Source organism: Triturus cristatus, chromosome 2_2 (assembly GCF_964204655.1).
Source record: "Triturus cristatus chromosome 2_2, aTriCri1.1, whole genome shotgun sequence".
Taxonomy (NCBI): Eukaryota; Metazoa; Chordata; class Amphibia; order Caudata; family Salamandridae; genus Triturus; species Triturus cristatus.
In genome coordinates, this window is record NC_140582.1 from 861,744,615 (window position 1) to 861,816,703 (window position 72,089).

The following is a 72,089-nucleotide window of genomic DNA, read 5'->3' on the forward strand; positions in this document are numbered from 1 at the left end:
GAAACATAAATGAAACTGATATTGGGGAGGAATTGGGATGCTAAACCTGTTAGCCTTAGGGTGGTCTTCCCTCATAAGTTTTGCTTTCACCCCTCCTGCTTTGCTGGAAGTATTTGTGGGTCTTAAGACTCAGTATACTTTACCACTCTTAACTATTGATAAAGTGCTTGTGCTCACTCACCAAAACATGGTAAAATTGGCTTACACTCAATTGACACATTTGATTTACATGTAAGTCACTAGTAAGGTGGTACTGCATGTACCCAGGGCCTGTAAATTAAAGGCTACCAGTAGCTCTGCAGCACCTTTTTGTGCCACCAACTTAAGTAACCTTTCAAAACATGTCCCAGGCCTGCCACTGCAGCCTGTATGCAGTTGTAAACTGCCAATTCATTTTGGCAAAATAACCCCCTTGCTAAGCCTAAACCTTATTTTCTAATATGTATGTCATCCCAGAGGTAGGTCCTAAACAGCCCATAGGGTAGGATGCAGCATATTTGAAAAGTTGGACATCTACTTTTACATTTTACATGTTCCGGAAAAACTCCTACATTTGTTTTTCACTGCTGCAAGGCCTACCTCTCATATAGGGTAACATTGGATTACCTTATTACATTTAACAAGTGAAAGCACTTATTTGGGAAAGGTACAAATGTCATATTTGGTTATATGGTAATTTGAAATCCTCTTTAATGGTAAAGACAGATATTAAATCGCAGTTCTGAAAAAGTCACTTTTAGAAAGCTGGCATTTTCTTGTCCTAAACATTTGGTGCCTCCAGCTTGTGTCCTGGGTAACATGACTAGGTGTAGTTGGCAGATAGCCTTTTTGTATTCTTCCCAGACAATGTCACAAAGAGGGTCTGGTGTTTGGGAGAATGGAGCATCCTGGCAGGATGGGTAGGGGCGGAGATGTCACCTCCCACATTTGCCCTCCAATAGGGGTTACCTTCTGCATGCTCAAAGAACTTCACACTAAACTTTTTTTATCCCAGACATCTTGGGGCCTGGGCTGGGGAAGGAAGGAAATTATTGAAGTCATTTGGTAACCTCTTCCTACATGCCTCTATCTGAATGTGCCTGTAGGTGCCTGACACTTTTGTTGTTGGGTCTGCCAGCTTATTTCTATTGTTTTTAATGTGGTGGAACCATTTACTATACTGGCCTTATACTATGCCAGCTTCTCTTTAAGTTTGGTCCCTACAGGTACTGGTTCTGCAATTGACTGTGTATTTCTCTATGTGCTTGAGTACAACTGTTCCTTTCCTCAGTGTGCTTGCATTTTGTATCTATTCCTCCCTCTGTGAGATTGCATCTCTTCTGCATCTCCCAAATTCGGGGCCTCATTCACAAGGCCCCTCTGCCACAGAGTGTCACTTTTTGTGACGCTCCGATGACGCTGTGACCTGCTCCATATTTACAAGGCAGCGCTAAGCCACTTTGAGTGGCTCAACGCAGCATTGTAAATATCATTCCCTTTGATGCCGTTTTCTGGGTTAATGGGACGTGCAATTGGTGTTGCTGTGGGTGTTCCCAGCAACACCAATGGCTTTTTGACACTGCCCCAGATTTACAAGGAATCATAAATCTGAGGCAGCGCCAAAAACGTACAACTCCTCAGGGGAGGCGTAAAGGTGGCGCAATGTGGAGAAATACTTTTATTTCTCCTAATTTTTTGCTCCTTCTATGTGTGCTGCATTCTGCAGCAAACATAGAAGGAGCAAAAAGCCATTATGATTGTTTTTGTGCAGGAAGGTGTCACTTCCTGCACAACGACAACAATCCTTGCAACGCAGGCACCCTTCCACCATGGTGCAAGGGTGTCTGCATTAGTGCACGGCTGCTGTTTGTGCGTCGGCACAGGGGTGAGTACAGGAATGCACTGTATTCTTGTAAATAAGGTACATTCCTGCACAATGACGCAGCTCGGCGCTGCAAAATCGCTTGCGGCACTGCGCCATTGTTTTGTAAATATGCCATTCAGTGCTTTGGGACAATCTTATTTGCATAAAGGGCTATAGAAATAAGCAATATGATTCAACATTCCTGCTTGCACCGGAATGTGACAGTGTACTCATATATGCTGCTTTGCATATTCCTCTGCGAGTCTGCATGTAGTAGCAATGTCCGCTCCTCCATGTGCATTAAAAAAAAAAATCTCCTGCCCGTTCATGTACCCGTTTCTAAATGACACATGCTGCCTCCCCCCTTTCAAAGGCCGTGCCAGTGTGTTCTACAAAAGTGGGGGTCTGGGAGGAGCAGACATGCATGCTCGATCAGTGGCGTAACGAAACGTAAGGGGGCGCCCCTGTAAAGCACATGGAGGCCCCCCACCAGACTGAGTCTGGAGCTCTTAGGCCAGGGTCCCACCGCTCGTGCACAGTGAAGAAGGGGGCCCCCTGGAGCTCAGCCCCCCCCCCCCCCACAGCTCCCTCTAATGTTATACCACTAGCTCCGATCACGCAGGTATACAATGTAACTTTAGAAACCCGACTATAAAGTGTGGTTAGATAGAGACAAAATAAATATGGTTACTGTGGCTGGAGTAATGACCCAGGGAATACGTACCAACTGCACGAAGGAGAGCATGAGCCCCCTTCATTAGGTTTGATGCAATACTCCCACACTCCATACACACGCTAAAAGGAAGAGTATGGGAATTAGTGTCTTTTTTTTAGAGAGATCTCGTTTGCTACTTTGTTTTATCGAAGACAGCAGTTCCTAAACAAACAAAAAACAGATTAGACAAAGGGGAGGCAAGCAACCTCAATGGATTGCGAGAGGTGGTTGGAAGGGATGAGGGCAAACAACACCAACGGGATTCTGTAGGGGCTGGGGGATGCTGAAAGCAACATTAGGGAATGGGAGGTAAGGTAGAGATGGCTTGCAAAACCATGCACTCTTTTGGAGTGCATAGATACAATGGGGGAACCCTGGATCCCTCAAAACCTGGGTAAGTATAAGTAAGGCAACAGTGGTTCTGCCGGGGAGAGAACAATTACATTTTAAATGACGACAAATCTTGTTACCAATACTATATATGACTCTCTGCGTAACCAATATGCCAGAGAGTAAAAGTAGGCTAAATCACAGCGCACAACAAAGTGAATAATGAATATTGGAACACAATAGTGCAACAAAGAACTCCAAATGTTTGCAAACATTATTATTACTTGCTATTTTTGAGTCTTTTACAAAACAAATTGAAAATACATTTTCTAAAGGCTGTCAAGGTGAGGCATAATTGTAATGTGACAAGTGTTTCAAAGTGACAATGGGTGGCCAGTGCTGATGGTGCAGTGCAAATATACAAGAGTGAAGCTATATACAAATATGTACAAGTTGAAGAATAGTCAGAAAGACAACGAAGCTAATATCTCTGGTTGTGGCGGGGCCGCTCATTAGTGTGCACCAAGAGATTTGTTATGACTGAGCCATGTGTTATCGTCGACGTTTCGACCCTGATAATGCGTTAGTGTGATGTCATAGCGGGTCTTCTTGAGGACAAAGGACAGCCTGAAAAGGAGGAGAGAGAATATCAGATTGTGTTCCAGGTCTAGGGGACACTACGGGGAAGGCTTGGCGATGCCCATTACTCACTCAGCAAGTGGGAAGTATCCCTAGGCATCCCTCGCTGATTGGAGGCTGCCAGAAAGATCTGAAATGGTATCAGATAATTAAATTAGAAAGCATAGTTGTGGGGGACAGTAAAAAGCCTTGGCCCGCTGAAAGAAAATATTACCTGCACTTGACTGGAAGGCTCAGGTAAGTGGAATCTAAGAATAGATATACATATGTCAGGTAAGTGTGCTAATGTACAAAGGAAAAGCTCATAAAAACCTTGGACAACCAAGTTCAGCGCTTACCTCTGAGATGAGGTAAAGTGAATAATTCTCCTTTAAATAACACAGCCAAGTTGTGCCCTAGAAGAAAAGCGCACAAGAGTTATTGCACTTTGAAATTCAAAATGGAATGCACTTTTGGGAATTCTCTGTATTATGTGGTTCAATTGATGCCACACTCGAAAAGTGAAGACAGAGTCTTACCCATGTTCAGTAGGAAATGAATCAGGTAATGGGAGATAATTCGAAGAAAATCCAGCCTCCAATTAGCGAGGGACGCCTAGGGATACTTCCCTCCATGCTGGGTGAGTAATGGGCATCACCAAGCCTTCCCCATAGTGTTCCCTAGACCTGGAACACAATATGATACTCTCTCTCCTCCTTTTCAGGCTGTCCTTTGTCCTGAAGAAGACGCGCTATGACATCACACTAACGCATTATCAGGGTCGAAACATTGACGATGACACATGGGTCAGTCATAACAAATCTCTTGGTGCACACTAATGAGTGGCCCCACCACAACCAGAGATATTGGTTTCGTTGTCTTTTTGACTATTCTTCAACTTGTACATATTTGTATATAGCTTCACTCTTGTATATATGCACTGCACCATCAGCACTGGGCACCCATTGTCACTTTGAAACACTTGTCACAATTATGTCTCACCTTGACAGCCTTTAAAAAAATTATTTTCAATTTGTTTTGTTAAAAAACTCAAAAATAGCAAGTAACAATAATTTTTGCAAACATTTGGAGTTCTTTGTTGCACTATTGTGTTCCAATATTCTCTTTTGGAGTGCAGCAACAATTTATTTTTAAGTATCTATGCAAGCATGCGAGGCCGCGAAGGACAGTAATAAAGAAAGAAATCAGTACTTGGGCCATGCTCCATCAAAGGGAGAAACACATCGAAGAGGAAATTAATCTGTCACCTGAGGACCAATGAGAAACATGGGAATGAGAGTGATGATGAAGCCAACCAATGGAAAGCAATGGTGGTTGGTAAGCCCCCTCTAAGTAAAGAAAATGTCTTTGAAGCGACATTGCATGCACTGTCTCAGGCAAGACCTAAAAAGTGTTTAAAAAGGGTGAGGGTATATGAAAAGTAAAGGGGTGAAAATATGAGAAAAAACAGGAAGCAGGGTTGAGGCTAAAGGGAGGAGAGTGGAGTACTCAAGGAAAGCTGAGGTAGGGTTAGGAGGAAAGATATGTAAGTATGCAAAATGTAAGGTTGATAAGAGTAGGTACAGAGGCGGAGGCTAACTGAAGAAAAAAGACGTCTTAAGAAAAGGAGAAACAAGTAAAGAGAGAATAGGGAGGGGAAAAACTGGACCGCAGAGGCTCAAGAGACCAAAGATGAGCGAGAGGAAGGACAGAAGAGGAGAGAGAGGTTAGCTGAGGGTGGGTGACTGATCCACATAGAGTTTCTGAAGGAAGCCAGCGGAGAGCAGTTTAGAGCAAGTGATATATGGTTATATCAGATGGTTCCAGAGATCATTCTGGCCACTGAATAAATAATAATTTTAATGGGAGCTAAAGAGGAACTAGGAATACCTAAGAAAATGGAGTTACCGTAGTCAAAACAATATAGAACAACACCTGTACAGCAGTGTGGAACGCCTTTGGATGTCAGAGGGGTTTAAGTGTTTTCTTAGCGAGTGCAGCAAGTCTCTTGCAGCGTTGCATTGTGTGTGATGTGTAAGCAAAAGGGATTGGCCATTTATTCCATTACACATTTTCTTGGGAATGTTCACTTTGAGTCGGGTACAACTCCTGAATTCATTGATTTGAAGGTGGGTATGACTGACTGGTCTAGGTTAAGCGATGAAGCTCGAGTTAAGAGGAGGTCACAGTTGCCAATCCTATATATTTAGGGAGTAGGCCAGCGCTTTGCGGCCTGGGCTATGCCCTACTGAATGAAGAGGATCATACTACAGCTTTTATGGAGCAGAAGGACAAGCTATGGCACTTCTTTCCATTTAAGCCTGTGCCTAGATCACCCATTGCCATCAATTTGCGAGCAGCTCTTGTTTGATGTTTTAAATAACAAACTTTTCAGAGCAATGTCGACCTAACTGGCTTGGGCATGGAAATTACATAGCATGGCCTTTGGACTGTTACCAAAAGGACAGCAGGACAGGCTATTTTTTAATTTTGAAATGTGTAAAGCGCAAAACATTTCCCCGTAGGGAGTCCTGGCGCTAACGTACAATAGTCAAATAGAATCCAGGTGACAGCACTGAATAAATAACCAGTTTTTTTTTTCTTTTTTCTAAAAGTCAAATGACTTGAGTTTAGGTGCAGAGAAAGAGGCAAAGAGTTCCACAATTTGGTGCCTAAATCTGAGAAAGATCCTCCTCCAATATATAAAAGTGTTTAATTCGCAGAGCAGTGAAGGCCCGTGCTTGTGAAATACTTTATGTACAATAGGCAGTGCTTTGAACTTGCTGTGGGCTTCAATGGGGAGGCAATGAAAAGCTCTCCTATAAGGCATGTGGGAGAGAAACAGGGCGAGCGGGAGCCACCAGAACCGTATGAAGGAGCAGAGATAAGCAGTAAGGCCCAGGTATCAAACACTGAAGTAATCCAGGAAAATAAAACCTGGTGCCTGGTTTCCAGAGTGATGGCCTGACTGGTGAAACGGGGAAGCAACGGGCACATCTGCTGTAGTGGAAGGGGAATGAAGAAACACCACAAATGTCCTGATCCAGAGTCGGCTTCCTGTCTATGAAGAAACTGAGATGCTGCCGTAGGTGCCGGATTCAGCGGAAAGCCCTTTTCAGAGGCATTTGAACAGTGAAACCAGTCCAAATGTAAGCATTTCCACCTTAGCCCGATTAAATTTACGGGGATCAAACTGCTCGTAGCTGCTCTGTAGCTCCTGATTTACCTGTCACTGGCACCACTGTGCGGAAACGTGTAATAATTTACGTTAGCATAAGCGACAGCCATTTTTGCTGTGGTGTCCATTTCATTTCCTTCGTAATTCTTCCCTCCTCTGCTGCTCGTATTTTCACTCTGCTTGTGTTATCTATTTTAGTTGACTTCCTCACTCAGCTAAAGTAATGTACGTGCTGGGGTTTTGTAGCTGCTTGTGCACCTGGTCTTAGATGTTAACTGTCGTCCATTTACTGCTGCTATAAGCATTCCTGCTCCCCCTCCCACTTTGGTGACCAACTGGTTATTCATATGCCCTTGTTTGCTGATAGGTATTTCTAAAAGTTGTTCTTTCCATTTCTGTCCACATGCTTGCATTGCAGAAAACCGGTATAAAAAGGGACGATGGTTTGTGAATTCAGTGTACTACCTCCTGCAGCACTTGAGAGTGTTGTGTGGACATGGTCTCACTCATGAGTGATTAATAAACTTGTTCTGTTATTCCAACTCCAGTGCTGATCTCTTTTGTTAGTCTTTGGACGTGGACAAAAGGGTGACCTTGCACCATTGTGCTAATTTTTAGGCACATTTCCACAGTTGGCGCCCGGCACGTGGGGCCCCATCGGAGACGCGGCCATCCAAAGGAGTGGTCTTGACAGAGGATTGAAATATTACTGAGGAGGCACCCTGCATGAGGAGACTCTTGTCTTTGCAGACCGAAGTGACTTTTCCGGTTTTCACGATTTGACCCTCCGGGTGGTGGCCAGTCTCGACTGGGGTTTTCTTTGGCGTATTTCTGCAGTGACCATTAGGTCGACCAGAGAGCGGCAGGTGGGAGTTGGAGACTTCTGTTTGGTAAGGTCGCTGAAGCGGCACTCTTGATTTGCTTGGCCAAGATTTTGGTTTGGTTTGTTATTCATTCTTTTGCAAAAAGTGAAGGCAGGTAATGTGGAGATTTTTCTCCTTTTTGGAATATTTATTTAGAGTAGTAATATTTTACATATACTTGGAAAATATGCCTGTTCTCACCACACGTAAGTGGTGTTGCTGTTCTAGTGGTACCAATAATAGTTTAGAGCAAAGCCAGCCGGCTCCTCCGGAAGGGACCCCAAATAGAGAGATGTATATCAAATATGGTATTTCTCTCATAATGTACGGCTCATTATGGAACAAATACACATAGAAAGAGTCTGATTTACAATGGCCAGTGAATGGGTCATTCGATTCTAAAAACGTTCAATATGTAGAGCAGTGTTTATTTAACAGAAAAAGTAGACAGGATATGTGTGATTGTGTACGTATGTGGGATAAAGAAGTGCGAGAGAGAGTGAAGAGAGCGGAAGCTATAGCTGAAAAAGAGCAGCGGAAAACGATATATCAAAAAACGTTGGAATTAAAAAATAAAGAAATAAAGGAAACAAAAGAAAAAGAAGATAGGGAACGTCGATTAGAGGTAAATGGCCAGTACCCTATTAGGCACCCTATTTATCCCATACTTAATAAACCTCAGGATGACTGCATCCTATTAGAACGCCCCCCACCCCCGTATAAATTTCCCACTTCAAGTGCCCCTGAGGATGAGGCTTCTGACGAGGAGCATTCTTCTTCAGAGGATAAAGATAAAGATAAGCAAGGCGGGCGGCAGACTCGCTCTACTTTGACTAAGGTAGAAAAGGATACCTTAAAAACTGCTGCTAGAGAGGAAGCTCGTCGGAGTACCACAGTGACGATCCTCATAAATATGGTTCAACCTTGGAAAGATATAGACCAGTTATATTTTGTAGAAAAATTCTATTGGGAGGTAATATATGGTTGGTGGCATATTTCTGACGAAACAGAACCAGCTGATCTAAATGTTGATTATAAGCGGTTAGTAGATGGGACTTACCTTTTTTCAGATATACCTGATACAATTAGGCGAATAGTTAAATTACGAGATGAAACATTGCGTTTACAAAAGGAGCAAGAATTATCTAGAAAAAATAAAGTTGTAGAAACAGTTTAGTCTCAGTCAAAGAAAGTAGATGCTTCGGTGGATGCGAACAAACCCAGTAGTAGTGAAATTATTATGAAACCAATGTGTGAAGCTGCACCCCTGTATGTTCCTCCGAAGGAACCAGTGATGATAAAACTTCGGATGATGCAAAAGGATATTTTATATATAATTGGGTTTACGCTCCTTGGAGTAGAGCAGATGTTATGGCTCTTAAAGCTGCTTTGCCTGACCCCCGGAAAAATCCCGCCACCTTTTATGAGGAGGTGGAAGGAGACATCAGCTCTTGCACTATGACCTTGCCAGATATTGATATGTTCTTTGGGCTTATTTTGCCCCCTGATATGTGGAGAACAATACGTAAAATAGATGATAATGTGGCATATGGTGATACCTGGGAACATTTAGAAGAAATAGATGCGGAAAGAGAGCCTGCGCAGAAACCTCAGAAGGAGATATTGGATCTTCCTAAAGCTATTGTGACTAAGTTAAAAACTCTCATACCCCCTAAAAAAATAGATTGGACTACGTTAGCGTCCTGTAAACAGAAAAAGGATGAGTTAGCTTCTGATTTCTTTTCAAGATTTGAGGAGACATTCCATGATTTTAGTGGCCAGTCATTGGCCGATGATACGGGTAAGCATTTGGACTTGGACCACGTCTTCCCCAGTTTTCCTTTTGACTATGGCCCAATATTATGAGCGGCAGGAATTGGAAGCAAAAGGCAGGGAGGATAAGAAGGTTAAGGATGTAAAGACAAAAGTTATGTTGGCTCAAGTATATGGTCCACCATTTAGGGGAGGTGGAAGAAGCGGACATGCAGTGTATACACCTGGAGTGCCCCCTCTCCCTCGAGCAAATTTGTCCCCTGATCAGTGTGCTTATTGTAAAGAGACTGCGCATTGGCGTTCTGAGTGCCCTCTTTTGCGAGGTCAGCAGTACCAGTGGGGAAGGGAAAGTATGAGAGGACACACCGGGAATTCAGGAAATAGGGGAGGTACACAAGCTCGTCCCTGGTTTGAGGCAGTTGAACAAGGACCAAATTATTCCAATACTTTTGATAGACGAAATCAATACCAAATGTCTGATTATTATGCTGATGCCCTTGCAGATTACGATTATGCATAGGGATGCCTAGGATGGGGTAAGGAACCGGTTGAGGTGCCAGTAGATCAAAACGGTCCTTATGTTGACGCAAATGTCTTGGGATCTATTGATCGGTTTTTGGTTGACACGGGGGCTACTCATAGTGCTCTGTCTAAAAAATTGGTTCCTAGGGCTCCCCCTGTCTGGCACAATGATAACATCAATAGGGTTCGATGGAACACCTACACCTAGCCCGCTTTCACAGCCACTTGAATTCGGACTTGACAAATTCACTGCAGCATGTCCATTTTTGCTTTCCCCTAACACGTCGGACAACATTGTGGGTATCGATATGCTTAAATATTTTCGTGATACACTCAGTTGTTCCCCAGAAGGTTTGCGTGTTATTTTAAATGACAATTATCCAATGGTTGAGAGATCTTGTCTTATTAAGGAGGATGTCGCTCTGGCGTCCTTACCTAGTACTTTGTGGGCTAGATCAGATACTGATGTGAGTCAAATGGTTATTCCACCTGTACATATCCAAGTGAAGGAGGGTGTTTCATTGCCTTGACTGTCTCAATACAAAATATCCAGAGAAGGTGAAGAAGCATTAGCACACATTGTTCAGGATTTGATTCAAGTAGGGGTAGTGGAAGAAGTCCTCTATAATACTTGTAATAGTCCTATCCTTCCTATCTTGAAAAAAGATACTGACACTAAAATCTACAGATTCATTATTGATTTGCGAGAGGTTAATAAAATTGTAGTGCCCCAATATCCGTTAGTTTCTGATGTCACAACACTTCTCACTATGGTCCCTCCCACTGCTACTACATGCAGTGTAATTGATCTAAAGAATGCCTTCTTCTCGATACCCATTCACCCTGAAAGCTGTTATTTGTTTGGGTTCACCCTGGAGAATAGATCCTTCCGGTTCTGCAGAGCTCCACAGGGCTATACAGAGAGTCCTAGCATTTACAGTCAGGCATTAAAAAGGCAGCTTGATTCCTTTCCTGTACCAAAAGGGGTGGCCCTTATCCAGTACGTAGACGACATCTTGTTAGCTGCAGATACCCCTGAGCAATGCAAAGAAGGGACATTGTCATTGTTATCATTTCTTGCCTCCCCTCAATCACAAAGTCTCGCGAAAGAAATTGCAATATTGTAGACAGCAGGTTACCTATTTAGGTCACCTCCTGTCTAAGGAGGGACATGCACTCACACCAGAGCGCATTCAGACCATTTTAGTTACTCCTGTGCCCCGTACTCAGAAGGATGTCCGTGCACTGATTGGCCTCACTTCTTTTTGTAGGCAGTGGATCCCCAGTTTTTCGCACATTATTAAACCTTTGTTGGCCCTTTTGACTAAAGACACTCCGATGCCCCTTCCATGGACTACTGAATGTCAGAATGCCTTCCAACAGTTACGCCAAGCTCTTTGTTCTGCGCCAGTATTAGGAGCTCCAGACTACACTAAGACTTTCACACTCTATGTACACATGAGGGAAGGTTGTGCCCTCTCGGTTTTAACACAGACACACGGTGATAAACAACATCCTTGTTCATATTTCTCAGCTGTCTTTGACCCAGTCGCTCACGCGCTGCCTGGATGTTTCCGAGTGGTGGCACCAACGACTTTATCTATACGTCAGAGTGAAGAAATAGTTTTGTCACACAAACTGCTTGTGTTAGTACCCCATTCAGTTGATGCTTTGCTAAATCAAACGAAACACAGCATTTGACTAGTGATCGCTTGACAGGATATGAATTGACACTTTTGGCCCCTCATATCACATTGAAAAGATGTTTGACACGAAAAACTACCACATTGTTGCCATTTCCATCTACTTAGCCACAGTGACAAGAGTCACATGATTGTATATTCCTCACTGAAGAGCAAACAAAGGGTGGCGTTGACCTACAAGATACACCTCTCTCTAGCGTTGATGGGGAGTTATGGGTTGATGGCTCATGTGTAAAATTATCTGATGGCACTACATCTGCTGCCTATGCAATTACAATACTTCAGACAGTAGTTGAAATAGCTCGCATCCCACAGAAGTAGGCTCAAGCGGCTGAACTGATTGCACTGACGAGAGCATTTGAGCTTAGTACAGACTTACTTGTTAACATTTTTACTGACAGTCAGTACGCTTTCGAGGTGGCACACAATATTCGTCGATTGTGGAAAGAAAGGGGCTTCCTCACCTCACATGGGACACAGATAGTGCATGGAGAATTAGTGCATAATCTTCTTACTGCCTTGACCTATCCTAAGAAAGTGGCAATTGTTAAGTGTAGTGCACACAAAAAAGTAGGATCAGGTAATGCCTTTGCGGATCACACAGCCCGTGAGACCGCAATGCAGCGAAGTGCCACATCCATGTATGTAGTGAAGTCACAATCTGAACGTTGGCATGATGCCAGGCAAGAAGTGCTAGACATGCAACAATCTGCCTCTGCTGACGAACTAGACCAATGGTCTGAGGAGGGAACATTAGATGATGAGGGCTGCTGGAGGAATAAAAATATGACCAAATGGAAGTTACTCACAGCATACTTATACCCTTTTATTCACATGGCACATGGGCCGGCACATGTTGGCGCATCCTCAATGGCAAAACAACTTATGCAAGTTTGGGATCATCCTGATATTGCAGACACTGCTAAAAAGATAGTCCAGTCTTGTCTGATCTGTCTCCAGTATAATCCTGGAAAGGGAACGCAAACTCCAACAGGAGGGTTTGCAACACCAACTGCACCTTTTGAGGTTTTGCAAATGGACTACATTCAGTTTGAGCGCTGTAATAACCTAAAATATGTCCTAGTAGTAATTTGTGCCTTCAGTAAATGGGTGGAGGCGTATGCTACGAAGGAAAATACATCCCTCACGACAGCGAAAGTACTCCTAAAGGAGTTCTTCCCTCGATTCGGCATTTGTCGGGTCCTATGGAGTGACAACGGACCTCATTTCATTGGGCAAGTTATCGAATATGTCATGAAAGGGTTGGGGATTAAGCAGAAATTTCATGCAGCTTTTCATCCACAATCAGCAGGCTTGTTGGAGCATTACAACTCCACCCTGAAATTGAAATTGGCTACAATACAGGCTTCCACGTCTTTGAAATGGCCTGATGCACTGCCCCTAGCTCTGCTTTATATCAGATCAATACAACATACATGATCTGGCCTTACGCCGCATGAGAAAGTCGTTGGGAGGCCCATGAATATTTGGGGAATCCCTAAGCCTTGCCCTATACATGATGTACCCCATATGTTGATGAGTTACTATTTGTCCCAGTTAACTGACAGCTTGTCTTCTATTTATCAAAAGGTACGGGAAACCCTTCCAGACAGGTCGCAGGGTGAGGGCCACAGTCTGCGGCCTGGTGACTTTGTCTTGACAAAGTCGTTTCAACGGACCAGTTCCTTGGCACCTGGTTGGCGCGGACCGGAACAAGTCCTCCTGGCTACCAGAACTGCAGTGCGAGGGACCAACTAGAAAAATTGGGTGCATACCACCCATTGTCGAAAGGTTCCGCATGCCTTCGTGAGCCCAGCTGCGCGACATCCTGGTCACCGAGAAAGGACGAGCTGCGTCACCTGAAAGACCTGAGGAAGTCTTCCCGGACTACACGATCCCCGGTACAACTAGATATCTGCTTTGATCCAGGAAGAAAGACATTTCATCGCAGAAAGAGACTGTTTGAGCCACTGTCCTGGGTGGTTAAAGATTGACTACAAAGGGGGGTAGCCTATTAGTGACTACTCGTCTCAACGTTAGTGAAGAAACCAATGCCTGCCTACGACCTTAGGGCACCATCTGTTTTGTTGTTTGCTGTCGAGATGAACATGCCTGAGGAGATAAAATCGGATGCTGAAAAAATCTGTAGCAAATATACAATGTTTGTTACTGGACTAACTTTAACTGTTGTTATCATTGCTGTGATAATGTGGGTTGCGGAGGAAGTAGTTCTGGCTCGAAACTTACTGACTGCTACTACTCCTGTCCCCAATGAACATTATTATTTCACTCTTCCCTATCATGAGAAGAAGCACCGAATGTCGTATCTCAATAACACTTTCATACAAATGTTGCATCATACTCATAATGCTACTAACACTACAAACTGCTGGGTATGTGGAATGATGCCAGCTCATCAGAAGAAGGGAGGAACGCCTTTCATTCCCTTGCCATTCTCGCATAATGGCTCCTGTGGAGCCTGGTTCGCACTGTTGTGGGCCTCTGAAATTGCTAAAATTACTCTAGCTGATGTAGGAGGACTTATTGCAAAACTTAATAAAGTTTGTTACCCCGATGAGGAAGGGCGCCCACAAGCCAAAGGAACTATATGGGAAATGGAGGAGTATTGCAAAGGAAATTCCTCCACACATTATGTTGTCCCCAACACTCGAACAGCCAAGGGTAATGGACCTCCTGTTATCGCTGTTACTAGAGCCTGAGCAAATCTTTCTGTGAGCAGTTTTGGCAGTATCCCAGTGGGAAAAAGTGACTGTACTACAGTATTGAACATTACTGGAATGAACAATAGCAGTTTTCTGTCTTCACACAACACTTATTTCATTTGCGGAAGTAAAAGCTACTATCATCTACCAATTGGATGATCCGGAATATGCTATGTGTCCTTTTTGCTTCCGCCTGTGTTCTTAGCATCTGCATCTTATCATAAAGATCAAAAACTGTTTAATGACATTTCCTTGAATCGATTCAAAAGAACTATAAATAATGATGAAGTGGATCAAACTGACACTGCATTACAGCAATATGTTAACTTTAATTTGGGACTCTTTTTCTTTGTTGGTGCCACACTAAATAGCAGGAAAATCAGACGCTTGACCCGTGTAGTAGAGGCTGTGACTAATCAGACAGCAATGGCTCTTGGAAATATTACAGAAGAACTCCAAATTACGAGAATTCTGACCTTGCAAAATAGAATGGTGCTAGACGTTATCCTAGCTGATCGTGGTGGAGCATGTCGCATTATCGGTAGTAGCTGTTGCGTGTTCATCTCTGACCACACCCCCTCTGTTTATTATGCTATTTCCAAAATGCATAAAATAGCCACTGAGATCCATCAAGACTCAGGAACATTGGACTTGGACTGGATGGTTCTGGAACATATTTTCTGTATGGGGTCTGAAAATATTGTCAGCCTTATTCATAATTATTGCAATTCTTTTCTCTTGTTGTTTATGTATCCGATGCGGGCCAATGCTCTGTTCCCTCTGTATTTCCACTTGTACTACTTGTTTACCATCAAAGACGAATGTCCAAAATATAAATGCCCTTTCAGATATGGAACGAGAAATCTATGAAATGATGCTAATAGATATCCATGATATTTATCGTACCCCTTTTAAAGCATAACAAAATGTCTTAGCTTATGCTAAAAGGGTCGTTTGTGTAAACGTGTAATAATTTACTTTAGCATAAGCGACAGCCATTTTTGCTGTGGTGTCCATTTAGTTTCCTTCGTAATTCTTCCGTCCTCTGCTGCTCGTCTTTTCACCCTGCTGGTGTTATCTATTTTAGTTGACTTCCTGACTCAGCTAAAGCAATGTACGTGCTGGGGGTTGGTAGCTGCTAGTGCACCTGGTCTTAGATGTTAACTGTCGACCATTTACTGCTGCCATAAGCCTTCCTGCTCCCCCTCCCACTTTGCTGACCAAGTGGTTATTCATCTGCCCTTGTTTGCTGATAGCTATTTCTAAAACTTGTTCTTTCCATTTCTGTCCACATGCTTACATTGCAGAAAACGGAAATGGCGAGGCAACTACAAATTCGAAGATAAACTACTCTACTTAAACTCTTTGAAAATCTATAATAAATCTGTATCAACTGCTAAAGCGGCGCATTTTTCATCCAAAATTCTATCGGCAACTGTTAGATCTGGGGGTCTCTAGTTGGCAGGGTAGGTAACACTGTCCAAGTAGGGACCCTTGCTTCTAGTCAGGGAAAGGGGGATACACTGTTAAGATAACCCCTGCTCACCCTCTAGGTAGCTTGGCCTGAGCAGTCTAGGCTATCAAAGGCAATGTGTAAAGTATTTGTACCAACACTCACAGTAACACAGTGAAAACACCACAGATTTACTCCACACCAGTTTTAGAAAAATAATGTATCTTTACTAAAAACTTCACAAGACCAAATACTACAGACAAACCAACATATAATTCAAAAAGGTTACTTTAAAGATAGTTCAAGAGTTTGCAGAAAGTACTCCAGGATGTAAAAGTCAGTGTCCTGCACAATGCGACTCTCAATGCACAAAATGCGACACTCTCATGCCCAACAGTACCTGTAGTTGCGATAAGGTTCCCAAAAGCTATAACAAGGAAGATGGCAAAGGCGATGCGATACTCCTGAGATCCTGGGGAGGCTTTGCAGCAGCCCTGCTTCACGCAGCAGAGGTGGATGCGCCGGCTCCGATCTGTAGGGGGAGGATGCGATGACTTTGGCTTTCGTTGCGTAGGTTTCTTAGGGGGAAGCTTCACGCACAGGTTTGATGCGACACTCTTCGATGTGGTGCGATGCATGGCGCAGCGTTGCCTTCCGGCGACGCAACTCTCGATGCGCCACGGAACGGGACTCTGCGTCGACGCACACGATGACTGGAGACTTTCACGCACCGGCAGTGGTGCGGCTCGCAAACTGGTTCTGCGACGACCCTCGCAATGTCAGGAATCTTCACGCTTCGGGACGATGCTCGACGCACTCGGCGATGCGGGGACCCTGCGTGTTGCGATGGTGCCGCAATGAAATTTTCCTCGCACTCTCGTTCTTGCGACACGCAATCGGATGATGCGTTGGGTACCAGTTGCTCTTTTTCACGCTTCTGCTTCCCAGCTCCCAAAACACAGCAAAACGACCTCCTGAGGCCCCAAGACTGGGCAAACACTCCAAGGCAGGTCAGAACTCTCTCAGCAGAGTTCCAGGGGAGCTGGTGGTGAAGTCCTTTTGTTCCTGGGACTTCTTAACAGGGAGCCCGCTCTTCTCAGGCCCTTGGAGATCAGAATCAAAAGAAGGGGACACAGCAAAGTCCTTCCCCTCTCCTTGGCAGCAAAGCAAAACAGCAAGCAGGCAGTCTTCTCCTCTTCAGTTCTTTTCAGCTTTCTCCTTGGCAGAGGTTTCTTCTTAGTTCCAAAGTGATCTAAAATTTTAGGTGTCTGGGGTCCTCTTCTTATACCCCTCAAAGTCTTTGTCTCTCTGTGTTTCAGTGGGGGGATTCTCCTGCTCAAACCGGTTCCTGGGTGTGCTCTGCCCTGGAGCACCTGGTTCCTTTCAGAGTATGGGGCAGGGTCGTTAGACGCTCAGCAGGAGGTGGAGCCTTCTTTGTGCCAGCAGAGGCAGAGTCCTCAGCCTGGCCAGCAGGGGGTGGAGCCAGCTTTGTGCTGGCAGGGGCAGCCCTATTCAAACCCAGGGACTACTCCTCCCACCCATCTAAAGCAGATCTCCCTATTCACCCTGCTGCTGACTCACCCAGGCTCCTGGAGCCACCTAGCCCATCACATGACACCTTTCAGCCAACCAGCACACAGGCACACAGGAAGGTTAAACAGGAGAATAGCTACTTTCTAAAAAGTGCTATTCTCACACAGTGAATTTAAAAACCATCTTGCTAAAAAGATGTATAATTAAATTCTGAACACAGAGATACCAAACTTGGATTTTCTATCTTGCCCTTATGGGAAGATAGGCATGTAAACAGCCTTCCCCATTCTATCCTATGGGCAAGATAGCCTCTCAGCAGTGAAAAACGAAAATGGCTGTCATTCACTACCAGGGCATGTTACACACCTCATGTTACATGCCCTACCTTTCAGATACACTGCACCCAGCCCAGGGGGGTACCTAGGGCCACCATAGGGATGCCTGACATGTACAGAAAGGGAAGGATAAGGCCTGGTCAGTGGCTACACTGGCCAAGTCGACATGGCAGTCCTGGACTGCACATAGGCACTGCAAGCAGGCTTAAGACATCATTTTAGCGCTACTCCTGTGGGTGGCACAATCAGTGCTGCAGCCCACTAGTAGCATTTGAATCACCAGCCCTGGCACACTCAGTGCACTTTACTAGGGGCTAACAGGTGAAACAAATATACCAATCATGGATAACCAATCAATATAACAATTTATACAGAGAGCATATGCACTTTAGCACTGATCAGCAGTGGTAAAGTGCCCAGAGTCCTATGGCCAACAACCACGGGTCAGAAAAAATAAAGGAGGAAGAAGCAAAAAGTTTGGGGATAACCCTGCAAAAAGGGCCGTTTCCAACACAACCCCCTTCCAGCCTAAAGCCAGGGTAGACCAAGCGATACCTCGATGGGATTCCCTGCTTAGGGCGATAGAACACGGAAACCGGCCCAAACAGCAGGGCACTATTCCTGTTCTACGCCTTCCTGAACCCGGTTGGATCTCTCCATCCATACTCTCAGGGTCCACCAAGCCAACCCATGTGGAACCCTTCTCTTCACCTGTGGACACCACCTGTGCAGTACCTAGCCTTAACTTGCTCACAGGTGTGTCCCAACAGACAGACAGCAAGCCACAGTGACCAGTGACAGTGGTCAGGGATGAGACCCAGGCCTTATGCCTCTCAGGGCCCTCAAACCCCTGTGGCGTCAGAAGGTGGGGGGCAGTAGCCCCAGGTGCTTGGCAACCTTTGTCCACTTCCTTTCCTGTCAGGTCGGGTCTGACAACCTGGCACTGACCCACCAGCCCCGGGCCTGTATCCGGTGGCTGGACAGGAGGCTGGGGTAGGCTTTTCCATACCCAGTCCTCCTCTTCCTTGTGGCTCTGTACCCTCCCACCTGGAGCGGTACCCCCTTCTAGAATAGTCAGGGCACCTGTGGCAGGTGTCCTGCACCATTCGCCCACCAGTTCAGACGTTCTATCCTGCAACTGGGATCCCAGGTCAGGGGGGACACCCCGGACCTGGCCCTCCAACCTAGGGTCTACACCCTCCAGGTGAACCGGGGTCAGAGGCGAGGACTCCCTCCCTCTGCACCCCCTTCCAGAATACTGCACCCTCCTACTCGGAGCGGTACACCTCAAAGACAAACTGGTAGAGACGCTGCTTACAGATGTCCCTCCCTCCAGTTCAGGACCTCTCTCCAGCAACTGGTCTCCCAACCTAGGGTCTAAACCCTCAGGTTGCACACCTGCCTGGCATGCCAGGACTTCTGGGGACTCACACAGTATCTCCCCGAGGGTGACACATGACTCATGTGTCTCGTGACAGTCTGCCTGGTGCAGATCTCCCGGCCCCTGTCCACCTGACAGTGCGCGAAGATCCCCCAGGACCAAAGTGGTGTCACCATGGTCACTCCTAGGGGACTCAGCCCTTCTGGCTGGTCCCTGACCCACTGGTTCTCCCACTGGGGAACACATCCCCCTCTCACCCCTCAGTCTGGACTTCTGCACCCTCCCAACTGGAGCGGTACCGCCAGACACCAGAACCACTGGAGCTCTGTTTACAGAGGCTCCAGGTTCTCCTGACACTAGGAGATCCTCCTCAAATGGCCTACTAGCACTGTCTAGGCCCCCAACCTGGTGTTCCCTTAAGGAACCCTCCAGGCCCTGAGACTGGGTTTCGGGCACCTTGGGACCCACAGTCCCCCACTCACCCCTTCTCCACTGAGACAGGATGTGAGCCCCTACACCCCTCCCACTACACTGGGACCTAACTGGGCTACACTGAACATCTTCCACCTCACAGGTCTGGAAGATATCTGGGCCACTCCTTTTGGGATCACTCCCCAATGCCTCTCCAGACCTTTTGGCATCCAACCAAAGGTCTGCCTCCAACGCAAGCTCTCTGGAACCAGAGACCTCACTCTCCACCGGGTGTTGGCATAGCTCTGGAAAACACGGACTTAAAATATGCTCTCCAACAAATGAATCACACAGCCCCCCACAGTTGTTAACCAAGCTACTGTTTGCCTCACCCTCCAGTGCCTCACACAAGTACCCCACACCACTCTCCTGAGATTGGCAAGACAGTACCTGACTGTCTCTGCCACACAACTCACACTCTTCTGGGCGGTCTTCACACTCACACACCAAGGTTTCTACCATGGGGGAACCCCTCTCCCTGTACCTCTCATCTAGGGTCAGTAGAGTGTCCCTCCCACCACTAGGAATATGGTCCCCTGTGCCAGTTCCCCAATCCACTTCAGGGACACTGCACTCCACTGGAACTACATCATAAACCTGAACCCCCCGGTGTATGTCAACCCCCTCCCTCAAGTTAGGCGCCACATCTCTGGGTGTTTGTACCTCTCCCTCAGCACTGGATATTACAATCTTGCTGCCACCATCTGAGCTGGACTCCACCTCCAACTCAGCAAAGCTCACTTCTTGAGCTAACCATTCTTCTTCAGCTGAGACACTCATGGCCTCAAGCCTCTCGAGCTCCAAATCAAGCTCCCTCATTCTTAATTCAGGTGCCAAGGTCAATTTCAATTCTTCCAAGGCACGGGCATTCTTGCTCTCCTCCGCCGCCTTGTCCTTCTCTACTTCCAATTGCTTCATTTTCATTTTCATCATTTCCATTTCATGGTTTCTCACCCTTTGATTCTCCTCCAACTCCTCTGGAGTGAGCCCCCTACTGGAATGGGAGCTGCCAGCCCTTGAGACTGGTCTGCCCACAGGCAGATCTTGGGGAACAAAACCATTCTCTTCATTTGCACCACCTTCCTCTTGGGCCTCCCAACAGGCCTTCAAGAATCTTTGTAGCACATCCTTTCTAGATCCGCTTATCACAGGGCAACCAAGGTCTTTGCAGAATTGCTTGAGCTCCTCAACTTCGTACGAATACAGATCCTCAATGGAAAACTCCAATTCTGCCCTCTCACTTGTTGCCACCTGAGACATGATGCTCTTGAAGAGTTACCCAAAAATAGAATCAAAAATACAGTATGTGGTTGTCTATTAGTCTGCACTCCTAGTGATGTACACCAATTACTGTGGGTCAAGTACAAATACAAGTTCAATCCTCACCGCTGACCACCAATGTTAGATCTGGGGGTCTCTAGTTGGCAGGGTAGGTACCACTGTCCAAGTAGGGACCCTTGCTTCTAGTCAGGGAAAGGGGGATACACTGTTAAGATAACCCCTGCTCACCCTCTAGGTAGCTTGGCCTGAGCAGTCTAGGCTATCAAAGGCAATGTGTAAAGTATTTGTACCAACACTCACAGTAACACAGTGAAAACACCACAGATTTACTCCACACCAGTTTTAGAAAAATAATGTATCTTTACTAAAAACTTCACAAGACCAAATACTACAGACAAACCAACATATAATTCAAAAAGGTTACTTTAAAGATAGTTCAAGAGTTTGTAGAAAGTACTCCAGGATGTAAAAGTCAGTGTCCTGCACAACGCGACTCTCAATGCACAAAATGCGACACTCTCGTGCCCAACAGTACCTGTAGTTGCGATAAGGTTCCCAAAAGCTATAACAAGGAAGATGGCAAAGGCGATGCGATACTCCTGAGATCCTGGGGAGGCTTTGCAGCAGCCCTGCTTCACGCAGCAGAGGTGGATGCGCCGGCTCCGATCTGTAGGGGGAGGATGCGATGACTTTGGCTTTCGTTGCGTAGGTTTCTTAGGGGGAAGCTTCACGCACAGGTTCGATGCGACACTCTTCGATGTGGTGCGATGCGTGGTGCAGCGTTGCCTTCCGGCGACGCAACTCTCGATGCGCCACGGAACGGGACTCTGCGTGGACGCACACGATGACTGGAGACATTCATGCACCGGCAGTAGTGCGGCTCGCAAACTGGTTCTGCGACGACCCTCGCAATGTCAGGAATCTTCACGCTTCGGGACGATGCTCGACGCACTCGGCGATGCGGGGACCCTGCGTGTTGCGATGGTGCCGCGATGAAATTTTCCTCGCACTCTCGTTCTTGCGACACGCAATCGGATGATGCGTTGGGTACCAGTTGCTCTTTTTCACGCTTCTGCTTCCCAGCTCCCAAAACACAGCAAAACGACCTCCTGAGGCCCCAAGACTGGGCAAACACTCCAAGGCAGGTCAGAACTCTCTCAGCAGAGTTCCAGGGGAGCTGGTGGTGAAGTCCTTTTGTTCCTGGGACTTCTTAACAGGGAGCCAGCTCTTCTCAGGCCCTTGGAGATCAGAATCAAAAGAAGGGGACACAGCAAAGTCCTTCCCCTCTCCTTGGCAGCAAAGCAAAACAGCAAGCAGGCAGTCTTCTCCTCTTCAGTTCTTTTCAGCTTTCTCCTTGGCAGAGGTTTCTTCTTAGTTCCAAAGTGATCTAAAATTTTAGGTGTCTGGGGTCCTCTTCTTATACCCCTCCAAGTCTTTGTCTCTCTGTGTTTCAGTGGGGGGATTCTCCTGCTCAAACCGGTTCCTGGGTGTGCTCTGCCCTGGAGCACCTGGTTCCTTTCAGAGTATGGGGCAGGGTCGTTAGACGCTCAGCAGGAGGTGGAGCCTTCTTTGTGCCAGCAGAGGCAGAGTCCTCAGCCTGGCCAGCAGGGGGTGGAGCCAGCTTTGTGCTGGCAGGGGCAGCCCTATTCAAACCCAGGGACTACTCCTCCCACCCATCTAAAGCAGATCTCCCTATTCACCCTGCTGCTGACTCATCCAGGCTCCTGGAGCCACCTAGCCCATCACATGACACCCTTCAGCCAACCAGCACACAGGCACACAGGAAGGTTAAACAGGAGAATAGCTACTTTCTAAAAAGTGCTATTCTCACACAGTGAATTTAAAAACCATCTTGCTAAAAAGATGTATAATTAAATTCTGAACACAGAGATACCAAACTTGGATTTTCTATCTTGCCCTTATGGGAAGATAGGCATGTAAACAGCCTTCCCCATTCTATCCTATGGGCAAGATAGCCTCTCAGCAGTGAAAAACGAAAATGGCTGTCATTCACTACCAGGGCATGTTACACACCTCAGTACATGCCCTACCTTTCAGATACACTGCACCCAGCCCAGGGGGGTACCTAGGGCCACCATAGGGATGCCTGACATGTACAGAAAGGGAAGGATAAGGCCTGGTCAGTGGCTACACTGGCCAGGTCGACATGGCAGTCCTGGACTGCACATAGGCACTGCAAGCAGGCCTAAGACATCATTTTAGCGCTACTCCTGTGGGTGGCACAATCAGTGCTGCAGCCCACTAGTAGCATTTGAATCACCAGCCCTGGCACACTCAGTGCACTTTACTAGGGGCTAACAGGTGAAACAAATATACCAATCATGGATAACCAATCAATATAACAATTTATACAGAGAGCATATGCACTTTAGCACTGATCAGCAGTGGTAAAGTGCCCAGAGTCCTATGGCCAACAACCACGGGTCAGAAAAAATAAAGGAGGAAGAAGCAAAAAGTTTGGGGATAACCCTGCAAAAAGGGCCGTTTCCAACAGCAACCAATCGCTCGAAGGAGATTTTTCATATCGTCAATGAGTTATCTAACCCTGACAGAATACTATGCAAACTCTCTCCCTCACAAACATTTTGCAATGCTCTGAACCTCTTTTTTATTGATAAAATTAATCAAATTAAGTCCAGTATCCCTGCCTGCTTAAACTTGGACTTTAGTCCTTATTCTATTTTAAACCAAAGTTCTTTCAAATATTTTTCCCCCATATGTGAGCATACTTTTATTAACCTTCTCTCAAAAGTCAAATCGGGTTCCCCCAATGACTGTTGTCCTCGCAGTATTTTGAAGGAAATTTTTACTATCTCTCCTAGTCCTGCTCTCAATCTCTTAAATGAGTCCTTGTCTCAAGGAATTGTCCCTGCGACCTTTAAAGAGGCAATTGTTGTCCCCCTTTAAAAAAAGGTGGGATCAGATCCACTCATCCTGACCAACTATCGCCCTAATTCTCTTCTCCCCTATTTAGCTAAGGTTTTGGAAAAATATGTTACAGGGTATCTTACAGACTTCTTGGAGGAATCTGAATTTTTGGACTCCCATCAAGCTGGTTTTCGTCCAGCGCATTCCACTGAGGCGGTAATTCTCTCAGTTCTAGACATCCTCCGTGGTGAGGTCGACAGTGGCTCCTCGCAGGCTCTCGTCCTGCTTGATCTCTCCGCTGCCTTTGACACGGTCGACCACTCTCTTTTGGTCGACTGTGTGAGGGATGCAGGAATTGTGGGTCCCGCCCTCAGCTGGATTAGTTCCTTTTTGGAAAATTGCTCCCAGGCAGTCTGTACAGCCCAGTTCACTGCTCCCAGAGTTAAAATCTCTTGAGGAGTCCCTCAGGGCTCATCTCTTTCTCCCCTGTTGTTCAATCTTTATCTTCTCCCTCTTGTCCGAGCTCTGAAGGAGCGTAAAGTCTGCACTTTCAACTATGCAAACGATTTTCAGCTTATTTTTTCCACCAGTAACTCCTTAGAGTCGGTTCATGCTTTTCAATCGACCATGCTGTTCATCAGTCAATGGATGAACAAGAACCATTTAAAACTTAATCCGGACAAGACGGAGGTGGTTTTAACAGGTGGCATTGCTAAAAATCCTTGGGGACCCCATTTCTGGCCTATAGAGCTGGGCCAGCCCCCTGTCCCTTCTAGCTCGGCAAAAAGCTTAGGGGTGATTATCAGTCAGGATCTTACTCTGAAGCCTCAGATTAGTTCAGTGATCTCCGTTTGTTTTTTTCAACTTTGTAGAATAAAAAAGATTTGCAGATATCTTACTCATGATGCACGGATTCAGGGGATTCTCGCCTTGGTCATGTCTCACGTTGATTATGCCAATTCATTATACCTTGGCATCCCCCGTTATCTCTCAAGACGTTTACAGATAGTACAAAATCAGGCTGCTCGTCTGATTGCTCACTTTCCTAGGCGTCATTACATTACTCCTCTTTTAAAGCAATTACATTGGCTTCCGGTTGCTCAGCGGTGTGCTTTCAAGACTGGATGTCTTATTTTTAAGTCACTCCATGGAAAGAGGCCTACATTTGTTAATAACTTGATCAACAAATATGTTCCTTCACGAAATCTTCGTTCAGTTCACAAAAACTTATTACTCATTCCTCACTTTAGACTAAAGCGTACTGGTGGTGCCAGGTTCTCTATCTTGGCCCCCATATATTGGAATTCTCTTCCCCTCGATATTCGCTCCTTTACCAATCTTCTTGGTTTCAGGAGTCTCCTAAAAACTTGGCTCTTCCAACAGGCTTTTTAAACTTTCCTTTTATGACTTGGATCTCAACCAAAACAGCGCCATGAAACCTCTTCGGTGTACGTGCGCTCTATAAATTCATTTTAACCTAACATAACAAAACCAGTATAAAAGGGAGGATGGTTTGTGAATTCAGTGTACTACCTCCATTACTTGAGAGTGTTGTGTGGACGCGGTCCCACTCATGAGTGATTAATAAACTTGTTATTTTATTCCAACTCCAGTGCCGATCTCTTTTGTTAGTCTTTGGACCCGTGGACAAGAGGGTGACCCTGCACCAGTGTGCTCACTTTTAGGTACATTTCCACAAGTGATCATCATAAGATACCAAGGTCAGACCAAGGTGCAAATGAGGCTAGCAAGCGGTGAAACATATACACTAAATAAAATAAGACTCAGTGAGCACCGCAGGGAGCCTCGCGGGTGGAAATAACGAATGATGAAGGAGTCACGGTTTGAGTACACACACTGAGAAAAGAACTGAACTAGTTCAAAACGGCCTGGCCAATCCCAGTGATGCAGAGCCTTCATTCACACCAGCACAGCATGAGAGATAGTGTCGAAGTCTGTGCTGCGATCAAGTAGTATCAGTGCTCCCCTACATCGACTCCCAAGTATGGAGTAAATTTCACCCAAAGCCACTAACAGTGCTGTCTGCATGCTGTATTTGGGCTGAAACCCCATCTGGGTAGAATTCAAGATCTTATTAGCCACAATAATGATAATGAACAGTCCATTCACCTCTCTTCCGGGCACTTTGGCATAAATGGCAACTGTGAGATTGGAGTAGGGCATTTTGGAGGTTGTGCAGGTTGGGGTAGGGCATTTTCTGCAGTGGGATGGCACATGCTTCCTTTCAACTCAGCAGAACAGTGGCAAATTCCAGAGAGGCATTGCTCAGCCTGCTAACGACGTGTCTCAAGTCAGCATGCAACAGTGTGGAACAAGAGGCAGAGTAAGGGTCAAATGGAGAGCCAGACTTGGTTGAGAGGATCACATTGGATGTATCATAACTTGAAGAGCTTTACAATGGGTTGGTGTGACCTCTGCAGCAATACTGGAGACGGGTAAAGTACAAACCTCCTGCGTCGTCATTACAGTCAGAGCGAATAATTTGAAATGGGCTAATATAAATCTGGGGGACATGATTAGGTCTCGCCTAGGACAGCGCATGTGCTGTCTGTTGCAAGACATTTGTTAATTTACAGTGGGCTTAGGACCCGCCTATTACTTACTATTGGATGTCTTCATTGTCACTTTCATTTGTTTGCTTCTTATTCGATAAGGCATTTGGGCTTTACTATAGTCTTATAACCCGCCCTATTAGGCTATACCGGCCATTGAAGGCCCACTCCAGCGTTATTCAGTTCGGGCCTTCAAGGGAGCGGGACTTTAATGCTGGTATAGTCCAGCTATGAAGGGCTCCAAGGCTATTAGAACATTCCGCCACTAGAGGGCAGAATATTACATCAAATAAAACAAAGGTCTTACGGAGCCCAAGGGGACTGAAATCCCCTCAGGCTCCATGAGGCCTTTATTCACAGCAACAGCTGTGAATGACAAAATTGGAATGTTGGAGCTCCGAGCTTCTACCGGACATTAGAATCCCGGAGCACTCCAATTCTCAAATTACTTTATATTTTACTATACTAATTTTCACCACTAATCCTTTATGGGTTCCGGAGTAGCGTGCTACTCGCCAGAAAAGTGCTTCAACACCCATCAGGGGTAACAGGTGCTATATAAATGCAAACCTTTCTTCCCCTTCTATCTCTCCGTTATCCTTCTCACTCCAAATAACTGACTAATATCCACCACTCAAATTACTTTCATATTTCACCATTCTAATTCAGCACTAATCCTTTATGGGTTCCGGAGTAGCGTGCTACTCGCCAGAAAAGTGCTTCAACACCCATCAGGGGTAACAGGTGCTATATAAATGCAAACCTTTCTTCCCCTTCTATCTCTCCGTTATCCTTCTCACTCCAAATAACTGACTAATATCCACCACTCAAATTGCTTTCATATTTCACCATACTAATTCAGCACTAATCCTTTATGGGTTGGGTGCTAATCGCCAAAAACAAAAAACGCTTCAACACCCCATCAGGAGTAACAAGCGATATATAAATACAAACCTTTTTTCCTCTTCTATCCTTCTACTATCCTTGCGAATCCAAATAACTGACTAACCTATCCACCACTTAAATTACTTTCATATTTCACTATACTAATTTAACACAAATACTTTATGGGTTCCGGAGTAGCGTGCTACTCGCCGAAAAAGCGCTTCGACGCCTCGTCAGGGGCAGTAAGCGCTATATAAGTGCAATTACAATACAATACAATACAATGTTTTCAATGAAGCTCCCAACATTCCAATGTTTTAATTCCTCTTCTTAGGGTTGTCCCTCATTACTTGTGTCCTTCCACTTCCCCGTTATCAGGTGCTACCTTTTTCTTTTTGTTTAAACACCATGCATTAAAAGGCCGTGTCTAAAAGTTGTTGCAGGTGCATGTTGGTTCCAAGCACTGGAGGTAGGAATGTCTCCCATGCAAAAAGTGATGCACCTCCTTCTGTACTCTCCCAAGCCTCCCTATGGCTTTAGATATGATCTGGTTGTTGACTGGCACAGAAAAAAGACACAATGAACACAGAGTGCAAATATGTTGTCTACTTGCACTGTGCATCCTGTATTCCAATGATCATACAAGAAATGCTCGGTTATACATAATTTAATTTCTAACGCATAACAGCTAGGAGTAGACATTAAATCCCATTGAGGTGCATCCAGAGAAATGGACTTTCCAACCACCTTCATGGAGGTCTGCGGGTCTACGGATGTCAGCAAGCCCTTACCACCACTCTCCCCATATTCAATGGGAGTTAATGCATGAATGACTGGACCTCTATCTATATGCTGGCCCAGTTGCTGGATTAGTGCTTGTGAGTTTCAAATCATTATGCTGGTAAAAAATTCCATATCTCATAAATCCATTCAGTCCCACAAAACAGTGCATATAAGCACTCTACAAAAGCAAACATTAACATTACAGTGCCCCTGCAGAGAGCAGTGAGCAAACTAATCTTTCTAAATGTCTGAGTCATCTTTATGAAATCTATAACCTCTTTGCTTCAGGAAGAGGACATGGACAGATATTTAAGAGTGCTAACGACAAAGGGAATTGTTGTGGAACACTGCCTGCAGGATGAAAAGAGTTGGAGACGAAGATCCTCAACCAGTGGTGAGAGAAGTGCCCTGCCGTGCCACTTTTTAAGGCTTTACTGCATTTGTTTTAATCACTTGGGGCATATTTATGAGCCTCTTGTGCTGCTGGAGTGTTACGCTTTGTGATGCTCCGGCAGGTCAACTACAAAATCATATCTATGAGGTCACGCAAAGCCACTTTGCATGACTGTAAACAGCGTCATAGACATGGAGTAAGGCAAGGCAGCGCAAATCACTGCGTTGCTTTACTCTGCACTAGAGAGGCGTTCAATGGGCATTTCGGTGGGTTTTCGCACACAATACCCATGGATTTTGACGCTTCCCCAGATTCACAAAACAATGTATGCCTGGGGCAGTGCCAAAACCTTACGCCTCCCCAGGGAAGGCGCAACAAGGAGAAATAACTTTATTTCTCCTCCGTTTTCCCTCTTGTATGTGTGCTGCATTTTGCAGCACACATATAAAGAGGTAAAAGCCTCTCAGGATTGTTTTTGTGCAGGAAGGTGCTCCTTCCTTCACAAAAACAATCCTACCAACAACACATGGTGCCATAGTGCAAGGGTACTCACGTTGGTGCTAGGCTGCCGAAACGGCACCAGCACAAATGGAAAGGACTGGAATACACCATATTGGATAAATATGGTGCATTCCTGCCCTTTCACTTTGACGTTGGGCAGCACAGCAAGGTGACTTGCTGTGCTGCCCTACGCCAAAACCCCATAAATGGGACCTTGAACACCAAAGAAGGTTCTTAATATAGTGCTGGGTATTGGACCTGCCTACTCCTGGAGGATGTACATTTGTTAGTCAGTTCAATTTAGCCTCACTTACATTCCAAGCAGATGTGGTCTACATAATGACCGGATTACTGCTGACTGGCATGCATTCCTGGACCAACTCCAGACCACCTACCAACAACTGGTGGAGCTGCAATCACCATGTCAGATAAACTGCTCTTCTCAAACATGATTTCTGACTGAGATAAGCAGGCTTTCGGAAAACAAGTACGGGTGCCTTAAAACCTTCTAAGAAATAATTCTTGTGTACTAAGGTAGATCCGAATTAACAAAAATATTATTATTGAACTTGTAACCTCGACTGCAAATGTGTGCTGTGGAGAGAAGAACAATTAATGGACAATGTTTGTATCTAACTACACCATTGGCACTACATAGATGGGTCAATATTTATATGCCACTACATCAACAGCCACTACATCCTACAGGTATGTTTTCAATCTATTTGTATCACTACTTCGATCACTAACCAACCCTACAACTGCATTTTTTTCAAATAAAATTAAAGTACAGTTATTTTAACAAATGTATATTTAAATATAATTATTGAATGTATTTACATATAGATCCTAAATGTAACATTAGATTTAAAAGAAAGTAATTATTTTTGCACAAATGTTATTAGAAAACTTACTGTAACCCTAGTGCCACCCCCAATGCAAGCCCTTAATTAACTAAACTTAAATCAAAATAAAAGAAAATAAACCTGTTCCTTACCCCAACCCTAAAACTTAACTTAACCCTTAAATAATTTACAAAAAAGTGAATCATTAAATGATCATCAGCATAAACCTAATGTATATTTAATTTTTAAATGTAATAAAATAATTATCCTTAACCGTAATCTAATATTAAGCTTAACTAAATAATTTACATTAAATTAAAGCAAACTATTTTGCTTACATAAACTCTAATCCTACTAATAATGCTAACCCTGAAATATTTTAACTTAATTCTCCTTAAACTAATCCCAATAACAATCTTAACCATTAAATGCTTTAAATTAAAATTAAATAAATAATTAATTTAAATAAGTATCTTTAAAATATCCTTAACAGTAACCCTAACATTTAATTAAAGTAATTGCAATATTAGATTTTAAGAAATAATCTTAAAAGATTATTGCAATCTCAATTGTACCCACATCATATATGCCCAATGTGTTTTCAAAAGTCCCTGTAACAGCACGTCCATATGCAGTAAGGCGAGGGCAGTCCCAAAGCATGGATATTGGCCCAGTCACTCTCACATCTAGGGCACAGGGCCTATGATGTGGTAAACATCTGATTCAGATTGGCTCGAGAAAGATAAACTCTGTGCAACATACAAAATTGTATATATTGCAAGTTTTGTTATGTGAGATTTGTGGGGGGTATTCCAGAGCCCTCTGCCATTCTTTGTCATTAAACACTTGGCTAACAGCATCCTCCCATTTTTCTCGTAGTGTTTGTAGTGATATCACAGTGCATACCAGGAATGCTTTATGAAGCCAGGATACTATTCTATTTCCCTCCTCTGCTGTGCATAGTGCCTCAATAGTATGTGTTGGGGGTTCTGCCTCCTACGCCAGAATCCTTGTGTGGAGTTCCCATTCAGATTCCATGGCATGAAATTGGATAGGCATTGTATCTTGGAAAAGGCCTCAATGTACTTAGACCCACCTCATACCATTGTTTGAGCTCCTGATGCACAACATACCCCTGAGTTAATGGGAGCCCCTGCAATGGGACAGCTGGTGCATAAGGCTTTATATATTTATTGTATTCTATGCTACGCTGTAGGTGTGTTCTAGCTAGGCGAACAAAGAGTGGACTGTGTTTGGTATCCTTTACTGGGGTCATTAGCAGGGTTTGTACTGCTCCTTTCCTCAGGAGAGGAAGGGAGACCCCGATTTTGTGAAACTGTTTTTCAGCCAAGTATAACGCTTGCCATTGGAGCTGTGCAGCTTTGTATTATCCTCTAAAATCAGGGACACTAATATCACCTTAATCTGTTGGCAATTTTAATTTATCAAATGCTACCCTACGGCATCCTGTACCCCATATCTGGGAAGCCAATAGAGTGTCTAAGACCTGATAAATTGCTCTTGGAAGGATGAATGGTATATATATATATTTATATTTATTTATAAATTTTCATATTACAACATCCATAGATCATCATCGTTTTCACTGTATTACAGAATACACAGCAACAGGTTGTTACAGTTACATTATGGTCAAACATGGCATTACAGCACTGTAGTCAATAAAATCCTACAACACACACCATAACATCTCATAGAAGGCCATTAGTCAGTTGATTTAGCTAACATATAAGCAGTGAATGGACCCCTAATATCAAGGGGTCTTGAGGCACGCGACAGCTCTTCCACATAACAAGTAAGCTGATCTCGACAATATGCAATATCTTTCAGCCAATGTGTGGTGCAGGTCTACCGTCCCAATTAATCGAGACCCTGCACTTTGCCAATAATAACGCTAAGGCAACTAATTTCCGATTTTTAGCTTTAAGCTGCATCACATTTCCTAGAAGACAGATATTCATAGTATACGCTATAGGTTCACCCGCCATTTCTGTCAGAGCCATTATAACTTTCTCCCAGAATTCAGCCATTTTAAAACAGCTCCATGCCAAATGTTGAAAATAGGCATAGTCTGCAACACACCGTCTACAACAATGCGAGTCCCTCAGACCATACTTATAAAGTTGCGCTGACGTATAGTATATCTGGTGAAGATATTTATAGTGATTCAACCGGAGATTCCCATTTACAGTGAATTGACCCGTTAGTCCACAGCATGTGTCCCACTCATCCTCTGTTAGTGCCTGGGGCAAGATATCGTTCCATTTGCCCATAGCGCCTAATCTAACAGCCGTTTCATCAGTCTGCGAGGCGTTATATAATTGAGTAACCAATTTAGTTCTAGCTTGGGTGGTATATATAATTTGTAAAGCCGCCAAAGTAGGGGGTTCATCAGCAGGGAAACAGGGTGTGGTATCTTAAGATTCTACTCCTGTTGCCAGGTGCTTAAGAATGTTATCAGCTGTATGTGTTGTTATAATGTGAACAGCTGCAGGGCAGTTGGAACCTGGCTTTCATCCCTGCAAGACCTTCTGATGTGGATGGGATCTATTTCTTGGAATAAACCGTTATCTTCTTTGACTTATCCTGAGTTACCTCTTCATTACACTTGGCGACAGAGGATGGCTTCACCCTGATGGAAAGATCCCAACACTACTTTGAATCTTAAAAGAATCTTTTCAAGAACTTATCTTAATTTCTGTGGATGACAGGTACTGTTTACATCATTTTCCACCTTGGATTTTACTTTACTTCAACAAGCACATCCTCATTTTTCTAAAGAGTTTTGTGACTTACTAAATTTGAAATCACCATTTCAAAAGATCTGTCAAGCGCTTTGATTATTAGCGATATACTTCCTCTTCATACAAAAAATATAAGACTATATTGAATTTCCTACTACCAACTGTTTAAATACCCTATCTGGGATACTGTTTGGGAATCCGTGGTGTGCCCTGACTCATCTCATGCCTCCACACTCTGACTGTTACATTCGTTGTGCCCATACTGTTTGTAGAACAGCATGCTTTCTAACGTTGTCACTCTTACTCTTGTAGTGACAATACTCTTTAAGGAGCAATGTGTTTTCAGTCATGTGCTTTCTGAAGATTACTTTCAGTAAGTAAAGATTCTCAACAGGCTCTCAACTAGCAGGCGTTATTTGACTTTGTCAGCGTGCGCTCACCTGCCGACTTTGTGTACGATCGAACACAGGTAACGCTCCATTTCTTCTGCCTCGCGTCCTCTGCTCCATCACGTCTCGACCCGCCTCTTCAGGAACTCTCTACCAGTGTTGGGACGTTCCTACGTGTCACGTTGCGGACGTACTTCCTGCAGCCATCTATAGCGTTACCAAGCAACTCAAGAACACATCGCGCTTTCATCGCACATTCAACGCGTTGCTAGGCAGCCCCCTACATCGCATCAACTTTGCGTGTTCCATTAAGTGCATTGGGGATAAATTTAGATCGTCGGCCCTCACCATATTTATTTTTAATCACATGCATAAAGAATTTATACAACTTATCGTGAAGCATGAAGGATTGAAAAGGACAACTTTCGTGTATCTCCTCAGTGATACACACACTTACAAAGGCAAAGGTAAATCCAAGGTGTGTCATAACAGTGACACACACACTTTCTTCAAAACACAGTTCTACAACAGTGACACACACACTATCGTGTGTCGCAATTTATACAACATTGAAGAAACATTTGTAAAAGCTTAACCTGACGTCTAATTTTACTGTAACACATATTTAACTTATATTTCGTGCATAATGTTTCTTTGCTGTACAACATTGCGATATACCTAGCTTCATCAAGTGATACTTACATTGATTAATTGTCTGATATGTTACACAAGATTTAAATTTTATACTATATTTGAAATAGATTTTTATTTCATTTGATTTCACGAATATGCAAAATGTTACTGCATCTCCGTTTTTTTTGTCATCACCGGGAGATCCTCCTATCAAGTGGCAAAAATGGCGGAAAGTGTACGAAAGGTATGCAAGAGTGAGCGGTTCTTCCTTAAGTGCAGAAAGGAAAACTGCTTTACTTTTACATTGTTTGGGATGAGAATGTCAGGAAGTTTTCGACCATCTTCCTGAACTTGATGATCGTGACCTTAATGAATACGAAATTTGCATTGCTAAATTGGATAAACACTACCTACCCAAGGTCAGTACCATTCTTGAGAGGTACCATTTTGGAAGGAGGACTCAATTGGAGGATGAGAGTATTGAAAACTACATTACGTCTCTTAGGAAGTTGGCTTCATTATGTAAATTTGCTGCAACTCTTGACGAAAGAATAAGAGATCAGTTAATGCTGGGTTGCTGCATTGAACGAGTCAGAGAAGAGTTGTGGCAAAAGGATGAGCCAACTTTGGAGGATGTTATTGTAATTGCCAAAAGGATCGAACACTCTCTGAAATGTGTTGATGTTATAAAGAAAAATGGCGAAAGTAAAGAAAAAAGTTCCATTCAGGCCGTTAAGACTATCCCTAAAGGGAGTACAAGTCATGAAGAAACTGTAAAAAATGAAATCTCTAAGGAGACACCTAAGAAATTTGATTTTTCTAATGTAAAATGTTTCCGTTGTGGGAAAATGGGCCATTTTGCCAATGACAGACGGCGTCCAGGATGGAAGGCGATTTGCAGTAAATGTAAAAAGAAAGGGCATTTCTCTGTCATGTGCAAAGGCAAGAACTATAAAGGGAAAATTAGTGAAATCTATTATGATGTCGATGGCAATTATGAATGACAAGAATAGCTTGATTGTGGTCAAATCCAGGTACAGGTCATCCAAAATGGGGAAGGGAAAAGTTGCCCTTTTGATGAAATCCTGGTTGAAGGAAAACCAACTAAAGTTCTTTTCGACTCAGGTGCAAAGATTACCATTATCTCGAAAGAATTTTATATTAAACAAATGGGAGGAAAAGTTAAGCTCTTTCGCCCTGACATAAAACCATTTGCATATGGCGGTGAACCCATTAAGCTGTTTGATTACTTCTGGGGTTTAATTGATTATAAAAACAGGATAACAAGCGCAAAAATCTAAATTTCACAAAAAGGGGATAGCATATTGAGCTGGTTCCACCAGAGGGATCTGGGCGTAATGCTAGATCCAAACTCTTCACCCCTATCATATTGAAAAAGAATTTTAATTCAAATTCCATTTCTGTTGTTCATGACGGTGCAAGCAAAGAATTTTCATATGTGTTAAGAAACAAGTTTCCGAATGTCTTTTCCGACAAGTTGGGCTGTCTCAAAGATTACGTCCATCACATTCATATGTATGATAATGCTAAACCAGTATGCTGAAAGGTTAGGAATGTACCTGTTACAGTTAGAGAACAAGTCAAAGCTGAATTGGAGCGACTTAAATCTGAAGGAGTAATTGAGGATGTGGAAGCAACTCAATGGGTTGCTCCTGTAGTCGCCGCAAAGAAAGGGGATGGGTCTCTTCGTCTCTGTGTGGACCTTTGCGAATTGAATAAAAATGTTGTCGTAGACCTATATCCGCTACTGATATTCAATGATATGTTAATTTGGTTGAAAGGTGCGAAAATGTTCAGTACCATCGATCTGAGATCAGTTTACCACCAAACTAGGTTAGACGATGAGTCCAAAGACTTAACGGCATTTGTTACTCCTTTTGGAACGTTTCGCTTTGCAAGACTCCCTTTTGGTCTCGTATCAGCAGCCTCAGTTTTTCAGAGAGCTCTGGAGAATGTTTTAACAGGTCTTATAGGCGTTAGAGTTTATCAGGATGATATATTGATTTTTGGAAGTGATATCAGGGATCATGATGAGAGGCTTTTCATGGTATTGAACAGGTTGAATGAGTTCAATTTGACGGTAAAAATTGACAAATGCAAATTCAGGAGAAGTTCGATTGAATATTTGGGCCACTCTATTTCGGAAGGGGGCGTTTTGCCAAAAGAAAGTTTGATTACTGCCATACAGAAGATGTCCTCTCCCACAAATAAGGAGGAACTGATGAGCTTCCTAGGCATGGCGGAATATTATAGCAAATTTATAAATGGCTTTGCCTCATTGTGTGTTCATATGAGGGCCTTGCTCCACAAAGGTTGTGAATTCATTTGGGATAATAGGTGTGAACTGGAATTTTGTACTCTCAAAGAGAAGTTGAAAACTGCTCCCAGATTGTGTAGTTTTGACCCAGAGAAGACCTCTATTTTAATCACTGACGCAAGTCTGAAGGGGCTTGGAGCTGTCCTTTTACAAAAGGACCACTCTTATGAACTGGTCATACTTTTCTTGTCGAGGAGTTTGCGGGGTGCTGAGCTATGTTACTTCGTTATAGAGAGAGAAGCTCTTGCCGTATATTGGTCACTAAAGAAGTTAAAGAATTTCTTATGGGGTGGTGTATTTGAAGTCAGGTCTGATCATAAACCTTTGTGCGAGATTTTTAAAAACAAGGGAATAGATGCAGTTTCAAGTCGAATCACAAAATGGGTTGATGGTCTCCAAGATTGTAACTTTGATGTTAAATACTTGCCTGGGGTGGAAAACAAAGTGGCTGATGCTTTGTCTCGACTTGTTGTCAAAGATGAGGTTGATCTTGATGATGAAATTGAACAGGATGAGGATATGGTTTGTGCCATTGATGAATGTATAATTGACAAAGACAGATGGGAGAAAGCTTTGCAAGAAGATGTTGATTTAATGAAGGTCTTACAAGGTGTGAACAAGGGTTGGACAGTGAAACCCAAGGGTGATGAAAATCTCGAGAAATGTTGGCATGTCAGAGACCAGTTGTCTGAACGCAATGGTTTTCTTTTAAGGGGTTTGAGACTCATTCTTCCCACTTCAATTAGGGAAGAACGTATATCTCTTGCACATCTGACACATCAAGGCATTTCTAAGACAAAAGAGAGACTTAGGCTGTCTTATTGGTGGCCAGGCATGGATTTACAGGTAGAACGTAAGATAAGAGATTGTGTGGAATGTGCCTTGAGTGAAAGGGTAGCCAAACCCAAAGTACAACCCATGATCATAAGGGATAGACCTGATGCGCCTTGGAAAGAAGTGGGATTAGATATTTTTGGCCCTGTACACTCTTCTGGGATTGAATGGTATGTTTTTGTTTTGTTCGATTTCTTCTTGAGATGGCCAGAAATAGCCATTTCTCGAGGGATTGAGACCAAACATGTAATAGCCTTTTTGGAAAAGCTTTTCACCAGAGAAGGGATACCTTCTAGCATCCTTACTGACAATGGCGTCCAATTAGTGTCCAGAGAAATGGAATCATTTTTATCGAGACATGGTATCAAACACAAAAAATCTTCTTTGTACCACCCAGAAACAAATGGAATGGTTGAAAGATTTAATCGTGTATTAAAGGAAACCATTGACATGGCACGGTCAGCTGGTCTAGATTGTCGCAGTCAAATTTGGAAAAAGGTTGAGGCTTACAGGTTGTCACCACACTCTGTCACGAATAGGACCCTGTTTGAATTGTTCAGATCTAGGTGCCCCAACACCTTGGTTGCACCTCCTTGGGTAAATAATATGCAACCAGAGTTATTTTCTGAAAATGAAAAGTCTAACTGGCAACTAAATGAGTCTAAGAAGGTTGAATCTAGAAAGACACTTCATGACTTAAGAAAATCGGTAAAAAAAAATCAGTAAAGATTGGGGATTGGGTTCTCATAAAAAATCCATCCAAGAAGAAATCATCTTCGGCGTTTTTGAAACCCATTCAAGTAATTAAAATATTCAACGATGCTGTAAAAACTGCCTATCACCGTATTTGGAATTTAAACAGGGTGGTGGTGGTTAGGAAAGACTTTCTGTTTGGTCATGATAACTCTAGTTCTAATGACTCTACTCATATTCCAGATGGCATTCGCAGATCTTCTAGAGTTTCCCCGGATGACATTCGCAGATCTTTGAGAGTTTCCTCTCCTCCTAAATTTTTGAAAGACTTTGTTAAATAGATTTTCTTGTATTTTAGTTTTTCAGGTATAACTTTCTTTGTTTGTTTATAAAGGATGGGGATGTGTGGCATCTTAAGATTTTACTCCTGTTGCCAGGTGCTTAAGAATGTTATCATCTGTATGTGTTGTTATGATGTGAATAGCTGCAGGGCAGTTGGAACCTGGCTTTCATCCTTGCAAGACCTTCTGATGTGGATGGGATCTATTTCTTGGAATAAACCTTTATCTTCTTTGACTTTTCCTGAGTTACCTCTTCATTACACTGGGATATAATGCCCGAATCGCAGCTCGTAGTCTACTGTATACAAATGAACATTACAGGCCTATCCTCGTTCCCAATAAAGGCCTGAAGAGCAATAAATTTACCATTAGGATAAATATCGCCCATAATGTGCGCGCCCGCACTCTGTAAAACTTTTAGTGAACCTGTTTCACTTGTTACTGATATCTCCCCATGGTGCAGCAGTGGCATTGCCGGTGCATATAATGGTTATCTCCGGGCACGTTTCCCAAGTTCCCTCCAAGCATGATTTGTACACTGTACCGTATCAATTTCATCCTTTTCAAACACCGTAGTGTAATTTACAATCATTGCTTTCAGTGGTATTGGGCGGACCGCCCCTGCCTCTACCGCTACATGTGGTGTATATGGTGGCGCGTTCTGCCAGTAAAAGGCATATTGCGCTTGTGCACACAAATAATATAACTTTATGTTAGGCACCCTAAACCTGCCCAACGCATATGGCAATGGTAACACCTCCCACCTAACTCGTGGCTTTTTCCCTCCCCAAACTAGTGTGATCAATAACGCACGTAGTGTATTAAAACATTGTTGTCTCAGTATAATGGGTATGGTGACAAACAAATACCAAAATTTCTGTAGGGTCACCATTTTATTCAAGGCCACCCTGTCAGCAAACGGTAATGGTAGCCGTATCCATCTAGCGACCTGCTCCTCAAGTCGAGAAATCGCAGTGCCATAGTTTTCACGGATAACGGTCTGCGGATCTTTGTGTAGTCATATATCCAGGTATTTAATCGGCTCCGCACTCCATTCCAACGGATATTCCAAGTCAACTTGCGTTGGGCTCGCTGTCAGCGAAATCACAACCGACTTGTTCCAGTTTATACCCAGACCTGAGTGCCAATCAAATCTAATGTATTCTCTAATGAGTTGTTCCAAGTACACCGTCGGCTCGCGCACATACAGGACCATGTCGTTCGCATACATGGACACCGCTAATGGCCGTTGATGAAAGCGCAACGCTGCCCGCACATGATGCTGTCGCAGTATACAGGCCAGTGGTTCTAACACCACCACGAATAGTAAAGGCATTAGAGGGCAGCCTTGCCACGTCCCGCGCCGAATCGGGAACATGTCAGATGTCCTGCCATTAATACGCACACGAACCATTGGATCTGTGTACAACAACTTGATCCAGTTAGTATAGATAAACGGCACCCCCATACGATGTAACACCGCCAACATAAGTCTCCAGGAGATGGAGTTGAACGCCTTTGCGGCATCCAGCAGGACCGCCGCTGCAGGCAATGTAGGCTCCAGAAGATGCATTACTGCAAAAAGTGTCCGCAGATTGTGTGCTGTGGAACGGGTAGGGATAAATCCTGATTGATCCGGCAACACCATTATAGGCACTAGTAATCTCAACCTAGTTGCCAGTACTTTCGCTAATATCTTAACATCAGTGTTCATTAATGACAACGGTCGATACGATTCGCAGGTATCAGGTTCCTTTCCTGGCTTCAGCAAGGCTATAATGAGCGCCTCGCGAAGTGCGTCCGGTAGCCTTTGCTGTTCATAGGCATCTTCAAACATGGCATGAAGGTGTGGTACCAGTATGTCAATGTACTCTTTATAAAACTCCGCTGGGAGCCCGTCCGTGCCTGTAGCTTTACCACTAGGCAGGGAAAGTATAGCATCGCGTATTTCGTCTATCGTCAGCGGGTGCATTAAAAAGTCTTGTTGTCTTTTCAACAACCAAACCAGGGCTATATCTTCCAAATATTGCGCTATGTCATCGTCATCAGCAGTATGTCTACTATTATACATAGCTGTGTAGTAATGCATAAATGAGGCAAGGATACCTGTAGTGTCACAGTGCCGAGTGTCCCCCTCTACAATAGATTGCACTATACTATTTTTTGCCCATGGTTCTGTTATTTTTGCTGCTAAGGCCCGTCCCGGTCTACCTCCCTCCCCATAATACCTGGCTGTCCAGCTCCAAGACATATGTTTCACCTCTAGATCCACCAGATCATTGTATTCAGTGATTTTATTTTCGTTATGATGGACGCTAATGTAGTGGTATCCAACGTGTTTTCAAATTGATGTTCAAGACCCATCAGTTCTTGTTCAAGGTTTTTCATAGATCCCCTGAGTGATTTAAGCACCTCAGCTTGCAGACCTATGCACACCCCACGGATCGTCACTTTGAATGCTTCCCACAGTATGCCCAAACTTTGTACTGACCCAGTGTTATCATCAAAATAATTTACAATAGCTTCCCGCACCGCCTCCCGGAATACCTGGTCCTGCAGGGTAGTGGATTGCAGTCTCCACTTTAACTGTGTCGGTGTGTACATGGGTGCTATCATTATGAATAGCGATGGGGAATTGTCGGAGAGCGTCCTGGGTAAGTGGATTACCTTAGTAACCAGTGAGCTTACATCACTGGTAGTCAACCAATAGTCTAGTCGAGACCAGGACTGATGCGTGTAAGAGTGACATGTGCCCTCACACGCCCCTCGTGCCTCAACCTCCAAATATCTATGAGGGACAAACCGTGCATACCATTTTTAACAGCCTGTGCCGCATTTTTAACTGAGTGGTCCGCATTGGAGTGCCAGTCCATTGTTGGGTTTAATACTGCATTAAAATCACCCCCAGAAATGATGGCAGCCGGCTGTAACCTATGCACCTTACTCCACAGTGCCTCATAAAAACCAGGGTCGTCAATATTAGGACCATAAATACTAAGAATAGTCACCACCATACCGCACAGTTTCCCCTGTATTATGATATATCTACCATTATCATCTATATCCACATGCAATGTTACAAACTGGAGATTTTTTAAAATTAAAATCATGACACCCCTCGCATATGAGTAGGATGAGGCCAATTTCACCCCAGCCCATCTAGAGGCCACTTTTCAGCTGCATGCTTGGTTAAGTGAGTCTCCTGCAATAACGCCACTTGGATGTTGTGGCGCTCCAGATAGGCCAGTACCTGTCTTGTCTTCTTCGGATTGTTAAGACCTCTGAAATTCCACCTTACCCATGTTATTTTACCAACCTCAGTTGTCATCAGTACTGTGTTTATCTGAATAGTAACTGTAAACACTGTGTCTATGCTGTTTTCCATACGATGTCTGTTGCCTTGCATTATGTCTTGCATAATGTTGTATTTGAACATTCCCCCAACTGATCCCTCCTCCCACTTAAGCATCCCAATTATGCTAAGGAACCCCAATATAAGGAACACAAAGAACAAAGTTGTCCCCCCCCCGTCCCGCTGTAAGCAGCTACTCCGCTCACAGCCTACAATCACAACCATGAACTGCTTGGGTCTCACCCTCATGGAGGACACCAGCTGCCCACCGGCCCCCTTGTTGGAATAAGGGGGGGTCAGGGCCACACCTAATTCCCCCCAACACATCACACTTCAATATGACTTATTATAGCATTACGCAGAGAGAGTCTCACTGTCATGTTGCAATGTCAAAATAGAGGCAGAGTGCTCTGCTGTTATCCAGCGCCCAGTGGTAAAAACTAAAATATGCCACAATTCCCAACAGCAATCCCTGCACACACCATGAGCAGTGGATCCATGACAGAAGGCAGAAGTATTACTAAATCTTTACAATAAACGTATATGACAGTCCTACAGTATTATTCCTGATATCCCGTCCAACATCCGATGTCATAGCTAAGCCTTCAGGTGCATTTACATTTATGCGTCCACTTCACTCGTCGGTGCATTGTCCTAATTGCGGCAATGCCCATTTGGAGGTACCCCCAGATAATTGTCATCTCTGAAGCAGCCCCCACAGTTACAGACATTGTACAAATCAGCCCCGTACCGCTGTCCCAGGTCAAGGCCTCAATGCATCAGACTATAGGGATATAATAATATTGTATTACTATAAACAAAGAGATTATACACATCAATGCCAGACAGAACCAGTGTACAACCTGGAGTTCTTCAATCTTCATTGTCGGCTTCATCGCCGCCCGTTCTAGTCGTTTCACCTAGTTCCAGCTGCTTTATAAAATGCATAGCGTCTTTTGGGGTTGTAAAGATTCGAGGTTTGCTACCGTGTAGTATCTTGAGACGCGCTGGGTACAGCATTGCATATTGTATCTTCAGAACCTGCAGTTTCTTCTTTACCTGCTGAAATTCCTGCCGGGCCTGCTGCACCGCTGTTGTGAAGTCTGGAAACAGCGCCACTTTCATCCCCTGGTACTTAGTAGTGCCCATTTCTCTTGCAAGGCAGAGGACCACGTCTCTTTCACGATAATTGAGAAGTTCAGCAATTATCAGGCGCGGGGGTGCTCCCGGGACAGGGCGCGGCGCGAGGGACCGATGAGCTCTCTCCACAACCAACACGTTTGAAACATTTTCTGCACCCAATATAGTTTTGAGCATTTCCTCAACATAGAGCTCCATTTTCCCCGTGTTGGTAGATTCAGGCACCCCCGTAATGCACAGATTATTGCGACGGGACCTTGCCTCCAAATATTCACTTTTGGCCCGTATCACCTCCAGTAGTTTCTCCATCTGAGGATAGGATTCTGTGATGTTCTCCACTTTGTCTTCTGTGTTGGAGATGCGCTGCTCTGCCTCTGTTAGACGCACTCCATGCTTGTCCAGCTTTGCCGTCATGGTATCCATACGTAGATTTAGGTTATCAATTTTACTGTCAATTGTATGCAGACTTTGTTGCATGGCCAGCATCATTCTTTCCAATTTGCTACTGCTGCCTGCTTCCGGATCCATCTCAGTGTTCGAGGCAGCCTGCACCCGCGTTGTTTTCAGGTGTTTAGAGTCAAACGAGAGCTTAGACTATAGCTGTTTGTCTGTTTTACCCATCAGGTTGGCTGTGGTCTCGGTCGTACTGCACAATAATCTCCTGTCTACAGCCGCCAGGAGCTGATCACCCTCCGCAGCACGGCTGGAAAAATTACACTAGCGCCACACAGCCAGCTGTGCAGGATATTGCAGTACCTTTGTAAGCCAATAGTCAATGCCACAGCGCCACGAGTTCCAGGCCTTATGTCGTTTTTAACTAGCATGCCGATGAGGGAGTCACACCAGCATGCGCCAGGCACCGCATCTTTTAAGTCTCCTGCGTAGAGTCCTGCGTTTGTACACAGGCCTGTGGGCTGTCCACGCAGCACTCCTTTCCCTTGTATCCAACACTGCCAACAAGCATTCAACAATCCACTATGCGCAAGGCTGTATATTCATACCTGCAAGTACTCGAATCTGTGAGTCGCTGCAATTTGCCCCTATGAGGGCATCCGCTCTTCTCAGTGTGCGCGCCAAAATAACAGTCTGGTAAATCCAGTCTCAGCTTAGAGCTTTAGTGGTAATAAACATTCAGCGTCATTGTTGCAGAATGGCGGGCAGGCAAGTCCAGCAACCATAAGAATGCAGGCCCCACACTCTATTTTGTACCCAATCACTGTGCCAATCAACGAGGGACAGATAGAACAATCAGCACCACCACCGTACCGTGTCTAGGTGCAGGATGGAGGACCTTTGTTATCGCGGTCTGGAAACACAATTTAGCCACCGATAGGCCCACTCACCCCTGCAGCGGGAATCAGTTTTACCGCCAACGGCTCCTGTGCACCAAATTTGTGCGGTACGTCGGAGACGGAGCAAATGCGTGGGTGGATCTGGCACAACTCCACAGTGCCCGCCGGCCTCCTCACCTCAGATCAGCAGCATCTTCATACGGCAGAAACACTCGAGCGTATCCCGCACGGCTCCGCAGCACCCGCCGGCCCTCTCACGCTTGGTCAGCGGCGACTGTCTCTCATCCCCAGATATCCAGCTCGCATCGCGCCCAATATTGAGCAGGAACACCATGCTCTTCTGCAAGTCCAAGGACAGCCGCTCCTCCGTGGTATGCCGTCTCAGCACGCAAGTTGACTTGGTGCCAGCATAGCGATTTTGCCACTGTACCAGCAATCAGTAGTCCGTGATGGCCGCCATGTTGTCGTCAGGCCTGGAAGCGTCGCGTAGTAGCAGGAAATCGGCCGCATATTTAACAGAAAGCACAGTAAAATGTGCAGCAGGCACAGCAGACACCAAATCGCTGTTTCTCATGCGTAGATGTTTAGGGGAAATGCAGGATTTTTGATGGATTGTTGCCCCAACCAGCAGAGCTGCACTAATGTGCTGCTATTTCGTTTCAGGCTCACTAGCGCCCCCCCATGAATGGTATATTTGTGAAGAAAAAGCAGGCATGATAGGATTACCATTTTAGCCACCGCAATACGGGCTGCTACAGACAGTGAGAGCCCTGACCAGAATGACACCTGAGCCTGTACATTTCTGATTGCCATCCCGACATTTCAGTCTATGAGATCTTCTTTTATATGGTACATATGGATCCCTAAATACTGGAAAACATTCCCAGGGCAGAATCCACCCTAAAAGTGTAACCTCTTGTCTCGGACTTGACTGGGTAGATGGGAGTACACAGGATTCAGCATAAATAATTCACATGCAGCCCGACACATTGCCAAATTGCTCCAAGACGCCAGCAGATGGCAAAGGTTGCTATGAATATCTTTAACATAGAGTAACATGCCATCTGCGTACAGGGAAAGCACGTGGGTCATGCCTTTGAGAGTAATGCCTCCGCTTAAGCCCACCCTCCTGAGTTTGAATGCTAGCGGTTCTATTGCAGGTGCGAAAAGTAGGGGCGATGGGGTGCAACCTTGCCTGGTCTAGCAGACTATCACGTATGAGTTATATACTTCCCTGTTTTTACCCTCGCAATGGAAGAGGTGTGTGGTAACTTTATCCAGGTGATACAATGTGCTCCTAGACTAAAGCCCTATAACACATCATAGATGTATTCCCAAACAAATGTGTCAAACGCTTGCTCAAGGTCAAGTGCAATGCAAGTAGAATATGGCCATGCTACCTCTACTACCTCTATCAGCTAAAAATAACCACCGCAGGGTAAGGGTAGTGCTTCTCTGGGGGTCAAACCCATTTTAATTAAAGTGGATGATGTCCAGGAGGTGTGGAAGTAATCTGTTTACCAAGACTTTACTAAGGATTTTATAGTCAGTGTTAAGTAGGGGAAAGGATGTGGTCTAAACGGCTAGAGGGGTCGACCTTGAAGCTGGGGAACTGGCTTTGAGTCTTGGCAGGGATGCTTAACATCCTGTGATTCTGGGCAAATCACTTAATCTCCCCTTGTTTGACAAAATTAATGTGTCTGTCTGTAACACAACTGGTACTCATGTAAAGCTGCTCTGATACCTTCGGGTCAAGTTTGCGGTATATGAAACTCAGAAAAAAAGAAAGTGTGGAAAGGGGGTGGTATGAGGTAATGTCGGATGGATCTCTGTTGGGCTTAAGTAATGTTATGACCACCACCGATCTGGTGGTAGCTGATAAGGTACTTTTACTTCTGGCTACGTGATATATCGCAAGAAGTTTAGACACCAGTGTTGCTTGGTAGGTGGCATAATATTCTATCAGGAGCCTATTTGATCCTGCTGGCTTTTCCCAGAGCAGAGTCTTAATTGTGTGCCTAATTCCTTGCTCCCTTATGGGTGCTCCTAAGCTGTTCTGCTGAGTGGCAGTTATCTGCGGAAAAGGCCGATCAGAGAGCAACTGGGTGATGTCCTCCTTATTACGCGGAGTGGTATGTGAGTAGAGCATCGTAAAGTAATCCCTAAATGCCACAGTTATTCCCTTCTGTGTGTGTACCATAACCCCATCTATAGTTTGTAGGAAGGGGATTGCGGTGGCTTAATTATCCAGGCCAGAAGTCATCCGGCTTTGTCATCTTCTGCATATTGCAATGCAATATATTATGAGCGAGTACATTGATGGTGATGATTGGAGAGCTCGGTATGGTTGGCCCATTCTTGTGCTAATTCCTCTGTGTATATTGGGTTTGCCACTTGTGCATTCTCTAAGCATCTATGGCTTCGTTTAGATGCCGTTAGACTGTTCTCCAGAGATTTACGGATCCCTCTTGAGACCCCAAGGCATTTTCTGTGTGTCATGGCTTTAAATGTGTCCCGCTCTGTGGGCCTGATTCACAGAACTAACTTAAGACAAAATCCTAAACTTACTACCATTTTCGTATACACAGAAGGCACTTACTCATTTTGGTATTCACAGAAGACACTTACTCACTTCGGTATTCACAGAAGTTAGGAGTCCTAACTTTAGGACTCCTAAATGCCTTCTGTGAATACCGAAAGTCTTAAAATTAGGATTTTTCTCAGTTTAGGAGTCCTAAAGTTAGGACTCCTAACTTTACTACTACTAAACTGAGAAAAATACTAATTTTAAGGCTTTCGGGAGTCACAGAAGGCATTTAGGAGTCCTAAAGTTAGGAGTCCTAACTTTAGGACTACTAAATTGAGAAAAATCCTTATTTTAAGACTTTCGGTATTCACAGAAGGCATTTAGGAGTCCTAAAGTTAGGAGTCCTAACTATACTACTACTAAACTGAGAAAAATCCTAATTTTAAGGCTTTCGGTATTCACAGAAGGCATTTAGGAGTCCTAAAGTTAGGACTCCTAAATTCTGTGAATACCGAAATGAGTAAGTGCCTTCTGTGAATACCAAAATGAGTAAGTGCCTTCTGTGAATACCAAAATGGTAGTAAGTTTAGGATTTTGTCTTAAGTTAGTTCTGTGAATCGGGCCCTGTGAGTGTTGAGGAGGCCGTGCCCTCATTGGCTCAAAAATAGTTTTGGGGAGCTTGTTATAGATCTTCTCTGACCACCGGAAACTCCAGGTATGTCGCTGCAGGTTCCACGTGAGGATCTGCTCGGGAACTGCACCCCAGAGTAAGGTTATCTCAAGAGAGCTATGATCTTAGAGGGCCCTGTAAAAATATGTGGCATCTTCTAGGGCAGTGTGAAGAGGCTGCATACAAACACCTGATCTAGGCGTTCATGCAATTTATGTGGCGCTGAGTCAAAGTAGTATTCTCTGAGTTCAGGGCTCAGGGTTCTCCAAGCATCAAGCAGGTACCAGTCCGTCACCCTCTTCCGGAAGACCCCTGCATTACAGTGGCTGGGGCGCTTGGTGGGGGGAGGGTGGGAGAGATCCAGCTGTGTATCTAAGATGTTATTAAAATCCCCTCCTATAACCCAGGGTAGACCTTTCCACTGTATACCACAATAGAAAGTTTATGCCAAAATCATGGCTGGTAAACATTAGGGGAAGCACTTCCTAAGGCCATTAAATCACCATCCAGTGTGCTCTACACTAGATCGTATCGGCCTTCTCCAACCAATTTAGTATCCAGTGGGAGAAAAGGCAACCCTGGTCTCAACCAGATCATTAAACCCCATGCGTTTGCCAAGTATATTGAGTAAAAGAGTTGCATTTGTCATTTCTTCTGTAGTTTGCTACCCTCTGAAGCTGTTAGATGTGTCTCTTCGAGAAACCCTATGTGTGTGTTCCTCACATGCAACTGCACATGTGCCTTATAGCGCCTACTGGGTGATCCCATGCTCCTGATGGTCCATGTGGGAATGAGATGTGTATCCTTCTGATCTGCAATTAGAGTGCGTTATTGCTAGACTGGGCATCCTTGGCTTGGTTTCCCCTAACCTTTCGCCTTCAGACCTCCTGTTTTTGCTAAATTTGTTTTTGCTGGCCTCAGGATTCTGCGCACTTTATCACTGATAATCAGTTCTAAAGTGCTTGTTCTCTTTCCTTAAAACTTGGGAACATTGGCGTATCCCGAATTGGCAGATTTAATTTACTAATAAGTCTCTAGTAAAGTGCAATACAGGTGACCAGGGCCTGTAAATTAAATACTACTCATGGACCTGCAACACGGATTGTGCCACCCACTAAAGTAGCCCTTTGATAGTGTCTCAGGCCTGTCATTGCCGAGCCTGTGTGTGCAGTTAATCTGCCCTGTCGACCTAGCAAGATATCTTGCCAGGCCCAAACCTTCCTTATTAATGTATATAAGTCACCCCTAAGGTACGCCCTGGAAGGCCCAAGGGCAGGGTGCAGTGTATTTACAAAGTTGGACTTGTACTTTTAAGCTTTACATGTCCTGGTAGTGAAAAACTCTTAAATGTGTTGTTCACTACTGCAAGGCCTATCTCTGCCATAGAAAACATCAGAATTACCTTATTACATTTTATAACAGTTATTTCCAAATGGGAAGATATGACTGGTTCAAGTTTGGTGTTTCTGTAATCCTAATTTAAAATCCTAATTTATGGTGAAGTTAGGTTTTAAATTACAATTATGAAAATGGCAATTTTAGAAAGTTGGTTACATCCCTATTACCCAAGCCAGGGGCAAATGAATATTATAACAACTACTGTGGTTCAAGAAATTATTTCATACACGACAATAAGCTACTATTGTTTTGCATAAATGAAGGAATTAAGTTTAAGAAGAGAGAACACAGGAAATCAAAAAAATCATGAGAACATACCCATAACAATTAATCAAAAACATATATTATTGCCAATATTTATTAAGAAAAACTATTGATACAAAATCCAATCTACAGTACATAGAAGTTTCTCACGGGGTTACACAACAAAACAAATGACTGGAAATACAATTTACAGTGTAAACAAAGAAACATTGATAGAGGGAAAGGTTAAACAAAACAGATCCAGCAGATAACAGGAACAAAAATGCAATATATGCTTTCTCTTTTATCTTTGCCAAAAGAAGGCGTCAACTGCGTTTTGACTATTCAATTCATTAGGTCATCATCAGGATGAGGGAAAATGTTAAGAGCAACCAACCAAGTGAATATGAAATTTACAGAAAACCAATTTTGGCCGGTAACAAAAACAAAAAACTGAATAAATCTCTGAGAGCATAGCACAAGACAAAGTCCAAGTGTCATGCATGATTTAGTAACTGTAAGTGTTTTAGTGAAGGAAACTATCATCAGAAGTAGATCAGTCAAGAAATCTTATAATAAAACAGGGTGAAAAAATTAAGGTACACGCCAAATAACACCAAGCGTATTGGTTGTAAATGGATCGACTTGTGCCATCTGTATCAACCGTATAACAGACAAAGGTTTCCACAGGGCCAATGGTACATAATTATGGTCCCTAAAAGGTAATGTGTCAGAGTAAATATATTTAATAAAGAGGCGATTCCTACTGAGTCAATCGGCTGCACGGCGCTTCTTCGACCCGGATCCACGCAGCGCTCCTGAACGAGGATTTAAGGTACTTTGTTCAGCTGTGCAAACTGGATCTCTGTGGCGGACCCGGGCTCCGTTGTGGTCGGCCTGAACTTGCGACTTTGCCCTGTTCCAGGGCGACCAGATATCCCTTGTTGGCACTTTGTGCTACTTGGAGCTATTTAAATTTAAAACTTTAAAATTCAGTATCTCCACTTTTACTGATTGGATTTCTTTTGTTTTGGTCCTTCTGCTCCTATCTTAGCTCCAGCTGGAACTTGAGGCCTCTACCTAACCACCATTCTCGGCCCCACAGACCCCTACTTCAGCTTTCTGATGGAGACATTCTCCCCCTGCGTGGGTCCTTAACTGACTCTAAGATGGTCTCCCAACCCAACTCTACTCTCAACATCCCCTCAATCATTGCAGAACCTGACAGGGAACCGAGCCTTAATCTCAGAAAGTTGAACATAGAGAACCTACCTCACACAAACACCTCGACTCAAGAAGTGGTCACTTCCAGCCTGCACATCAACGCAATGCTTCTCAATTGTAGATCAGCTGTGAAACATGCAGCTGATATTTCTGATCTCATCATGGCACATAACTTAGACCTTCTGATCATCACTGAAACCTGGCTCAATGATACTTCCTCCTCAATTCTTGACATCTTAATCCCTCCCGATTACTCTATTCTCAGAAGTGATCGACTGGATAAAACAGGAGGGGGCATTGCCTGCATTCATCGCTCCAACCTTACAGTAAAACAATCCTCTTGTACTGTCTTATCCTCCTGTGAACAGCTAGTCTCAGAAATCTGGAACAAGGGCAAGAAGATTTGTGTGCTGCACTTGATCTATCACCCTCCTGGTGACAATCTAGTCTTCACAGAGCAAATCATGGAGGTCATTAGCTCAAGCTCGGATCAACTCTGCCACATATTCTTCGGGGACTTCAACCTTCATTGGAATGACACAAATGATCCAATTGCCTATTCCTTTAAGACTTTCCTCTCTGACCTCAATTCCCCCCAGCTCTGTAAAGGCCCTACTCACAATAAAGGTGCCACTCTAGGCCTCTTCATTGCTAAAGACAACTTCATACAAATAGGAGAAATCCTACCCTGTGACTGGTCTGATCATTTTCAAATTCCCTTCCTCATCTTAGATGACAGGTTCAACCCCTTAAAGCGAAACAAATGACGCGCAATATGAGAGACCTCGACATTAACATGATAACCTCAATCACCAAAAATAGACTACAGCCCCCCCTAATTTGACCAACCTTGACGATTTTTCTGAGCATTACATTAACGCTTTTTCTAACATTCTTGACTCGGTTGCTCCGAAACAGCTCAAAAGGATCCCAGTCAGACTTTCTAAACCATGGTTTAATGGCACCCTAAATGATGAACGGCGCAATCTAAGACTCTCTGAGAGACTATGGAGAAACTCGCCTTCCACCACAAATCTCTCTCTACTGAGGAAAATGAGAAGCGTTTACAACACACTTGGCGAAAATCAAACACTTCAGATTTCAACTGGATGGAGCCAAAAATAGACCAAAAAACAGTTTGAAATCATAAGGAACAATCTAACCAATCTTCTAATCAGAGCTCTACTCCGTTATCCCTGCTCCCTAGTGGTGATGATTTTACAGCTCCCTTCACTGAAAAAACAATGAAAATAGAGCTGGAGCTATTACCCACCACCCTAACTTTGTTATCCAAGATACCACCTGCAGGAACAGTGGAGGCGACAGTATCCACGACAATACACTCGCCTCTCAGCCTCAAAAACAACGCCTCTTGGAGCAGTTTTCTCCCAACAGACTGCACTGAGATACTTTGCAACATGGCATCCATCAAACCCTCCAACCACTTTGGTGATCCTCTACTCGCCAAGCTCTATAAAGATTTAATCTCAGACGTTCTCCCTCTTTGGTCCAGGATCATTCATGAATCCCTCTTACAGGGAAAGATTCCGAACTGCCTAAAAGTTGGGCAAGTTACTCCCATTCCTAAGAAACCCAATGCGGACCTATCAGATCCAAACAACTTCCGACCTATCACCAGTAGCATGACTCTAGCGAAATTGCTTGAAAAATGCATTAATTTGCAGCTCTGCAAACATATTGAGAAATATCAACTCCTGGATCCTCATCAGTCAGGATTCAGAGCAGGGCACAGCACAGAAAAGGCACTAACTTACATTGTTGACGACGCCGTGAGAGCCCATGACCAAAATGTCCCTTGTCTCTTGATCCTTCTAGACCTGTCCTCAGCCATCAAACATGAAAACTTGATTGATCTACTACAACACATGATGGGATTGTCGGACCCGGTCCTAAATTTTTTTGCCTCCTTCCTTTGCAACTGCACGCAAAGGATCAAAGTTAATCATGCCCTCGCTTCCAGTACCCCTGTCCTGATTGGAGTTCCCCAAGGCTCTATGCTTTCGCCCACTCTCTTCAACCTGTTTATGAAGCCTCTTGCGGTCATTTTGAACAAAGCCAAACATTCAATACCACATGTATGCGGATGACACACAATTGTACCTGAAGATCTCCTCACAAGAGGACATAAAAACTTTAAATGCTGCACTTTCCCAAACTCAACAATGGCTAGCTCAGAACCATCTCATACTAAATACTCTCAAAACGGAATTTCTTTTGATCACCCCACCTAATCACTCAGTTCCTACCCTTGACTGGATTAAACACCTAACTGCACTGAACTGCACTCCTCATGTTGTAGACTCTGCCAAATCTTTAGGTATCACTTTGGATAAACACCTAAACATGCAAGCACACATCAGTGTTACTACTAGGGGAGCCAATTTCCAACTCAACACACTGAAGAAAATCAAACCTTTCCTCCCCCCTGAAGATCTCAGGCCGGTGGTTCAATCCCTGATTATCCCTAGATTGGAATATGGGCTGGTAATCCTCGCAGGACTTCCCAAAGATAGCTTGGCCCTACTCAGAGCTACCTTAAATGCATCGGCCAGGCTTTTCTAGGAAATTTGATCACATTTCACCTGACCTTTTGCAGCTAAACTGGTTATCTATTGAAGCTAGAATCCGACCCAAAATAGCTTGTCGGACTCATAAAGGCATACACCACAATACCACATAATACCTAGCAAATAAACTTGAGCTATCGGGCTCCAGCCGGAACCTCAGAAGTACGTCCACCCTTCTCTTGAAACCTCCAAGATTCAAAAAGAAAAGATCATACAACCGTGCATTCGCCGGTCTGGCTCCAAGTATTTGGAACTCCTTGCCATCTGAGATCAGATCAAATCCTTCCACTACTTCCTTTAAAAAACTGGTCAAAAGACTACTAATGAACGAACGTTAACGCGTTGATCATGCTCGTGAGTTTTGTTAATAATCAAAATCTTGAAGTATTTTCACTGATGTTCTATAATATGTTTTTACCGTCTTTTTGTTCTAGTCCTCGATAGCTCCTTTAACCCCTTCGCTGCTAGGCCTTTTCCCCTCCTGTGCTAAGCCTTTTTTGGGCTATTTGGGGTAGTGCGCGCTTAGGCCCCTGTAACTTTTTGACCACATTAGGTATCCATGCCAAATTTGCGTCCTTTTCTTCCAACATCTTGGGGATTCTAAAGGTACCCAGGGTTTGTGGATTCTCCTACAGGGTTCCCAGAAATTAGTCAAAATACAGCAAAATTTTGTTTTTTTTGTGAAAAATTGGAAAAACGGACTGCAAATGAAAGCTTCTGGGTTTTTCTCTGCAAATGGTATCAAAAAAGGGTTTGTGGGGCTGAAATCACCATTTCTCCAGCTTTTAGGGAATGACAGAATTTTGTTAGAAAACCAACATTTTGTACACAGTTTTGGCATTTTTCTGGGACATACCCTATTTTTGCTATTTTTGGTGCTTTCAACCTCCTTCCAGTTAACGGTAGAAATGGGTACAAAAACAATAATGGATCCTGGAAAGCTATACATTTTTAAAAAGTAGACAAAATTCTGAATTCAGCAAGGGGTCATTTGTGTAGATCCATCAAGGTTTCTTTATAGAAACTTACAGGTAAATATAGGAAAAATTAAAAATTTGTTGAAAAAAGCAGCATTTTGAGTCAACGTTTTCACCTGTAACTTCTTCGAATTATGACATCTCTTTGAAAGCAATGTACCGTTACATCCGGTGGACCTTCCTGGTTGTGGGGACATATAGGACTTGTAGGTTCACCAAGAGCCCAACGAACCCAGAGTAGAAAACTGCGCAGCATTTTGTAATGTTTTTTTTTTTTGTTCCGGGTATATAGCAATTATTGTGGGAAAATGTATACATGGAAAAATCGGTATGAAAGACACCTATGTATTTCTGAAATGGGAACAAATTACAGAGTTTAGAAACAGTGCATATTTGTACATTTTCGAAATTGGGAATACTCATATTTGCATGACAATTATTGGTCATTTTTCAAAATGATTTTTTTTTTACACAATGTCTTTCATTTGGAAGGGAGAAATGCATCAAAAATCAATAGGTAATAACAGTTGCTTTACAAATCTGAACTACCCTAAGTCTCCCGATAAAAATGGTACCTCACTTGTGTGGGTAGGCATAGTGCCCACGACAGGAAGTGGCTCAAAACCTAGGGTGAACGCACCACATTTTCACACTGAAAATTTACACTTTATTTGCGAAGAGTCTAGCTGTAGTTTTTGAACCTTAGCCCTGCCGGCACCTAGGGAAACTTAGCAAACCTATACATTTTTGAAAACTAGACACCCAGGGGAATCCAGGATGGGGTGACTTGACTGCCTCCCACCATGGTCTGTTACCCAGAATCCCTTGCACACGGAAAAGATTGACAAAAAAAACACATTTTCCCCACATTTCTGTGATGGAAAGTTCTGGAATCTGCGTGGATCCACAAATTTCCACCCACCCCGCGTTCCCCAAAGTCCTACGAGAAAAATTGTACCTCACTTGTGCGGGTCGGCCTAGTGCCCGCGACATGAAACGGTGCAAAACGCAACGTGGTTTTGCAGTGAAAAATGACCCTTTTTTTGGCAAAGTGACTAGCTGTAGATTTTGAACCCTAGCCCTGCCGGCACCTAGGGAAACCTAGCAAACCTATACATTTTTGAAAACTAGACACCCAGGGGAATCCAGGATGGGGTGACTTGACTGCCTCCCACCATGGTCTGTTACCCAGAATCCCTTGCAAAAGGAAAAAATTGACAAAAAAAACACATTTTCCCCACATTTCTGTGATGGAAAGTTCTGGAATCTGCGTGGATCCACAAATTTCCACCCACCCCGCGTTCCCCAAAGTCCTACGAGAAAAATGGTACCTCACTTGTGCGGGTCGGCCTAGTGCCCGCGACAGGAAACGGCGCAAAACGCAACGTGGTTTTGCAGTGAAAAATGACCCTTTTTTTGGCAAAGTGACTAGCTGTAGATTTTGATCCCTAGCCCTGCCGGCACCTAGGGAAACCTAGCAAACCTATACATTTTTGAAAACTAGACACCCAGGGGAATCCAGGATGGGGTGACTTGACTGCCTCCCACCATGGTCTGTTACCCAGAATCCCTTGCAAACGGAAAAAATTGACAAAAAAAACACATTTTCCCCACATTTCTGTGATGGAAAGTTCTGGAATCTGCGTGGATCCACAAATTTCCACCCACCCCGCGTTCCCCAAAGTCCTACGAGAAAAATGGTACCTCACTTGTGCGGGTCGGCCTAGTGCCCGCGACAGGAAACGGCGCAAAACGCAACGTGGTTTTGCAGTGAAAAATGACCGTTTTTTTGGCAAAGTGACTAGCTGTAGATTTTGAACCCTAGCCCTGCCGGCACCTAGGGAAACCTAGCAAACCTATACATTTTTGAAAACTAGACACCCAGGGGAATTCAGGATGGGGTGACTTGACTGCCTCCCACCATGGTCTGTTACCCAGAATCCCTTGCAAACGGAAAAAATTGACAAAAAAAACACATTTTCCCCACATTTCTGTGATGGAAAGTTCTGGAATCTGCGTGGATCCACAAATTTCCACCCACCCCGCGTTCCCCAAAGTCCTACGAGAAAAATGGTACCTCACTTGTGCGGGTCGGCCTAGTGCCCGCGACATGAAACGGTGCAAAACGCAACGTGGTTTTGCAGTGAAAAATGACCCTTTTTTTGGCAAAGTGACAAGCTGTAGATTTTGAACCCTAGCCCTGCCTGCAGCTAGGGAAACCTAGCAAACCTATACATTTTTTAAAACTAGACACCCAGGGGAATCCAGGATGGGGTGACTTGACTGCCTCCCACCATGGTCTGTTACCCAGAATCCCTTGCAAACGGAAAAAATTGACAAAAAAAACACATTTTCCCCACATTTCTGTGATGGAAAGTTCTGGAATCTGCGTGGATCCACAAATTTCCACCCACCCCGCGTTCCCCAAAGTCCTACGAGAAAAATGGTACCTCACTTGTGCGGGTCGGCCTAGTGCCCGCGACAGGAATCGGCGCAAAACGCAACGTGGTTTTGCAGTGAAAAATGACCCTTTTTTTGGCAAAGTGACTAGTTGTAGATTTTGAACCCTAGCCCTGCCGGCACCTAGGGAAACCTAGCAAACCTATACATTTTTGAAAACTAGACACCCAGGGGAATCCAGGATGGGGTGACTTGACTGCCTCCCACCATGGTTTGTTACCCAGAATCCCTTGCAAACGGAAAAAATTGACAAAAAAAACACATTTTCCCCACATTTCTGTGATGGAAAGTTCTGGAATCTGCGTGGAGCCACAAATTTCCACCCACCCCGCGTTCCCCAAAGTCCTACGAGAAAAATGGTACCTCACTTGTGCGGGTCGGCCTAGTGCCCGCGACAGGAATCGGCACAAAACGCAACGTGGTTTTGCAGTGAAAAAGGACCCTTTTTTTGGCAAAGTGACTAGCTGTAGATTTTGAACCCTAGCCCTGCCGGCACCTAGGGAAACCTAGCAAACCTATACATTTTTGAAAACTAGACAACCAGGGGAATCCAGGATGGGGTGACTTGACTGCCTCCCACCATGGTCTGTTTCCCAGAATCCCTTGCAAACGTAAAAAATTGACAAAAAAACACATTTTCCCCACATTTCTGTGATGGAAAGTTCTGGAATCTGCGTGGATCCACAAATTTCCACCCACCCCGCGTTCACCAAAGTCCTACGAGAAAAATAGTACCTCACTTGTGCGGGTCGGCCTAGTGCCCGCGACAGGAATCGGCGCAAAACGCAACGTGGTTTTGCAGTGAAAAATGACCCTTTTTTTGGCAAAGTGACTAGCTGTAGATTTTGAACCCTAGCCCTGCCGGCACCTAGGGAAACCTAGCAAACCTATACATTTTTAAAAACTAGACACCCAGGGGAATCCAGGATGGGGTGACTTGACTGCCTCCCACCATGGTCTGTTACCCAGAATCCCTTGCAAACGGAAAAAATTGACAAAAAAAACACATTTTCCCCACATTTCTGTGATGGAAAGTTCTGGAATTTGCGTGGATCCACAAATTTCCACCCACCCCGCATTCCCCAAAGTCCTACAAGAAAAATGGTACCTCACTTGTGCGGGTCGGCCTAGTGCCCGCGACAGGAAACGGCGCAAAACGCAACGTGGTTTTGCAGTGAAAAATGACCCTTTTTTTGGCAAAGTGACTAGCTGTAGATTTTGAACCCTAGCCCTGCCGGCACCTAGGGAAACCTAGCAAACCTATACATTTTTGAAAACTAGACACCCAGGGGAATCCAGGATGGGGTGACTTGACTGACTTCCTCCATGGTCTGTTACCCAGAATCCCTTGCAAATGTAAAAAATTGACAAAAAAAACACATTTTCCCCACATTTCTGTGATGGAAAGTTCTGGAATCTGCGTGGATCCACAAATTTCCACCCACCCCGCGTTCCCCAAAGTCCTACGAGAAAAATAGTACCTCACTTGTGCGGGTCGGCCTAGTGCCCGCGACAGGAATCGGCGCTAAACGCAACGTGGTTTTGCATTGAAAAATGACCCTTTTTTTGGCAAAGTGACTAGCTGTAGATTTTGATCCCTAGCCCTGCCGGCACCTACGAAAACCTAGCAAACCTATACATTTTTGAAAACTAGACACCCAGGGGAATCCAGGATGGGGTGACTTGACTGCCTCCCACCATGGTCTGTTACCCAGAATCCCTTGCAAACGGAAAAAATTGACAAAAAAAACACATTTTCCCCACATTTCTGTGATGGAAAGTTCTGGAATCTGCGTGGATCCACAAATTTCCACCCACCCCGCGTTCCCCAAAGTCCTACGAGAAAAATGGTACCTCACTTGTGCGGGTCGGCCTAGTGCCCGCGACAGGAATCGGCGCAAAACGCAACGTGGTTTTGCAGTGAAAAATGACCCTTTTTTTGGCAAAGTGACTAGTTGTAGATTTTGAACCCTAGCCCTGCCGGCACCTAGGGAAACCTAGCAAACCTATACATTTTTGAAAACTAGACACCCAGGGGAATCCAGGATGGGGTGACTTGACTGCCTCCCACCATGGTCTGTTACCCAGAATCCCTTGCAAACGGAAAAAATTGACAAAAAAAAACACATTTTCCCCACGTTTCTGTGATGGAAAGTTCTGGAATCTGCGTGGAGCCACAAATTTCCACCCACCCCGCGTTCCCCAAAGTCCTACGAGAAAAATGGTACCTCACTTGTGCGGGTCGGCCTAGTGCCCGCGACAGGAATCGGCGCAAAACGCAACGTGGTTTTGCAGTGAAAAATGACCCTTTTTTTGGCAAAGTGACTAGCTGTAGATTTTGAACCCTAGCCCTGCCGGCACCTAGGGAAACCTAGCAAACCTATACATTTTTGAAAACTAGACACCCAGGGGAATCCAGGATGGGGTGACTTGACTGCCTCCCACCATGGTCTGTTTCCCAGAATCCCTTGCAAACGTAAAAAATTGACAAAAAAACACATTTTCCCCACATTTCTGTGATGGAAAGTTCTGGAATCTGCGTGGATCCACAAATTTCCACCCACCCCGCGTTCCCCAAAGTCCTACAAGAAAAATGGTACCTCACTTGTGCGGGTCGGCCTAGTGCCCGCGACAGGAATCGGCGCAAAACGCAACGTGGTTTTGCAGTGAAAAATGACCCTTTTTTTGGCAAAGTGACTAGCTGTAGATTTTGAACCCTAGCCCTGCCGGCACCTAGGGAAACCTAGCAAACCTATACATTTTTAAAAACTAGACACCCAGGGGAATCCAGGATGGGGTGACTTGACTGCCTCCCACCATGGTCTGTTACCCAGAATCCCTTGCAAACGGAAAAAATTGACAAAAAAAAAACATTTTCCCCACATTTCTGTGATGGAAAGTTCTGGAATTTACGTGGATCCACAAATTTCCACCCACCCCGCATTCCCCAAAGTCCTACGAGAAAAATGGTACCTCACTTGTGCGGGTCGGCCTAGTGCCCGCGACAGGAAACGGCGCAAAACGCAACGTGGTTTTGCAGTGAAAAATGACCCTTTTTTTGGCAAAGTGACTAGCTGTAGATTTTGAACCCTAGCCCTGCCGGCACCTAGGGAAACCTAGCAAACCTATACATTTTTGAAAACTAGACACCCAGGGGAATCCAGGATGGGGTGACTTGACTGACTTCCTTCATGGTCTGTTACCCAGAATCCCTTGCAAATGTAAAAAATTGACAAAAAAAACACATTTTCCCCACATTTCTGTGATGGAAAGTTCTGGAATCTGCGTGGATCCACAAATTTCCACCCACCCCGCGTTCCCCAAAGTCCTATGAGAAAAATAGTACCTCACTTGTGCGGGTCGGCCTAGTGCCCGCGACAGGAATCGGCGCTAAACGCAACGTGGTTTTGCATTGAAAAATGACCCTTTTTTTGGCAAAGTGACTAGCTGTAGATTTTGATCCCTAGCCCTGCCGGCACCTAGGGAAATGTTAGAAATGGGATTTCTGGTTGGCTAAGGCTTGCGCCAAAGTCAGGCAGAAACCACCACTCTAGTCAGGGCTGGGGAGTTACACGCCAAAGATAACCCCTGCTCACCCCCTTGGTAGCTTGGCACGAGCAGTCAGGCTTATCTCTGAGGCGATGTGTAAAGCGTTTGCGCGCGCACCCAGCAACAACACCCAAGGCCCACCACAAAGGAAACTCCACACAAGGTATTCTATAAAAATAGCCTTTGTATTATACACAACACATTAGATAAAAACACACACTCTACAATGTGCCAACAGGCACGGGCAGAATTTACAAGGGATTATATATGCAGGGGACAGGGCCACCTGGACCGCTGTCCGGAATTAGCACTCTTAGAACATAGGAATAATACTGTAGTATAAAATAACATATGTAGCACACAACCAGTAACTACTGGTATCAGGTAAGTACCACCTACGCAACCCTAACCACCTTAGGAAAATTTTGCGCAGGGAATCAGGACCTCACTAGCACCACCTGTACTAGGGAGAAAACAACCACCTAAGTATCACAATACCTGTAGGGGTCTAAGCACATAAACACATGATGCATAACATTCAGAGGTGTAAAGCAAAGCACATGACGCATAAACACATTCAGAGGTGTAAAGCAAAGCACATGACGCATAAACACATTCAGAGGTGCAGAAAAGGTACAATGGCGCCAAAACTCACATTAGCCACTACTGTGGCAGTCCCTGGGCCAACTGGCCTAGTAGGGGCAAGGACGCCCTGCGTCCAGAAAAGTCAGGGCGCGCAGGCTGCGCAAGCCAGAACACCGAGGCCACAACCTAAACGGTGCAGCTGCCCACTAAGTGCTGGGCAGCTGGGAAGACGCTGGGGCCAACGTTGGAGCCTTCCAGGGCTCTGAATACCCAATCCTCGTGGCCCCCTGAGCCCCTCTGGGCTCTACAACAAGAAATGCCCCCCTAGAGCCTCCACGGCTCTGAACAACTCTGTGGGGCAAGGTGGGAGCGGCCCGCTGCCATCTGGGGCCGCTCTATCACTGAAGAAATGCCCCCTGAGCCTCGCAGGCTCTAAACAATAATGCGCCCCGCGTTGGAGCCTCAACCGGCTCTTAACCAAGCAATGCACCCCGTTGGAGCGATCCGCTGTGGAGCGGGGCCGCTCTGCTTCTGCCTCTCCCCACCCGGACTCCCTTTTTCACTTACCGGCTAGGGGAGAGGTGGCGAAGGCAGGACTCGGTCTGCGGGGCTTGTTCCTCGCGGACTTGGACGGGAAGGCGGAGCCTACGGGCTCCGAACACGAAGGCCACACGTCCCAGTGCGGGGTGGGCTCCCGCCTGGGTGGGGGACACGGCGCTTCCTCTCCGGAGTGCCCCGGGGCGCAGGGTAGGCTCCTGCCTGCTCCGGGGCTCAAATTAGCCGCGAGTGTTCGGTGCGAGGCGGGGTAGGCTCCCGCCCTCCTATTTCCGTTTCCGGTTGTCCCGGAGACCCGCCCCTGGCCCGCCTGACTTCCTGGTCGGGCGCCGGAGGGCGATTCGCGGGCAAATGCCGGGTGGGCACCGGCGCTTTTTAAAATACTATAAATCGAGGTGGGCACTCGATAGGGCGGCAATGTCCCGGGCAGGGTGGGCACCTGCCAGGGGACCTCAGGATCGGCCCAGAACGGGGCAAATGCCGGGTGGGCACCGGCTTTGAGAAATAAAGCGCTCTGAGCGCTAAAAGGCAATTACAAGCGCTCCCAGGCGCTTGAGGGACAAATAAAGCGCTCCCAGCGCTTTGGCAAATTAAAGCGCTCCCAGGTGCTTTGGGGAGCAGGAAAGTACCAAAGTCCAGCAATGTTCTTCCCTGCATGCAGCAGGGCAGGGGTGGGGGGCAAGGCTGGACCCAGAGCCAGCTCACTGGGCCTCCAGGCAGGGAGGTAGTCCAGGTGGCGGTCCTCTGGTCCAGCAGCAGCAGCAGCCCCCCTCAGGTAAGATCCTGGCAGAGAACAGATTCTGTGGGGACACAGCTCCATTTTTATACAGGCAAACCCTTTGTTCTGGGTTCAGGGTGAGGGGGAAAACCAGTCGCAGCTGGTTGGGGAGCACCCTTGATGTGCTCAGCCCCTCACTCTATTCACTGGCAGGGCTAGGGTCGTCAGTCGCACCACAGGGGGTGGGGCCAGCATTGTGTGTGGAAAACCCTGTCCTATTCAGGACCCAGGTGTACTCCTCCCACCCATCTAGCTGCTGATCTCCCCATTCACCACTGGGTGACTCATCCTGACTCTGGGGAATCCCTAGCCCGTCACATGACACGACCAGCCAATCACGCGACAGACACACTGCACACAGAAGTGCCCACTTCTAGAAGTGGCACTTCCACACTAGGTACATGCACGCCGCACACATCATCGCGCAGCATTCACTCCCACGAGTCCGCACATACCAAACTCGGGCCTGCACACCCCACGCATCAGGAACTACTAGGGACACATACATTCCCCATGCATTCCTATGGGAGGGCAGGCCTATCTCACCACATGCACTCAGAGCACGCACGCACTTTACCCTGGGACACAGGGAAAGTGCGCAGGAACCAAACAATTACCACACCAAGTCATCAGTAAAAAGCAAAAAAGCTCAGGGGTGAACCTGCCAGAAGGGCCAAGTCCAACACAACCCCCTTCCAGCCAAAACGCAGGGCAGACCAATCACCACCGTGATGGACTTCCCTGCTTGGGGCGATAGAACACGGACGCGGGCCCGCAACTGCAGGGACACCCTCCGGTTCTACGCCACGGTGAACCCATGGAATTCTTTCTAACACCACTGTCTGGACCAACTGGGCTACCCCACTGGTACTCCCAAGCTGTCCGCGGCCAAGACCAGGCCCTAGGCCACCCAGGTGCCACCGGTCCTTGCCTAACCACAGAGTGGGGGGTAGTAACCCCTGGCACATAGCGGCCATTCTCCACTCTTCCTCTCTGAAAGACAGGACTAGACTGCCACTGGTTCTCCAGCCTAGGGTCTACACCCTCAGGCGGACCAGGAGTCTCAGGGAAGGCTCTCCTCCCCCTACCTCTTCTCCTAGGGTTCCTCCTCCTCTGGCGAGGGGTACACCTAGAACGCCATTCCAACCCAGGGTTTAACCCCTCAGGTTGTACCGGGGGCAGAGGTGGGCTCTCCCACCCTCTGCACCCCCTTCCAGAACCCTGCTCCCTACCAACTGGGGCGGTACCTCTGGAAGAAGAACTGGTCGGGACGCTGATTACAGACGTCCCACCCTTCAGGTCAGGCTGATCCTGAACCTGGCCTCCCAACCTCCGGCCTAGAACCTTTGGTGGAATAATTGCCTGGCACTCCAGGACTTCTGGGGATTTCCACTCCATCCCCCTGAGGCTATCAAAGGACACATACGTCAAGCGACTGTCTGTCTGGCGCTGATCTCCCGTCCCCTGTCCACCTGACAGTGCGCGGAGATCCCCCAGAACAGAAGTGGTGCCACCCTGGTCACTACACGGGATCCTAGCCCAACTGGGTAGTCCCTGACCCACAGGCTCTTCCACTGGGAAACTCATCCCCCAATCACTCCTCACACTGGACTCCTGTACCCTCCCTACCGGAGCGGTACTGCCAGACTCTAGAACCACAGGAGCCCTGGTTACAGGTGCTCCAGGTCCTCTACTCACCAGGAGATCTCCCTCAAATGGGCTAACAGGACAGCCTAGGTCCCCAACTTGGTGTTCCCTCATGGAACCATCCAAGTCCTGAGGCAGGGTTTCGTACGTCCGGGGACCCTCGGTCACCCTCTCACTCCTGCTCCACTGAGCCAGGCAGTGAGCCCCTACACCCTCCTCGCTATCCTGGGACCTAGCTGGGCTACACTGAGCCTCTTCCACCACGCTGGGCTGGAAGATACCTGACCCACTACTTTTGGAGTCACTCCCTAATGACTCTAGAGAACCTCTAGCCCTTTCCCAGCGCTCTGCCTCATCCGCAAGGTCAAATGGCTCAGACAATCCACACCCCAACAGGTGTTGGCGCAGCCCCGGCACACAACAACTGAGCAGGTGTTCTTTGAGAACCAGATTACACAGTATGTCAAAATCACTTGCTGTGGAAATCCAATCAAACATTGCATCCTCACATCCATCCACAAACTCCTCCCAAGTCTGGTGAGACAGTTTCCTACTGCCCCTGAATTTCAACCTTAACTCCTCCTCCTGGGGAACAGGTACCAGACTGGGGGAACTGGGACTGGGATTTCCTACACTGGAATCTACATCGCTACTACCACTGGACTCAACCCTCCCTGGGGAGCCCAGAAAATTAAAACTGCGCGCAGGGGATAGTCTACCCTCCAGAGCTACTTTGCCTCTGGTGGAGGCCCTCTCAGCCTCCTCTACCCTCTCCCGCGCCAAGACCCACTCAGTCTCTCGCTGTTGCTTCCTGGCCTCCAGCTGCGCCATAGCCTGAGCATGCTCTAACCTGAGCTTCTCTAACGCCAGCTGGTGCTCCCTTTCTTTCCTCCTATCTTCCCACTCCTCTGGGGACAGGGAAAGGGATGAGGCGCTGCCTCCTACGCTGGACCCAGCAAGGGACGCCCTACCTATGGGGTCCTCACTCTCTACTGGCGTCCAGGTATTGTCATCCTCTACCTCCTCTTCTGACTCTTCAGGGCTCCCCACAGACCCACCACCCTCCAGGTGTGAGGCCTGGGCCCTTTCCATACTGTGCTCCAGATCCCATGGACCCTTTTGCCATAGGACCAGGTGGTCCTGAAGTTCGTACAGGGTGTCGGACTCTCCCTCTGTACAGTACCTTTCTAACTCCTGCCTCTGGCGCCAAGCTAGCTCATAGGGATCACAAGCAGGCTCCATTCTGGCGGACGTTATGGTAAAAATTATACAGGGAACCTAGGGGTCTGAGTTTCACACAGGAGCACACAATTCACAAAAAGATTCAGCAAGCTCTCTAACCCAGAGAACTCACACTCACTTGCCTAGTGCCACTCACCACTCATCCACACACAACCCTCCCCTCGGACTGGTAAGGCAGTCTCTACCACCCCTGATTCCTCAACCTGACCACCACGTGACACAGGTACCAACTCTGGGCGCAGGGCGGGGGACAAATGTACAGGACACTATTACGCTGCCACCACTGGATCCCACCCTCTGGTGAATCCAGAAACACAATGCACTAAGGGGGATGATCTACCCTCCCGAGCTAGGGACACCTAACTCACAGTGCACAAAACCACATTTCCAAAGAAATGACAATTAAAAACAAACTTAGAACAATAATCCCTATACCATGTGATTTATCTAAATGCAGAGTTTTGTAGTGCGGCCAGTTGCCGCTGCGGTACAGCGCAAACGCAAGTCCAAATCCCACCGCTGATCACCAATGTTAGAAATGGGATTTCTGGTTGGCTAAGGCTTGCGCCAAAGTCAGGCAGAAACCACCACTCTAGTCAGGGCTGGGGAGTTACACGCCAAAGATAACCCCTGCTCACCCCCTTGGTAGCTTGGCACGAGCAGTCAGGCTTATCTCTGAGGCGATGTGTAAAGCGTTTGCGCGCGCACCCAGCAACAACACCCAAGGCCCACCACAAAGGAAACTCCACACAAGGTATTCTATAAAAATAGCCTTTGTATTATACACAACACATTAGATAAAAACACACACTCTACAATGTGCCAACAGGCACGGGCAGAATTTACAAGGGATTATATATACAGGGGACAGGGCCACCTGGACCGCTGTCCGGAATTAGCACTCTTAGAACATAGGAATAATACTGTAGTATAAAATAACATATGTAGCACACAACCAGTAACTACTGGTATCAGGTAAGTACCACCTACGCAACCCTAACCACCTTAGGAAAATATTGCGCAGGGAATCAGGACCTCACTAGCACCACCTGTACTAGGGAGAAAACAACCACCTAAGTATCACAATACCTGTAGGGGTCTAAGCACATAAACACATGATGCATAACATTCAGAGGTGTAAAGCAAAGCACATGACGCATAAACACATTCAGAGGTGTAAAGCAAAGCACATGACGCATAAACACATTCAGAGGTGCAGAAAAGGTACAATGGCGCCAAAACTCACATTAGCCACTACTGTGGCAGTCCCTGGGCCAACTGGCCTAGTAGGGGCAAGGACGCCCTGCGTCCAGAAAAGTCAGGGCGCGCAGGCTGCGCAAGCCAGAACACCGAGGCCACAACCTAAACGGTGCAGCTGCCCACTAAGTGCTGGGCAGCTGGGAAGACGCTGGGGCCAACGTTGGAGCCTTCCAGGGCTCTGAATACCCAATCCTCGTGGCCCCCTGAGCCCCTCTGGGCTCTACAACAAGAAATGCCCCCCTAGAGCCTCCGCGGCTCTGAACAACTCTGTGGGGCAAGGTGGGAGCGGCCCGCTGCCATCTGGGGCCGCTCTATCACTGAAGAAATGCCCCCTGAGCCTCGCAGGCTCTAAACAATAATGCGCCCCGCGTTGGAGCCTCAACCGGCTCTTAACCAAGCAATGCACCCCGTTGGAGCGATCCGCTGTGGAGCGGGGCCGCTCTGCTTCTGCCTCTCCCCACCCGGACTCCCTTTTTCACTTACCGGCTAGGGGAGAGGTGGCGAAGGCAGGACTCGGTCTGCGGGGCTTGTTCCTCGCGGACTTGGACGGGAAGGCGGAGCCTACGGGCTCCGAACACGAAGGCCACACGTCCCAGTGCGGGGTGGGCTCCCGCCTGGGTGGGGGACACGGCGCTTCCTCTCCGGAGTGCCCCGGGGCGCAGGGTAGGCTCCTGCCTGCTCCGGGGCTCAAATTAGCCGCGAGTGTTCGGTGGGAGGCGGGGTAGGCTCCCGCCCTCCTATTTCCGTTTCCGGTTGTCCCGGAGACCCGCCCCTGGCACGCCTGACTTCCTGGTCGGGCGCCGGAGGGCGATTCGCGGGCAAATGCCGGGTGGGCACCGGCGCTTTTTAAAATGCTATAAATCGAGGTGGGCACTCGATAGGGCGGCAATGTCCCGGGCAGGGTGGGCACCTGCCAGGGGACCTCAGGATCGGCCCAGAACGGGGCAAATGCCGGGTGGGCACCGGCTTTGAGAAATAAAGCGCTCTGAGCGCTAAAAGGCAATTACAAGCGCTCCCAGGCGCTTGAGGGACAAATAAAGCGCTCCCAGCGCTTTGGCAAATTAAAGCGCTCCCAGGTGCTTTGGGGAGCAGGAAAGTACCAAAGTCCAGCAATGTTCTTCCCTGCATGCAGCAGGGCAGGGGTGGGGGGCAAGGCTGGACCCAGAGCCAGCTCACTGGGCCTCCAGGCAGGGAGGTAGTCCAGGTGGCGGTCCTCTGGTCCAGCAGCAGCAGCAGCCCCCCTCAGGTAAGATCCTGGCAGAGAACAGATTCTGTGGGGACACAGCCCCATTTTTATACAGGCAAACCCTTTGTTCTGGGTTCAGGGTGAGGGGGAAAACCAGTCGCAGCTGGTTGGGGAGCACCCTTGATGTGCTCAGCCCCTCACTCTATTCACTGGCAGGGCTAGGGTCGTCAGTCGCACCACAGGGGGCGGGGCCAGCATTGTGTGTGGAAAACCCTGTCCTATTCAGGACCCAGGTGTACTCCTCCCACCCATCTAGCTGCTGATCTCCCCATTCACCACTGGGTGACTCATCCTGACTCTGGGGAATCCCTAGCCCGTCACATGACACGACCAGCCAATCACGCGACAGACACACTGCACACAGAAGTGCCCACTTCTAGAAGTGGCACTTCCACACTAGGTACATGCACGCCGCACACATCATCGCGCAGCATTCACTCCCACGAGTCCGCACATACCAAACTCGGGCCTGCACACCCCACGCATCAGGAACTACTAGGGACACATACATTCCCCATGCATTCCTATGGGAGGGCAGGCCTATCTCACCACATGCACTCAGAGCACGCACGCACTTTACCCTGGGACACAGGGAAAGTGCGCAGGAACCAAACAATTACCACACCAAGTCATCAGTAAAAAGCAAAAAAAAGCTCAGGGGTGAACCTGCCAGAAGGGCCAAGTCCAACAGGAAACCTAGCAAACCTATACATTTTTGAAAACTAGACACCCAGGGGAATCCAGGATGGGGTGACTTGACTGCCTCCCACCATGGTCTGTTACCCAGAATCCCTTGCAAACGGAAAAAATTGACAAAAAAAACACATTTTCCCCACATTTCTGTGATGGAAAGTTCTGGAATCTGCGTGGATCCACAAATTTCCACCCACCCCGCGTTCCCCAAAGTCCTACGAGAAAAATGGTACCTCACTTGTGCGGGTCGGCCTAGTGCCCGCGACAGGAAACGGCGCAAAAAGCAACGTCGTTTTGCAGTGAAAAATGACCCTTTTTTTGGCAAAGTGACTAGCTGTAGATTTTGAACCCTAGCCCTGCCGGCACCTAGGGAAACCTAGCAAACCTATACATTTTTGAAAACTAGACACCCAGGGCAATCCAGGATGGGGTGACTTGACTGCCTTCCTCCATGGTCTGTTACCCAGAATCCCTTGCAAATGTAAAAAATTGACAAAAAAAACACATTTTCCCCACATTTCTGTGATGGAAAGTTCTGGAATCTGCGTGGATCCACAAATTTCCACCCACCCCGCGTTCCCCAAAGTCCTACGAGAAAAATGGTACCTCACTTGTGCGGGTCGGCCTAGTGCCCGCGACAGGAATCGGCGCTAAACGCAACGTGGTTTTGCAGTGAAAAATTACCCTTTTTTTGGCAAAGTGACTAGCTTTAGATTTTGATCCCTAGCCCTGCCGGCACCTAGGGAAACCTAGCAAACCTATACATTTTTGAAAACTAGACACCCAGGGGAATCCAGGATGGGGTGACTTGACTGCCTCCCACCATGGTCTGTTACCCAGAATCCCTTGCAAACGGAAAAAATTTACAAAAAAAACACATTTTCCCCACATTTCTGTGATGGAAAGTTCTGGAATCTGCGTGGATCCACAAATTTCCACCCACCCCGCGTTCCCCAAAGTCCTACGAGAAAAATGGTACCTCACTTGTGCGGGTCGGCCTAGTGCCCGTGACAGGAATCGGCGCTAAACGCAACGTGGTTTTGCAGTGAAAAATGACCCTTTTTTTGGCAAAGTGACTAGCTGTAGATTTTGATCCCTAGCCCTGCCGGCACCTAGGGAAACCTAGCAAACCTATACATTTTTGAAAACTAGACACCCAGGGGAATCCAGGATGGGGTGACTTGACTGCCTCCCACCATGGTCTGTTACCCAGAATCCCTTGCAAACGGAAAAAATTGACAAAAAAAACACATTTTCCCCACATTTCTGTGATGGAAAGTTCTGGAATCTGCGTGGATCCACAAATTTCCACCCACCCCGCGTTCCCCAAAGTCCTACAAGAAAAATGGTACCTCACTTCTGCGGGTCGGCCTAGTGCCCGCGACAGGAAACGGCGCAAAACGCAACGTGGTTTTGCAGTGAAAAATGACCCTTTTTTTGGCAAAGTGACTAGCTGTAGATTTTGAACCCTAGCCCTGCCGGCACCTAGGGAAACCTAGCAAACCTATACATTTTTGAAAACTAGACACCCAGGGCAATCCAGGATGGGGTGACTTGACTGCCTTCCTCCATGGTCTGTTACCCAGAATCCCTTGCAAATGTAAAAAATTGACAAAAAAAACACATTTTCCCCACATTTCTGTGATGGAAAGTTCTGGAATCTGCATGGATCCACAAATTTCCACCCACCCCGCGTTCCCCAAAGTCCTACGAGAAAAATGGTACCTCACTTGTGCGGGTCGGCCTAGTGCCCGCGACAGGAATCGGCGCTAAACGCAACGTGGTTTTGCAGTGAAAAATGACCCTTTTTTTGGCAAAGTGACTAGCTTTAGATTTTGATCCCTAGCCCTGCCGGCACCTAGGGAAACCTAGCAAACCTATACATTTTTGAAAACTAAACACCCAGGGGAATCCAGGATGGGGTGACTTGACTGCCTCCCACCATGGTCTGTTACCCAGAATCCCTTGCAAACGGAAAAAATTGACAAAAAAAACACATTTTCCCCACATTTCTGTGATGGAAAGTTCTGGAATCTGCGTGGATCCACAAATTTCCACCCACCCCGCGTTCCCCAGAGTCCTACGAGAAAAATGGTACCTCACTTGTGCGGGTCAGCCTAGTGCCCGCGACAGGAAACGGCGCAAAACGCAACGTGGTTTTGCAGTGAAAAATGACCCTTTTTTTGGCAAAGTGACTAGCTGTAGATTTTGAACCCTAGCCCTGCCGGCACCTAGGGAAACATAGCAAACCTATACATTTTTGAAAACTAGACACCCGGCGGCTTCCAGGGAGGTATGGCTTGCGTGGATCCCCCAACGTTTCCTTACCCAGAATCCCCTGCAAACCTCAATTTTTGCTCAAAAAATCACTTTTTTCACACATTTTGGGGTGGGAAAGTAGTGGCATCACCGGGCTCACACAAATTTACCACCACCCAGCGTTCCCCCAGGTCTCCCGGTAAAAATGGTGCCTCACTTGTGTGGGAGGCCCAAGTACCCGCGGCAGGCACGGGCCCAAAACGTAGTGAGGCGACATCAAAATGGCCTATCGCCAAACCACCTGGTTTTGCAAGGGGGGTCACTTTGGTTTTTGGCCCGGTGCGCGGCGGCCATCTAGGGAAACCTACCAAACCCATGCATTTCTGAAAACTAGACACCCGGCGGCTTTCAGGGAGGTATGGCTTGCGTGGATCCCCCAACGTTTCCTTACCCAGAATCCCCTGCAAACCTCAATTTTTGCTCAAAAAATCACTTTTTTCACACATTTTGGGGTGGGAAAGTAGTGGCATCACCGGGCTCACACAAATTTACCACCACCCAGCGTTCCCCCAGGTCTCCCGGTAAAAATGGTGCCTCACTTGTGTGGGAGGCCCAAGTACCCGCGGCAGGCAAGGACAACAAACGTAGTGAGGCGACATCAAAATGGCCTATCGCCAAACCACCTGGTTTTGCAAGGGGGGTCACTTTGGTTTTTGGCCCGGTGCGCGGCGGCCATCTAGGGAAACCTACCAAACCCAGGCATTTCTGAAAACTAGACACCCGGCGGCTTCCAGGGAGGTATGGCTTGCGTGGATCTCCCAACGTTTCCTTACCCAGAATCCCCTGCAAACCTCAATTTTTGCTCAAAAAATCACTTTTTTCACACATTTTGGGGTGGGAAAGTAGTGGCATCACAGGGCTCACACAAATTTACCACCACCCAGCATTCCCCCAGGTCTCCCGGTAAAAATGGTGCCTCACTTGTGTGGGAGGCCCAAGTACCCGCGGCAGGTAAGGACAACAAACGTAGTGAGGCGGCATCAAAATGGCCTATCGCCAAACCACCTGGTTTTCCAAGGGGGGTCACTTTGGTTTTTGGCCCGGTGTGCGGCGGCCATCTAGGGAAACCTACCAAACCCAGGCATTTCTGAAAACTAGACACCCGGCGGCTTCCAGGGAGGTATGGCTTGCGTGGATCCCCCAACGTTTCCTTACCCAGAATCCCCTGCAAACCTCAATTTTTGCTCAAAAAATCACTTTTTTCACACATTTTGGGGTGGGAAAGTAGTGGCATCACCGGGCTCACACAAATTTACCACCACCCAGCGTTCCCCCAGGTCTCCCGGTAAAAATGGTGCCTCACTTGTGTGGGAGGCCCAAGTACCCGCGGCAGGCAAGGACAACAAACGTAGTGAGGCGGCATCAAAATGGCCTATCGCCAAACCACCTGGTTTTGCAAGGGGGGTCACTTTGGTTTTTGGCCCGGTGCGCGGCGGCCATCTAGGGAAACCTACCAAACCCACGCGTTTCTGAAAACTAGACACCCGGCGGCTTCCAGGGAGGTATGGCTTGCGTGGATCCCCCAACGTTTCCTTACCCAGAATCCCCTGCAAACCTCAATTTTTGCTCAAAAAATCATTTTTTTTACACATTTTGGGGTGGGAAAATAGTGGCATCACCGGGCTCACACAAATTTACCACCACCCAGCGTTCCCCCAGGTCTCCCGGTAAAAATGGTGCCTCACTTGTGTAGGAGGCCCAAGTACCCGCGGCAGGCAAGGACAACAAATGTAGTGAGGCGACATTTGGGATAGGCAATGTTGATGTCGCCTCACTACGTTTGTTGTCCTTGCCTGCCGCGGGTACTTGGGCCTCCCACACAAGTGAGGCACCATTTTTACCGGGAGACCTGGGGGAACGCTGGGTGGTGGTAAATTTGTGTGAGCCCGGTGATGCCACTACTTTCCCACCCCAAAATGTGTGAAAAAAGTGATTTTTTGAGCAAAAATTGAGGTTTGCAGTGGATTCTGGGTAAGGAAACGTTGGGGGATCCATGCAAGCCATACCTCCCTGGAAGCCGCCGGGTGTCTAGTTTTCAGAAATGCCTGGGTTTGGTAGGTTTCCCTAGATGGCCGCCGCGCACCGGGCCAAAAACCAAAGTGACCCCCCTTGCAAAACCAGGTGGTTTGGCGATAGGCCATTTTGATGTCGCCTCACTACGTTTGTTGTCCTTGCCTGCCGCGGGTACTTGGGCCTCCCACACAAGTGAGGCACCATTTTTACCGGGAGACCTGGGGGAATGCTGGGTGGTGGTAAATTTGTGTGAGCCCGGTGATGCCACTACTTTCCCACCCCAAAATGTGTGAAAAAAGTGATTTTTTGAGCAAAAATTGAGGTTTGCAGGGGATTCTGGGTAAGGAAACGTTGGGGGATCCACGCAAGCCATACCTCCCTGGAAGCCGCCGGGTGTCTAGTTTTCAGAAATGCGTGGGTTTGGTAGGTTTCCCTAGATGGCCGCCGCGCACCGGGCCAAAAACCAAAGTGACCCCCCTTGCAAAACCAGGTGGTTTGGCGATAGGCCATTTTGATGCCGCCTCACTACGTTTGTTGTCCTTGCCTGCCGCGGGTACTTGGGCCTCCCACACAAGTGAGGCACCATTTTTACCGGGAGACCTGGGGGAACGCTGGGTGGTGGTCAATTTGTGTGAGCCCGGTGATGCCACTACTTTCCCACCCCAAAATGTGTGAAAAAAGTGATTTTTTGAGCAAAAATTGAGGTTTGCAGGGGATTCTGGGTAAGGAAACGTTGGGAGATCCAC